The sequence below is a fragment of the Tetrao urogallus genome (assembly GCF_951394365.1).
Source record: "Tetrao urogallus genome assembly, chromosome: 12".
NCBI lineage: Eukaryota > Metazoa > Chordata > Aves > Galliformes > Phasianidae > Tetrao > Tetrao urogallus.
The window spans coordinates 11,464,964-11,537,052 of NC_136825.1; the positions used below are offsets into that span (position 1 = coordinate 11,464,964).

The following is a 72,089-nucleotide window of genomic DNA, read 5'->3' on the forward strand; positions in this document are numbered from 1 at the left end:
ATTTAACTCCACTGTTAATATCACACAAACCCGAGTGCGTTACAGATGTGGGGCACGAGCGATGCCTGTGGTCGTCCTGCAGGTCCCATCTGCTGTGGCTTTGTTCATACAGCTCCTGCAAGGACAAAATGCATCGAGTTAGGAAACGTCTAGTTCATCTTTTGTTTCTCCCAGCAAATCTGTGCCATTTTGCAGATATTTTGTAAATTCAGATTTATGATGATTATTTTTCATACTGTGGCTACCACAGTGACCATAGAGAATTTATTGAGGTAATAATGCCTTCAAATAGCCAATTTTCAAAAAAATGGAACCATTGTACTGGATTAACATTCAAACCATTAATATTCAAGCATATTAAGTTACTTAAAGGTTTTTCAGTGTGTGTGCCATTTTGGGGGTATATTTTCCTCATAATACACAAACAGAAGATATGCTTTACTGTTGACATTTAGCACATTTTCTTTATTGCTTTTCATTTCATTATGAGTAAAAACGTTATTTGTCCATCCAGCCTTTTCTAGGACAAATGCCATCGTTTCTGTTTGCAGAGGCAACCAAAAATTAAAGGAAATATTTTAGATGTCAACATTAAATGTCGAAAAATGATCTTAAGTAATTATTAATACCCTAGCACCGTATGCATTTTATTCAGAAAATCCCTGTTAAAAAATATTCATCTGGGGATATTCAAATTTATTATGTAGAACAACACTGCGTTAACGCACTGGCTTCTATTTAACACTTTGGTTCATAGCAACAAAGATACCAATGGGAAATCATTAGACAAATACATGATTTTTGCAGCATAATAGGTCTATGTTTGGTATCATTTGAAAAGAACAAAAAAAAAAAAACAAAAAACAACAGAACCTCACCGAGCTCACACTGACAGAAAAAATGCAATGATCACGCCAGGTATGGCAATATTATAAACGTTAACAGCTTCCAGAAAGGGATTTTATGTTAATTCAAACATTAATGTTGTCCAAGGCTGCTGATGGAAGGCTGGGCTGCGACACCAGATGAGATAGATGCGGCAGGCAGTAGGAAAGCACCAGCTTGTGGTGTGGGTGGATGAGTTTTATTAATTGTTTTTCCTCTAGAGCTGTAACAACAGCCTGTCAGTAATCGGCATGTTTGGTACTTGATTGTTGTTAATGGTTTTGCTGGCTGCCATCCTTACCACCATCTCCTCGTGCTGGCTCCAGCCGTGCGGTGACCAACCTCTACCAGAAGGCTTCTTGAGGAACCGCCCATTGGGAGCCCAGGGACGCCCAGGTGCTTCTCCCAGCCAACACAGACATGGGTGGACCAGGCTGCAGAACAGTCAACAAAGAGTTCTGCTGCCATTTCTCAAGGCAAAACATTTGCTTGAAAATACTCAAATGAATTTGAAGTGATCCATGGGGCACTTTGTCACATTAATGACTGTTACCAAGTGTCTCTTCCTCACACTGAAGTGTTTGCTCATCGTCAGCCAGGCCGAGACAAAACAGCCTGCTTCTGCCCCGCCATCCTTCCACACTCACCCAAACTGATCACATGAACACGGCCATTTCTAATCACCAGAATGAAGCCCAGAATACTAATAAAACCATGGAGGATGAGCTAAGCTTTGGCACATTCTTCCTTCTGCAAGATTTTGGTCAAAATTAAAACATTTTTCTTACTTGCCCTTGGCTGCCCAAACCAAGGCTTAGACAGCTTATCTTGACCTCTGCTAAGATAACATCACCATCCTGGCTAATGTAAGAAGGAATACCTCCTGCAAGCCCAGGGACACCAGCCTCACATATCAGAGACCAATATCATGCAGCACTGGCTGAGACAAGAGAACAACTTGTTTAAGGTTGGTCTGAGAATAAAATGAAACCTAACAACCAAGCCTCACTGTGAGCTGTAAGATTAGGTATCACCTTGATGGCTGTAGGTACTTGGAAAAGGAATGTTGGGGTGAATAAAAGTGGTCAGCTTTAAACTTATCACAGTCAACAAGCCACAGGCATACAGAAAAACGGGGCTGTGACCCCATGCTGCAGAAGCCCCAGGCTGCATCGTGGTAGGCTACCCACTTCACAAATGCAAAATACCTTGCATGGAGTTACAAAATGAAACACTGTATTGCACCTTTCTGTCTGATGGTGTTACTCTGGGATTCAATCCAAAAGCGCTCACACCATTTATTCAGGCTACACGCAGGGCGTGCAGTAGGTGAGCTCATGTAACTGGAGTCTGAACATGATAACCTGGCAAACCGCAGCTGTCCCTTGTGGCAAGAAAACCAAACGTTCCTACACAGCTTTATTACGTTCTTCCTGCCACTGTAGAGAGTGCCTGTCTTCCAACTGAGCCACTTTCAGTTCTACCTGAGATCTCTTCCATCCAGGTTTAAAACCAAAGCCACGAGCTGTGCCGCTGGCTGGTGCAATTGGTGCCGCTTCACTCTCCCACCACTACTGGATTCTTCATCCCAACATCATCAATCTGCACAGCCACTCTGAAAGCCCAGCTGTGTGCAAGTTACATTGGAAATCTTTGTTCCCAGTTCTCCTGCCATCACTGGAACAGTGGAGATGAATATGACATCCCAGGTTGTGCCTTCAGCACTGGGATAATCACAGCTGCAGTGGGTGCTCCAGCTGCAGGACTTCCCAAAAAATGACCAGCCCTGTTGTTTTCCTCCCTCTGGAAAACTGTTAAGTTTGTGATTAAAACCAGGATAATTTCAGTTTCACAGTATTTTTTAATATACTGTTTGTAAATAAACACATCGTTGTTTGATTTTGCTTTTATAGCTTGAGCCCATTAATATGTGGCTGAATAATTGTTTTTTAAACAAAGTGAAGACCAACTGAAGCTCTGCAAGGCATTAAATTTAAATAAATAAAGGCATTTAGATTTAACGCAGTGTTTCCTCACCACAGTTATGAACATCATCATAAATCCACTAGCTCCTCCTCTTTCCCATGCTCATGAAAATTTAAGAAACTAAACCCTTGTTTCCGTATCAAAGATAATTAAGAACTGAAAGATCTGGGAAGAGGAGGCACAGGTCTATCTGACACATGTCCCCAAAGGGACACTGAGGGGAACCCTACTGAAACTTCACAAAGCAGTCAGTACTTCATTAAAAATACACCTGCCTTCTTACCATACTTGTAACATAAGAGCATATCCTGCTCACTAAAGCGAAAGCAGTTTCCACATAAACACCCAATTCCAATACCCAGTCTGCTTCTCAGCATTGCCAGCAGTTTTAGAACCACAGCCCTCTGGGATCAGGAAGCTCTCCTTCCTTCCATGACAGCCATTTGATTCACATGCCCTCAAACGTGCCAGTCTGCAGACCTGAAAACCCCAGCTCCACTCAGCCTACAAGCAATATGTTATTGCTTTTTCCAATTTCAAACGCACCATAAACAGAAATGAAAAGCTTCATATAGCAAGTTATTCTTTTGTGCTTGGCTTGGACTGATTATTTCAAGAGACTGAAAGGAGGCAGATTACACAGTATCGCAATATTCTGCAGCCTTAATTAAATGTTTGATTAAATATTAGTTGTGTCAGTAGAATACAATTCAAAACTTGACACAGTTTTTGTACTTTAACAGTAAGACCTAATTCTATTTTATTTTTTGATGGGACAGGAAGGGGATGTCTGAGCAGCATTGTAGTCTACGAACTACTGTTAGATAACTGCAGCACTTTCACCATCTTAGCACCTGGCAAAACCACTTTGCCGACCCGCGCATTTTCAACCTTTCTGCTAACCCATTCCCTAAGCCCAGCTTCACAATTACAATCTCCCCTCACTAATTTAGGGCTGCTTCCTTCAACACAATCACAGCCACTGCAAACATTCAAGGGCAGCAGCAATAATCAGCTCTGGATTCCTTTCTCTCGCTCTAAGTTTCTCCAATGCCCCCAGCTTTCAGACCAAGGTGAGGCTCTGATGCATAGTTATGGCAAACCTTTCAGGAGGAAGAAGATAATCATATACCACCTGGGTTAGCACAGAATTCAATTTATTTTGCAGCATGCTTTATGCTGGCCTGTAGCTATTAAAGGGAGAGACAGTTTCAAGCTCAAGAGTGCACAGCAACGTGCAGCTGAATTGCTGTTTCCCATTCCAGGCCCTGTGCTGCCTTCAGGAGCAGCATGTTAGTGGGTCCCGCTCCCCACCTCTCAGGGCAACAGGTTCGAGACAGCTTGCAGAAATGTTACCTGATGTTAGCTCACCTCTTGCCCAAACTTCAGCCTCTTTGCAAATTTGCAAACATGCTGAAATCTTCTTCTCTTACCCCATCAGCAGGTCTGCCTGCTTCTTTCTTGCTAATGAAGATCCATCTCCAGATTGGTCCAGACAGAATTTGTGAGAATAGGATTCTTAGGCAAAAATAGAGGGGGAAATCCCTCCTTTTGTTTTCACTTACTTTTGAAGCACCCTACAAAGACAGAGCAGCTAGACACGCATGCACACCCAAGTATATTGCAATACAACCAGAAACAAGACATCCTTAAAGTGCAAGAAAGAGAAGAGAAAGTAGATCTACAGTCCTCTTGGAAAGTATAGCATCTCCAGCACATGATTGGTACCTGGGTCTCCCAGAGCAGAGCTCCACACTCTGAGCAGACCACTTAGAAATAACACTGACCTCTGAAGAGTGGAAGAGTTATCACATCGGCAGGACTACCATCAAAAGCAGAGAGGAGATTTAGAAAGAAGCCAGTTACACGAACAACTTCACAAGTAGGTATGTGTCACTATAGCAGACAGCTGTCCCACAGCCCAGAGAACTAGAGGGACACCTGCACTCACAGCTGAGTGATGTGAACCAGAAAGTAATACTTAGCTTAAACTGAAAGTTAGCATTTATCACATCTGTGATGTTTTTACAGAATATTCCTTGAAGTTAGAAGTAACAAAGTATAATCTGTCTATAGAGCCAGTCAGTTTAAATATACCTTGAAAAAACTTCAACTAAGCACTATCGAGTACCAGAAACTCCCATGCTAGTGTTTGGTGAGAGATTCAAAATTAAGCCCAGAGAGCACACCTTTCAGGAGGCATTTTTCTATGTTTTTTTTCTTTGTTTGTTTGTTCTGCTTTTTTCCCCCTCCTCAAGTTTTGGGCTCTAAATTTAAGAACAGGTATTAAAATGTGTCTTGATAATTCCTCCACTGTTACAAATGCTTGTTAATGGGCAAATGAAGTTTGCTTGGCCGGGATATGGGACATGCAGCACTCCAAGAAATGAAAGCCTCTCTGAGCTGGCACCAGCAAACTTGTTCAGCTTATATCTGCAGCTGTTAACACAGAATTTATAACCATTCGTTGCAAGAGGAAAAAAAAAAAAAAAAAAAAAAAAAAAAAAAAAAAAAGCCAGCAGCACCAAATAATTTGCTTACCATTAATTACAGTAGGCATATTTATTATATCAGAGCTTTAACATTTATCAGAATACTGGGTCGGGGAGGAAGGAAAGGGAGAATAACTTAAAAGCAGTGTTGGTGGAAACTTACATTTAGAAAGATTAACCATCAGCAGAGAAGCAGCTTCCAGAAATACAAATGTAGCATCTAAGTAATCTACAGGACGTGGTGAATCCTGGTATAGCCACAAAAGCTCTCAGTGTTGTGGAACAGTCCTTCAAAGTGAACACCACGAAAAAAGTCAGAAACTGTTTTTGCATCTATTTCCCTTTTCTTCAGAAATGGTCTGACTATGAATCTCAGATACTGCAGAGGTCAAGGACTACTCTTCCTATAAAACATTTACAGGCACACACCATCCCAGAATTCAATTTTGCACAGATTGGTTGTTGTCAAAGTACATGCCAAAATCCCAAAGTTTAAATCATTGCATTTAAAATAAAGGCAGCTTCTTTCCCCATTGCTTCTTGCTATTAAATACAATGATCCAGACACTGACTCAAGAAGTTCCCAACACACTGATCGTTAGCACACGTGTTGTGGAAGGATTCCCCAAACACTTGTCATGTTTATTATCCCCTCTCTCGTCATGTGCAACTCAAGAAAAATCTAAATCAACATAAAAATTCATCTTAATATCCAAAAATGGAACTTCCATTGGTAAGCTAGTAGTGCTAAATAAATAAGATGATAGTTACTATATTCGTTGCACCCAGTTCCCACGCTACACTACTGGTCACAGTCTGAAAAACCTTAGCTGACCATAATCAAAAGAAAAATAGGAATATACATAAAACCAGCTGTCTTAGACAGCATTTTTATTAAAAATGGATACACAGAGACATAGCAGCATTTACAATAAAGATTTTTTTGAAAAGGCATCAGGTTGTAAGCCAACCATTTGAAAAAGAGGCTTTGAAATGTGGCCTTGCACAGCATGTCTTGCCCAGTTGTCAACAGGGGACAGCATAACTGCTGGTTATTCAAAAGACAAACAGGCACGGTAAATAACCCAAACTTTAAGCCTTTTTTTCTGAACAGTTGGTCACATCAAGCATCACCCTCAATAGCAGCATTTGGAGCACTCTTCGGTGTTCTTTTAAGTGGCTGGCGTACTCGATCCATTTCTATAAAATATTTTAACGTTCAATAAAAATATTTCAAATAGAAAAAAAATCTTCTGTCATGAAAAAGATAAGGTTTCCTTTTCAAATTCCATAAAAGCTTATGAATGTCACCGGCAGCATTTCCATAATGGAGCAGGAGTTAGAACCAGCAGAACAGGCACTTCAGCAAAGTCATCTGTAAACGGTTTGTACAGTCATATCGGCTTCAGTCCAGCGGGCTGCTTCTTACTGCTTTGTGGTGGTGTAAGGACACCAGTGGGGAAAGGTGAAGTCCTATTTTGCTCAGCCAATATGGCTTGTTTTGCTTGAGCTTTGTCCTGAAGGCAGCACAGGAAAAGAGAAAAAATAAATCAATCTTCACTTGGGTGTATTCATGCAACAGATCAATAACGTAACTCAGGGTTTCAGAACTTAATACTCATTTCCTGATTGCTAATCTATCATATCTATGCAGTATGCAATAGCCACTGAATATAAACTCCAAGAAATTAACGTTAGCTTTTGGAATCTGACTGTCAGCATTATGGTAACTTCAAGATTGAAAATGAAGAAGCGACTGAATACTGAGAGATTTAACTTCTACTGTAATTAGGTAATGTCGAAGTTAATAATAATGAAAAAACATCGTTTAAGTTAAGTACAAATTGATGGACACAATTTTGATCCTCTGCAAGTCTGTCACGCTAAAAACCATTGTTGCTCAACTTCTCGTCAACCACCACTGTCACACAACAGCCCCACAAGATCACTCTCAAGTGATTAGTTAATTTCCTTTTTCATTCATTAGTTAATTTCCTTTTTCATCAGATGAGGTTATGTTACCCACATCTCCTATATATAAAGGCCTAATAAACAATACTGTAAGTACCTGGAAAGGCAGAAATATGCTCCCCATTTCTAAAGTAATTATCTATCCTTCGACATAATAGGCAAAAATCATGACCACCTTTTTATACTAACCACTGTACTAGTCAGGCCTTTTCCCTGGCAATTTTGCAACCAGCATACAATCTTAGGCCTTTTACAGTCATCATACACTCAGTCACAATCTGATAATGCTTCACGTGAACTCAATTTATGTTCTAGCCAAAGAAGAACGAATACTCGAGATTTTAGGCAGTTTTTGTCTTCAGTGTGCATATACATACCAGCAAATCCAAGCTGTTTATGTGCGTCTGTATATTGTGCAAGTCTTCAGGAGCGATACCTCTAAAGTGTTTGAGTTTGGAGCTTCCTACTTCCCTTATAGCCATAGCAAATGGAACCATCCATTTTACACATTCCTCTATCTCACACCATTCATAACCTAGAAGACAAGACATAGGCTTACCTGCCTGACTTAAGATTTCATGTTTGTAAATGCATTAGGCAATCCATAAATACCACTCTTATGTACCTGAAACTTTCTGCATCAACTCAGATGAGGAGAAGTGGTACAAAGCAGAAGCTGCAAGTACACCATATGTATACTCCAAGCAGCCAATATCCAGCACACAGAGATCCAAGAGCTACAAGATGACAGATGTCTAATAAGTCTATTGCAAAACATTTTTTCAGTTGAAATAGTATTTGAAGGATGGAATCAGTCTTACCTCTGCTATTTGTACAAATATTTGTTGTGGATATTGTGGCAACAATACCTCGTAAAGCTCATTTAAATAGGCAACTTGCATGTAAATGTTTAGCCATGATACAACTGTCAGTGGATTTAAGTTCCAATTAAGAGCCTGAAAGAGTAGACATACACAGCACTTGAGTATTAATAAAGAGTTCTTAACTGAGACCATGCAGCTTTATTTACTCTAGACAGTAAGCTGGGCAAGGCATTTTTGGAACATGCAAATAAATTTTTTCCCCACACCTCCTCCTGATAGGAGGAAACAATTCATTTTGTTAAATACTTGCTCACTGATGGATGCTTTAAATCACCTGTTACCTAGAGGACACTGTTTTCTAATTAGAAAATTGTCTCTTACCAGCACATTAACCAAGGCTCTTGCTTTTAGTTTGATTATCCTACAACTTAAAAAAGAAAAAAAAAAAAAAAACCCACACACAAAAAAACCAAACAAATTCCACTTTGACCACTTTGAAATATTACCTTCATAATGATCAATTCCATACTAAGGATTTCATCTTCTGTACAAGCTCCATCTGTAACATAGGCAAACTGGTGCAACTTTGGTGGATAAATTTCCTGAGAGACAGAAAGGTCAAGTGTTCAGTTTGACAAACGTGACTATGAGTTCAGTTTGACAAATAGGTCACGACTAGTCCTCCCAAGTATTAAGAAGCAGAACAACCCAGTGCCACTCCAGCATTTCAAAATAGATGGGGAGGAGGGGGGGGGGGGGGGGGGGAAGGGAAAATAACCATCCACCCCATCCTAACTCATTGTGTTCTACTCTGCCTTTAATATACATAGATTTCTTTTTCAGCCTTTCTGCTCTTAGTCTTCTCCTTTAACTTCTGATAGATCAGTACAACATGCACTGACTGACTACAACACCCCTGAGGTGCATACAGTAAATGGCATCAAGATTATTCCAATGCAGCCTATGGAAAACATCTTCCATCTCTTGTATTTGAATACAGCTCTACTGGTCACAGATGTTTGTACACCTACCAGGATATACAACCTTATAAAAACTGTTAGAGTAATAACCTCAGGTCTTGTAAGAAGCAAACAAATACCAATTAACCATAGATATTCCATGGATTGGAAACTGTTTACAGAGAGCCCCTCAAACACTACCATCAGAACTGAGCTGCTTTTCAACACGAGGACACAACCTGGCCTAATTGCTCAACAAGTGTAAGCTTTATGTTAAACAGAGCTCTATAATGAAGCCTAATGATTGCACAGCTATCTTAGTTTCAGCTGAGACAGAATTGTTTTCTTCACAGTGTCTGGTACGACGCTATGCTTTGGTTCCAGGAGAAAAACAATGTTGATAACACACGGATGTGTACATCTGCTGCTGAGCAGTGTTGTACAGAGCCAAGGCCGTTCTCAGCAAAGGGCCCAGGAGCTGGGAGGGAACAGAATTTGACAGCTGACTTCAACCAGACAAAGGGATATTCCATACCCTACGGCATCGTGCAGGAGGCATTCTGAGGGGGTGGAAGTTCATCTCACTTTCTTCCACTGGTTGGGAGGTTAGTTGGACACTCAGCAATTGCTTGCCCATCACTTGTTATGTAGGTATGTATACATATATCATAACTATTAGCCTTTTTATTTTCTCTACCTTAGTAAATAGTGTTATGTCAACTCACAAGTTGCACGTTTTTTCCCCGATTCTCTCCCCCAGTGAGATCACTGGGAAGGGGGGGAGTAAGGAAATGACTGTGGAGCTGAGCCACCTGCTGGGTTCAACTACAACAGCAGCAATACAATTTATGCTTAGGAACAAATCAAACATCAATATGCCTCTTAAAAGACAAAGAGTGAGAAGTTTTGAAGCCCTATTTTAATAGCTCAATTTATGCCAGTAAATAAAAATGGCTTGGGTTGTATTATGCAGTAGATACTGCACCAACAGTAGAATTGCAACAAGTAGTCTTTGCATAGAGCAGCCAGCCAAAAGCTCAATTGGCAACAACAATTAAAAACATTTTGAGTTATTCTAACATTGAAGAGACTATTATTTTAAAATAGAGATACTGGTATGTTAGCTAGCCTTAGTTTTAGCCAATTCTAAAATATAGGAAGGATTTTGAAAATAAAAATTATTGTCTCCTGCTCAAGTTATACTAATAAGCCCCATAAAAGCATCCCAAAAAGCATTTACTGTACAGTAAGTTCACTGTTTGTCCAATCATATATTTAAGTTTAGAAAAAAACAGAGATATTTACCTCAAGCTTTGCTGCTATGAATAAAGAAGAGATCCCAATAAGTTGCAATAGTGTTTTTACAACATTCTGTTGTGTTGCCATAAATCTATCAAAGAAATCTTGTGCTAAATAAAAAGTTTCTCTATGAAGCTTGTAGACTTCACAAACCTAGAGAAACAGAGATACAAAGATCAAGAACAATTTTAAATGGTCAAGAACAGATGCTACAGATTTATTAAAAATGTAAAACCTAGACATACCATTTCATATTTGACTTCTGCTTCACTGATACTGAATACCAACATGTTAACTAAGAGCAGGAGCTAAAATGTTCCCTTTGACTCACAGGATGACCACCACTGCAGTAAATCCCTCTCAAAAAAATAACAAATCCAAGTGGAAGCCCTCGTATGAAATGGGAGCACGTTCTAATAATATTGGAACAACAGCTCCTCACATTCACAAACATGCATCATTTCTACACCTCAGAAGAGAAAATTCTCAACTGCTTTAGAATCAAGAACAGAGATTATATCAACTCATTCAAACACCAAAAATACTCTCATAGAGACAGCAGAGTTGCTATATATTCCACAAGCCAATAACACAGAAGAAAGTTCCAGGAGAACTTGCAGCAGGCTACAAGTACCTAGATGGCCTACAGGAAAGATGGAGAGGTTTTTTTTTAAATCAGGAAATATAGTGATAGGATAAGGGTAATTAATGGCTTGAAACTAGAAGAGCATATGATTTAGATTAGATGTTGGGAAGAGATTCTTTACACAGAGGGTGGTGAAAGTAGTCGATGCTCCATCCTTGGGAGCACTCAAGTCCAGGCTGGATGGGGTCTTGGACAACCTGGCCTAATGGAAGGTGCCCCTGCCCATGGCAAGAAGTTGAAACTACACAGTCTTTATGGTCCCTTCCAGCCTGACCCATTCTATTACTCCATGTTAGAGACTAGGTGAATCTCACAACACACCACACACTCCTTACAGTAACTTGAATAATCATTTGTGCAGATTTAATCTGTTGTGTGACCTTAAGCTTACCCTGTGGAGCTTTAGGGACAAACTGATTGTTATACACTGTTCATTTAAATTAATATCTGAATATACTGTCAGTTCATGTACCATCAACTCAAGCCATTGTGTGTATATTTGAACATACATATATATATACACACACACATACACATATATATTTGATACCATTCACTGACAAACTTAATAAGAAGACAAGTAGCCAGTGCCAAATAGATTATGAAATATCAGGAGAAGTGCTCATGACACTTATTAGCACTTTAACAAAAGCACATTTAAAGTAGTCACAGACCCAGAACAGCTTACCTCCATTAGCCAGTCTAGAAGGATTGTTCGCATTTTAGGTTGCAGGAGAGGGTGCCTTTGCATGTACAGTTTGTCCCTCACATATGTCTCCTCTTTGTTTATCATGTTTTTCCATACATCATCTCTGTTTGCCCAGCTAAGACAGATAGATGAAAGATGAACACGCTCAGTTTCAAATCATAGGACAAAAGGAAGGCAGAGAAATGGTAGCAAAGCAGCAGCATACTTACCCCAGAATTGGTAGTGGTGAAGATCTAGTTGAAGCAACATTCAGATGTATGAAGTGAGAGTAATCAACACCAACTGGATCATCATCTTTATCTGGAGTAGGAATCAGCACATGGGGATCTTTGTTAATGTTATTCCAGGACAGCTATAAAATGAAAAAGAAGATTTTACACTATGGCTGTAAAAGTAATGATTTTAGCTGTAAATAATAGCACACTTGAAATAAACCACAACGAACTGTGATTACCTCTGTAAACACAGAGGCTGAAAGTAACCTGTGGAAATCATCTGGCCCACTGCTTTTGCTGAAGCAGGGCCACTTACAGCAGGTTGCCCAGGGCCGCGTCCAGACAGTTTTGAGCATCTCCAAGAAGATTCCTCACTCTCTGTTCACAATCTGTTCTAACTCTCTGGTCACCCACACAATAGAAATTTCCTGACATCCAGAAGGAATCTTCTGCATTTCATTTTGTGCCCACTGCCTCTTGTCTTACCAATGGGCACCATGAGAAGAGCTCCATCTTCTTGTAACCTCTCTTCAGGTATTTATATGCACTGATGAGATATCCCTGAGCCTGATCTCCTCCAAGCCACCCTCACAGGACAGATGCTCCCTTCCCTTCATTATCTCAGGGTCCTTCACTAGGTTCTCACCAGTAGCTCTCAGTTCCCCAGGAAAACACTATTTTATTTCACTGTAGAATACAAAGTCAGCCCCACAACATCATATCTAAGCAAGTTAAAATTCAGCATTTCTGCTTAAGAGCAAAGTCAGCCATCTTGCTGCAAATCAATCTATTCCGCAGTACTGAAGGGACATAGATCCTTAACAAGAATCATAATATGCTTCAAGAAATAACAGTAAAAAAAAACAAAACCAAAAACAGAAGACTCATTAGGTGTTAGTAAAATGCCCCACATGAACAACTTGCCTCAGAGGCAAAGAAGCTCCCACACCCGACTTTTGCCCTGTCACTACTACAAGTGACATCACTTTCCAGCAAAATGGCTACTCCCTAGCTCCAGCTTCAGAAATAGAAACCACTGACTTCAGAAATGAAAGCCACAGTTCTCTTGCAGCTATGACATTGTATTACTGTCAGATAGAGAGGTAGTTTCACCTCTCAGACTTCTACAGGCAAATCTAGCATAGCTACTTATGCACCCATGCCGTGATTTAATTTGGGTTGGAATGGAAGGGAAAAAGAATAGTATCTGTAGTATAAAATTGACAGATTTCTTATCAAGTGAAAGTTTGATCATCACAATAGCATTGCTTTAAGTTAATTTTTGCCCTCCCTCAAAGCTAGACTGTAGTCACACTTTGTCCTCCCAGCTGCATGGCAAGTCCAGTTGCCAACAGCACTAGGAGAAGCAATGCCTTATCAGTTAATCAACAAACCAACAGAAGGGCCATGCATTTGATCTAATTAAAGGTGCCTACTACACTAGCAGTAGCTAAAAGAAAAGAGATCTGTTCCACTCTTCTCAGCCAAAGTAGATACCACACAGCCATTGATTTAAGAGAGATTTCATCACACTCTATCTTCTCTAAGGAAACAAATCAAGATTTAAGACGTTCTTAGATGTCTTAAGAAGTGAAAACAAAGCTACTAAGTAACAGCTCACCAATACAACTGGGGTTGAACACAAGCAACAGTGAAGCACGTAGCTTAGCTAGCGGTAAGAATGGAAGTGAATATGCAGTGCCCTCAGAAGCAAGAAGGGAGATAGGAGTCTGAATTAGTTGAAGTGAGGGAACACCAAAGTTTTGATATGCATTTTGGTCGAGTGAATGAGGTTATTAAATAGATTCCTGATTCTTTAAAGCAGATTTAGCAAGATACTGAGCTGAAACCAAGAAGCAGTATCTAGAAATTGCTGAACATCACACTGTAACTGTAAGGAGATAAAAGGATTGCTGAACTGCTACTGAAAGTGAAACAGTTTAAGGTGAAGAGGGCCTGAGGCAATCAGGAAGTGCTTCCTTTAGGCTGGCACAGTGCAAGCCCTAAAGCACATAACTGGAAACTACATACAGGTAGGACATGAGAATGCTCATTAAAAGAAACACCTGCAAGGGCAGAACAGAGCAGATCAAAGACTTGCAGCAGAACAGTCAAGCACACATGCAGCTCCAACAAAGAAAACCCTACAATTCAGAGATAATATATTTTTAACCCAAACATTCTCATACCTCATTTTTCTGTAGCATGTCATCAGTCACTAACATACCAAACACTCACTGAAATGGCACTTTGCAACATCTTTGGGCACACAGGTCAGCCACCAAATTGAGCAGGCAGTGACTATTTGGGTCACTGCAGCAGTCAGGGCCTTCAGAAAATCAGCCACACAAAGACCTGAGATACCTGTGCCCCTCTGAGCTACCAGTAAAGTTTCTAGGGGTAAAAGGTGCCAACAGGAATGTTGGAGATGACAGTAACCCAGAATTGCACTAAAAACAGCAGTGTCACTGGATTTTCAGCATGGAAACCAAAGTCAAAGAAGCAGGAGAGGGAAAAGTCAGGTTGTCTCACCTCAAAAAGTAGCATTTCCAAGTGGACAGACTTCAACTATTAGACTGCAGCCTTACTTTGCCTATCAGAAAGCATTAAGCCCTACAATTCCAGCCAATTTTCACTCACAGGAAGCAGTAAAGGTTGAAGTAGAGGGCTTTTCCACTAGAAAGAGATTCTAGAATTATCAAATGAAGAGGAGAAATAAGAACAAAAATTCGGTCATTTCAATTCTGTTTGAAACAGCATAGGAGCTTCTGACACTTAATTTTCTAAAGAGTCTGCCAGTATTAGGGACAAGTCAGACTCTCAACTTGGATATAGCTAATGTCGTTCACTTGTTTAAGTGCATGAGGTTTTTGTTGTAGTCACTGTTGCATTTTTCTTTTGTTTCTTTAATTTTACCTTTCATAAACAACCTAGGCTTGTTAAAGAATCTCTTCAGAGGACATTTTAAGATTGTTAGATAGAACATTTTGACAACAGTAAGACTAGATTCTGGAAAAACGGCCAGTGAGAAATTGATCAAAACTGATTACTGAAAGCTTGCTCTGTCTCCTTCCCATCTGAAAAGATTAGCTAGCCCCATCCCAAGATTTCTTACCACTTCTAGTTTCCATTCTCCACCCTAGATTCAGGAGAACATGCATTTTCTACCATAATTGCATGGATTACTCTAATCAAATGAAATGAACTTTGCTTTATGCAGAGCCTTGGAAGTGCATCCGTCCATAGAAAGCAGGCAGAATTAATACGAGAATTGCTTGCAGAATTACAGCAGTGCCAGTACTCCAAAATCAAACACAGAATTGATGCGATATTCTGCTGTCACAAACCTCATGATATAGCCACCCTTCCACCACATAAAGGGTAACAGCATTCTAATTAAGAACTCAGGCCTTATGTTCAACAGAAGCAAACTAATGAATTGACTATGAAGATGCCATAAAGTGGGATGTGACTACGATATTTTGCCTCATGTATAACCTAGTGTCAGTAAACAATTTGTTTAATGTAGAAGTCACGTGGTGCAGGCTGCAGAGGATTTATAGCTGCTTGCATTTTAGAACTGTTGTGCCTCAACAGAATAACTATCTCACTGGCTATCATACAAGCCTGCGATACTGCTGCTGGAACCATAAACATATTCTCATTAGTGGCCCATGGCAATTTATATCAGAGAATAGCTTGTGTCACACCATAGACTGAAGAGCTGCTGCTGTGCAGCCAAATGTTAGCTTTTTTAAACAGATCTGTAACAATCTGGCTACTTTGTCATAACAAAAAACCTTCTCTGTGTAAAGACTGATACACAGGTATCCATTTTTATCTACGGTTTACAGAATCAAAGGGTCAAATTCCCACCGGTATCCTAAAGATAACTTGGAAAATTCCTAAATAATGCTTTGGATGCCTCCTGCCTGAGTTATCTGAATTTTGCTATACCTATTGTTCCTGAAGTAGCATTTAATAGCAACACAGGAGAGAAAAGAAAAAAAAAAAAGAAAAAAAAAAACAACCAGAAAATTGGAAGCCTGTATCTACTTCCAAAGTTGAAGATAAATGTGCACAAAATATATTTCAAACTGCTTTTCAGTCTTCTCGAAAGAAGACAAAACTAGGTCTGTCATAAGGATTTTCCCAACAATGCCTTATTATTGTGGAATAAACATTTAGGAGAAGCCCTGGCCTAACTCTTAGGGAACGTTTTGCTAAAGGAGGGGTCCGTAGTGAAGGACAGGCAGCTCTTCCTTGTCAGAAGTGAGAAATTAGTTTAATACACTGCACAAAAGAAAAACAGAAGGGAAGGAGAGATCCCCTCATTAAATGCTCACCATTTGAGCCCTGCTTAATATGTTGACTGATAACTAGTGTACGCAGTTGCAACAAGCGGAGGCCATTCCAAACAATGATGCCCATCTGTTATGGTAGCACTTTAGTCTTAGAACTTCCAGCTGCCACTTCTGGTTAGATGTGCGACATTATGCATAGTCTCGCGTACCAAATGAGTGCAGTCTGTACTCCCTGATCATGACTTTTGCAGCTTAAGTATCACCCTGCATGTGCATTAACTGGCTGAAGTCCTCGCAACAGAGTGAGTGAGCATGTGCGTGCATATGCACAGGAGGGAATCAAAAAGAATAAACCTACTTCCGAGAGGCTAATTTTGCTCTTTTATTTAGAGCAAGCATCGCAATGCACAAAGGCATCTTGCTTTCAATACCATAATACCAACAAAGCATCCAATACAAATACCACTAGCACGTCAAGTTTGAAGAACATAGAAACAGCACTAAGAAGTTTAGGGGATACTGCTGGACTTCATTCTGACTTTGTAACTTGGGTCATGCCAAGTGTCCTGTTTGGAAACTGGCACTGAGCACTGCTAACCCCAGCAAGTGGCCTCATTTTTTCTTTGGCCTACAGCATGAATGGCTTTAAAAAAAAAAATCATCCTTTTCATCTGCAGAAGCACGAAGCCTACTTCACCACCACAGTAGTATCTAATAGTATAAACTTCAAAGTTCTGATCTGGAAATTCAAGTTTCCATCCTCCATCTAATAAAAATGCTTGCCAATGAACAGAGCTAACCAAAAGGAACAAGTGATCCTTCCTCCCTCCTGGTTATACGTAAGCATAGACAGGGTTACAAAGAGATCCATCTCAAAACTCAGTTCTGTTTGCGTGCCAAAGGGCCGCATGCTTTGGCCTGCAGGATACAGCACATAAGTGAACCACTGAACTCCTACAAGACTCCCGGTACGCCTGTGTGGAAAACTAAGCGTGTATGAAGGCTTCTGTAGGGCACAGCCTGGCAACCCCAGGACATTCAGGTACACAGAAGCATTCACGTAATGGTTTAGGCCAATGTAGGCTTCGTCTCTTGCAAAGGCTCCAAAGCAGGCTGTGCCACCGAGGTGGTTTGTGGTCTTCACAAACAGCCCGGGCTGATGGCCCCTCAGCCACCACCACGCAGCATGCGGTTACTGCATATCTGTGGGATTGTGCTTGCAATACCAGCGTCCTGCAACAACAGGCTAGTAAGATGAAAGGAACGTGATCTAAGGCCACATTTGTTACCTGGTTTTCGTATTGCTTTTTCCTACTCATTTCAATTTTGGCCATTTCTTCGTCGGGATCCTGGAGGAACTAACAAAAAGAAACGCAGCAATTTAGGGGCAGGGGCTGCGGTTCAGCGCACCGCTCAGCCCCACGCCGTGCTTGAGCCCCGCCGGTCCCCGCGCCGTGACAGCCCCCCGTCCGCGTCCCGCGCCGCACATGGCCACCCCCCCACCCCCAACAAAAGGCCGCGGGAGCCGCGCCGGAGCGCCGGGCCCGCACCGCCCGCCAGGCCGTGCCGTGCCGCCTGCCGGGCCTGCACTCACCGTGGCCACATCGGCTTTCCTCTTGCGGGCCCGCACGGCCCCCTCGGCGCCCCCTTCCCCCTTGGCGGGAGCCTTCTCTTCCGCGCAGTCGCTGCCAAGAAAGGAGAAGCGTGAGGACCGGCCCTCGGGGAGCGTCCCCCGGCCTCACTAACGGAGAGCCGGCCCACCCGCGCGGCCGGACTCACCTCTCCCGCCGCATGCTGCCCGCGGGCACGAGCGGCAGCCGAGGGCCGCAGTCCCCACAAAGAGCCGCGAGGCGCGGAAAGGCCCCGCCGCCCCCCGCCCCACGCCGCGCCCCGGGACCGCGCGCTCTCGCACCCCGGAGCTCCCCGGCCAGAGCGCGGGCGCGGCGCTCGGTGCCCGCCCGACGGCGGCGGCGGGGCGCGGGGACGGGGCGGGGCGGGAGCGCGGCGCGGGCTGCGCGGGGCACCTCCTGCCTCACAGCGCGGCCGCTCCCGTCCCTGCGCACAGCGCGGCCCGCGCCGAGCGGGACATTTAAACGCGCGGCACGGGGCCGCCTCCCTCCCGCCCGCCCGCCCGCACACGTGGCCCCGCGCCCTGAGCCGGGGGCCGGCGCCCGGGCGGGGCGGGGTCTGCGGGGGCGCTCCGGCCGCCGGCGGCCCCGGGGAAGCGCGGGGCGCCGCGGGGCGCGGGATCCCACGGCGGGCCGCGGGGCGGGGCGGCGGGGCGGGGCCGGCGGCACCGGGCGGAAGCGGAGCGACGCGGGGGGGCGGGAGGGGAGCGGGCGGCCCCGGGCGCGACCCCGCGGCGGAGGGGTGAAGCGAGGTGAGCGGCGCGCCGACGGGAGAGGAAAGGAGAGCGGGACGGCCCCGGCGCGCCCCCGCGGGAGGTCAGGGGGCGGGCCCGCCGCCACAGTCCGCCATGGCGCGGCCGCGGCTCTTCGGGCGGCTCCGGGCGGCGGTGCTCGGCGTGGTGCACGTGGGCGCGCTGCCAGGTGAGCGCGGGCCGGGCGAGACGCGGCGCCGCGGGACCCGCTCGTACGGCAGGCGGCCCGGCCGCGGGGGCCAGAGGAGGGCCCCGCGAGCCGGGGAAGGGCCGAGCGGGCTGAGGGCTGCCGAGCTGGGCCGGGCCGCGCCGGCGGGGCGGAGCTGCACGGGCCCCGCGACTGCGGGAGCTCGGACACGTGGCTCCCTGCGGCACTGCGCCCGGCTGGCGCTCCGCTGAGCCGGGGCCGAGTTGTCCCCGGGGCTGTGTGCCGGCCGGAAAGCTGTCCCGGTACGGCATGGCATAGGTATCCCTCAAGTCTGTGAATGACTTCACGAGTGAGCAGTCACGGCTGACCTGTACAGTTCAGGAAAGGGAAGAGGTGCCGCTGGGGTGCATCTCAAGGAGGTGCAGCAGCCTTTTAGGTGTTTTGCCCCCTATTTTTTCCCTATTTTATTGTGCCAATGCATTATGGTAAGCTGCTCTACCAGAAAACCGTTACCATCTGTATGGTTTGCCTTTGCACTGCTGTAAATGGCACTGTTGTTGCAGGGACACCGAGAAGTTCTCTTCCCTTGGCACAAATCATCGATCAAGCTTGTCAAGAAGCAGAAGCATACAAAGACGCTGGAGTTGTAAGTCCTGGCTTCCCTCTTCCCATGGCAGTATTAACGCAAAGCTGCTTCTGCGTACCCAGTGGTTTGAATTGAGTCTGAGTGACCTAGAATTCATGAAAAGCACCTGAAACCACTGAGTTTGGGGAGACATTTAAACCTGCTTTTTTTATTTCAACACAAGTAGGCCTCAAAGTTTCAAAACCTGAATTAAACATCACACACACCCTGCAGAACTGGAAAAGCTTAGATTCAAACCGTGCAATTTGAGTTGTTTAAATAGGATTGCTATCAATTTACAAGAATCAAGTCAACAACAACAAAAACAGATGGAAAGCTGACAGCAATATGAGCTGTTGCTGGCATTCTTGGTATCCGGATGTAGGATGCTTCATCATCTAGTCTGACAAGCTGCTTTCCTTAGCTCTGCTTGGCACACTGCTTTCATAAAGTCACGGCACAGGCATAGGCACTGCTTGCTTACAGGCTGCAGGATTCCCCCACAGTTTGTGTTTGTACTACAGTAGCATTATTTCAGGACCAAAAAATTATCTTGGGTCCTTTTCTGCCCACTGTAATCCTTGCGTCCTAGGCTGTGGGAGCAGCCATACCTGCTTTGAATATTCTCAGCCAGAGGCAAGAGAAGGCTACTGATGAACTGCCACTGCAGCTCTGAGCTGCGATTTTCTGCTAAACTTTGAGTAGATTTCCACTGGGTTATAATTCAGCAGCATAAATTACAATGATACTTGACAGATAGAATGAAATGGAACCTAAGAGGTTAGTCTAAATTATAGAAGACCAAGTTCAAAATGCAAGACAAGTCACATGATGGAGGCTGTGGACAGAGCAGTGGTTAGGAAAACCACTAAGTTGGGAAAGCCTTGGGAACAGCTGTTGAAAGGGTAAACAGCAGTGCAGAAGAACAGAGCTCATTGATGGGCTCCAGTGCCAGTGAACAAGCTGACAATGTGCAAGACATCTACCAGCTAGAGTAGTCTAATTGCAAGCTGGACAGAATAAGTCAGTTTTCTCCCTTTTCATACCTGCTGGAAGGGAAGAGTGCAATTGCTCTGCCTTCTGTACTGGTACGTTCTGTCTTGCCTTCACAACATCAGTGTGAGGTTGAATGTGATTTGGTCTACATCAGAAGAACAGCAAGGACTAGTCTTCCTGTGTGGAAACAGTTACACAGGTGATGTGCAGCCCTAGAGCCATTGCCCACATTCCAGTACTTGTTTATTTGTTTCCCTTATATACTAACCATACACTGATACCTTAGCAGCAGAGAGGAAACACTAAATATACCTAAATGTGAGGGAGAAGATAGAAGTGATCACTTTCGCTGCTGACATGGACAAGGTCTCAAGACAAACTTTAAAATCAGTGCTTCCACAAAATTCTAATTTGGGTTAGTATAAACCTTGCTGTCTTCTCAACTGATGTATAAATTCACGCTTCCAGCTTTACCTCTTTTCTTGCTGTATTGCAGTTACTCAGCTCATATTTTTAAAGCCACCTCTCAGGTAGGTAGATGTGAGGTGAATGCAGTCACTTCTCTACTAATTTGAACAAATTCAGGGTATAACTACATTGCTTCTCTAAACTGTAATGACGTAAGCATACAGGCCAAGCCAGTCTCCATTCTAAAGATCCATACATGATAGTGTTACATCAGTAGGAAAAATAAATCCTTTGTTAATACATAAAGGTCAAGATAAACAGGAGAGCTTCCACAAATATCCCTGTGGTTGCCAAACATTTTCTGTAATTCATTTGTCTAGTTTTTTCCAGCACTTTAAGAGAAGCGTGAATTTTGACAGTAGGTACTGAAGAGCTTTGTGGTTTCTACACAGAGATCACCTCTCTTCCAGACTGGCTTTCCTGGTTCTGCAATGGGAGTATCTGATTTCCTTCCTACTACTCAGGCTGAACTGTGAAACTGTCCATTTTTTTCCCCACAGAAACTAGAAATCTGAGGTTTTTTTTTCTGTGGATGTTTCTGGCATTATTTCTAAGCACCTGTGGTAGCCTCTGGAAGATTCATAACTATGTTGCTGCTGCTAGATGTTCGTATGTTGCCTCAAGTTGCTTGAGCTGGCATTAACATTTGGAAATATGCTGTATAGGCTTGCTCACTCAGTATGCATTGCACTTGGAAGTAAATCCTAGTTTGTTCAGGAAAAAGGTGACTGGGCTGGCATATTAGCAGCTGAACATAATAAACATGAAAGATTTGTGGTATTAGAGCACAGTAATGAAAACAAGCGAGAGCTCAGCTAGGAAGCCATCTGTGCTAAAAATGTATATGCTTTGTACTTGTATTGCTAAACAATGACATTCCCTAGGCAAGATTTTTATAAGCACCGATCTAGGAGACATTGTGGTCCTTCCAATTTTTATCTGCTTTTGTTTAAGCAAAAAGCACTTGCAAAATATGCAGTGAAGTTAACTTTCACTCCTGCAAGTGAATCTAAGTAAATTTTGCTTTGTAGCTGGAAAACAGAGCACAAATTCCTTCCAGTTTCGCTGATGTAACTCATCTTACTACATGCTATTTAATTGTAACTACATGAGTAGATAACAGTGATGAGTTGTATTTTTTCTTTAAGAAATACATTATTTACATAATGTTGCACTGCATTTCAAATATTACAAGTTTTTTAGTAGGCTTGCTTCTTTTTTTCTAGTAGATACAGTCTACTAGAGAGATTCCTGGAGATACAGTCATTTTGATCTTCCCGATTCTTCTTTTGCCTATGTACCTGCAAAGTGATGCTCAGTATCTGGTCTGTAATAAGGTATTAAAAAGTGAGCAGTTCCAAGCCAAACTACCACTGTAATTATAAGAGTAATGAAATTAAGGCTATTTGGTATTTATGAGTAGTTGAAATAAGCTATCATTTCTGCTATAGACGTGCTATCATTTGGGTTACGTTGGTTCAAATGTTAGCAGTAGAGTAAAATAGCAGGCAATCCTCACCACAAATATCTCTTGTTATTTATACAGAAGAAAAGATGCCTACTTACCTAAGTTGAAGTAGCAATCTCTTGTTCTAGAAGTGAAGTTTTTATAGTGATCGTCTAAGTACAGCAAATAAATGGTTTGCAAAGCTGATTTCCTTCATATAGAGGTATATGACTCTGGTGGCAGGAGGAACTGTAGTTCTCAGTGCACGCCAAGTTTATCAGCAATGAGCATGATGCAAAAAGCCTTTCTTTCTGTAGGAAGCAACAGTTGTTTTGCACTTGCAAAAATTAAAGTAACACATAAGCAGCTGTGGGTAAAGCCTCTGTTATGCAGAGCATCAGGGTTAAAGTTACCATAGCAAGAAGTTATATCAGATAGGAGGTCAAGGTGTTTTAAGTGATCACTTCTGTAGATAGAATAAAGAAAATAGCTTTTCTATTTTATATAATATACATTTATTGTAACAACATAACACAGTGGGGAGATGTTACAAAAGAAAGACGAGTGCTCACCTGTCTCCTAGTATCTAGATTCACAGTAGGAACTCCACAGAGGAGGAATCTCCAACAAGAGATCCTTCCCCAGTGGCAGTCAGCCCTTCAGTGAGGTCTAAGAGAGGTGCAGCCAGGCTCCACTCCCTCCAGTCACACAACTGAATTGCCTTCACCTGTGCTCCCAAGGCTGACTGGGTCTTGTCTCCAGGTGCTCAATCAGTGGTTCAGACCATGACACAACAGTCTCTACATACGCCATCCCTTCACAGCATGAACCAATGATTGGATCAGCTGGAGGGTGAGCCTTCCCCAATACAAGGCTCTAACACACCACTGCACTCATAGAATTGCCTATCGTGATGCAGGTTGATACAGCATAAGATGATTGATGATCAGTTTGTGATTAAAGTTCATGTTCTTTCATGGGCCAGTGCTCAATGGGTTCACTGGAGGCATACAGTAGACCAGGAAAGGTTTGGCTCACATTCCATCAGCCCCACGTGGCCCACCACCAGGTGTCATGCTGATCTTACAGTGACACCAGAGCATCTTGATGTCACATTGCTTGCTTTTCTGGTAATCCTGCGGACTCAAAGAGACTCGTGGGGAGTAGTATAGATGTTTTGGAGTTACCAGAAGGGGAAGGTCCACCTTTCACGGCAAGATACAGGACATGTTCCTGTCCTGGTTCAACATTTCAGCTTGCACCAGGTCATGTCCCTGCAGTCTGTACCACACCCTTTGGCCCAATATCTGAGGCTGCATACCTATATCAGGTTCCAAAGGGGGAGTCTGGATTTGCCACAGGGACGTGATTAAGCTCCCTTTAGCAATGAAAACAAGAGTGTTGACTATAATGTCTGCAGGCCATGTACCTATTACAGGGGGGGAGAACTACCGATCCCCCAGTGTCCAATGATCTCCCCCAAGGTGAAAGTACACCACACCATTTTGATCCTACTTGCAGCTTCCAAGTCATTCTACTTTACAGGTGCCAGTTTCTAGGTTCTCAGGGCCAGGGAGCAGAAGATTATTTTCACTGCCAATTTTGAGTCTTACCCAATGATTGGTGCCTGTACCTGGGAGGCCCATGTTGTCTGTAGCATCTTTAGGGCACCAGGTCTGCCATCGTTAAGCCTTTCATTCAGGTCTGCAGGGTTTCATAGAGTCTCTTCAGCCATCCCTGCAAGAGTGGAGAGTCTGTCTTCAGGGTAGCCTTAAGAATACCATTATGGTGTTCAATAAAGCCTGCCCCCATCAGGTTATGTGGCAGATGGAGTTGCCAGTCACTGTTTTCTTCTGTCCAGCACTGTATTGTTGTACCAGAAAAATGAGTTCCTTGGTCACTCTTGATGATTTGAGATGGCCTGTAGGCAGCCATCAACTTGATGAGTGCCTTGATGGTATGTGCCTGCTTCACTGTTTTGTGACTAGGATGTCTTGACCTAAACCATAGAAATATTCTGCCATGCAGGATGGGGATTGAAAGATATTCCCACTATCCCACAGGGGACCCCATTTTTCAACTGAAGTTGAAAGTCCATAATACACATATCCTAAAAATCCTGAAATACGCCCTGGAAGAGTTCTGTCTAAAGGGCAGAATTCTCCCCTGTAACCCACTTAAAGATATTCAGTAGAACAGCTATTTCAAGTATTTTAATCTGACTGGCTTGCCAAATGTACCAGTAGAGGGACCAGCGTGATGGGAAGATGTTATAAAGATGCAGCAGCAAAGGATCGGTGCAATACTACAAAAGACAGAAGTGCTCACCTGCCTTTGAGGATCTAAGCTTGCAGTATGAACTCCACAGAGGAGGGATCTCCAACACAAAAATTATCCCCAGTGGCAGTCAGCCCTTAAATGAGCTCTAAGAGTGGTGCAGCGAGGCTCCACCTCTTCCAGTCACACAGCTGAATTGCCTTCACTTGTGCTCCCCGGGCTGACAGGGTCTCATCTCCAGGTGCTCATCAGTGATTCAGGCCGTGTCTCAACATTTCCCATACATACGTACATAAATAGTTTTTCTTTGTAGGCAAGGGGCTATTTAAATGACTTGTTTTCCAATAGCTAGCTGTGTTACAAGGATGCTTTGCAGATAGATAGCATTCTATTACCTTTTCACTTCTATAGTGTTTGAGGACTGTTAAAAGTAGGGCTACTTTATATAAAAGTATCACTTCAATTGTTCTGATTACCAATGGAAAAGAAACCCAGAAGATTTTGCTGGTGCCTTATCTCCCATGTTCCAAAGAGATTCCACGTTGGAGCATGTAGTTCGGTCGCTGTTCTCCTAGGCTTAAACACTATTAGCTTAAGTGCCAAGATCTTGAATCCAGCATCACTGTTTTCTTTCCACCATTTTAATTAACTGTCTGATAGTACTGAAGTCTGTTTTATATACATATAAATTCAGTAAACACCAGAATCTGTGGTGTTACATTTTTATACAAAAATATGAAAGAAAGCTTTGAGTTAACGCATCTGTAATTCAGCTTTCTGTATTACAGAACATATGTTGTTCTTTTTTTTTTTTTTTTAATTAAACAAAACATAATGTGCAAAGGAACAAGGTCTATTAGATGGTACTAAAAGAATAACACATTATTAAAGTAATACCAAAAATAGTCACAGGAACTGTGGACCTTGAGGCTATGAAAAGAGAGCTATTGAAAAGTGAATAAATATAAGGTTGAAGAGAAAAATGCTGGAATCCTCCTGCACGTTGAACAGGAATTCAATCAGATGCTTGTCTTATGTACAGTAATATGGCTAGAGTCCCTAATTACTTTTAAAATAATTGTATTTTTTAATATAATGGAATAATTTGCTTTATGCAAATGCTGAGCTGTTGAATCAGCAACAATTCATGGAAAGCTCAGTGTTGCTGTGATGCTGCCATGGGATTCTGCCACTGTGTTCCCTGCTTGGTCAGGAGCACCCCATGGCCTTTTCCAGGAGCTGTGTTCCTGTCACGACTGCTTCTGCTCTGCCAGGAGGCCTGGTGCTGTCCTGGCTGCTCCTCATGAGCCGACAGTGTGCCCAGGTGGCCAAGAAGGCCAATGGCATCCTGGCTTGCATCAGAAACAGTGTTGCAAGCAGGAGCAGAGAGGTGATTGTTCCCCTATATTCAGCACTAGTGAGGCCGCACCTCGAGTACTGTGTCCAGTTTTGGGCCCCTCACTGCAAGAAAGACATTGAGGCCCTGGAATGTGTTCAAAGGAGGGCAACAAAGCTGGTGAGGGGTCTGGAACACAGGGCTGATGAGGAGAGGCTGAAGGAGCTGGGAATGTTCAGCCTGGAGAAGAGGAGGCTCAGGGGAGACCTCACTGCTCTCTATAACTTCCTGAAGGGAGGCTGTATTGAGCTGGGGGTCGGCCTCTTCTCTCGTGTCATTAGTGATAGGACCAGAGGGAATGGCTTCAAGCTACGGCAGGGGAGATTCAGGAGGTAGGAAATACATTAGGAAGTATTACTTTTCAGAAAGGGTGGTCAGGCACTGGAATGGCCTGCCCGGGGAGGTGGTGGAGTCACCGAGCCTGGGGGTGTTCAAGGAAAGGCTGGATGTTGTGCTGAGGGACATGGTTTAGTGGGAGCTATTAGGAATAGGTGAACGGTTGGACTGGATGATCTTTTAGGTCTTTTCCAACCTTGGTGATTCTATGATTCTATGATTCTATGTAATATCCTCTGCCCACTTGAGGTTTCTTGGACTGAAATTTTATATTAAGATATGCTGATGAGTGGCAGAAATAAAATGTAGCTCTCATGTTAGGTGCTCATAATGTTAGATCACATTTCCCATTAATAAACTGTGTCCATTTGTTTTTAAGGTAGCACATATTTTGTGTATTTAAATGCTTATCTACTGGTTATTTGGTGAAGGCAGTTGTGCCCAGGTACACCCAGTGTGCATCCTTCATGTAACTGGATCGGCCGTACTCTTCTGACAGATTACTGACAGTCTGTTTCCTCTCCCCCATCTTCCATGTTGGGGGTTCATTTATGATGCCTGTGGCATGTAATTCAGCCGTTAAATGGTGACTGCTTTTTGTACACTTTAAAAAGGAAAGATGCCCAAAAGAGCATCTGTACTACAACAAAGCTCAAAGGAGCATTTCATCTACGATTTTTTTAAAGAAAACCTTTTTCTCCCCATCTTCCTGATTCTCTGTTATTGATTACTTAAAAAAAAAAAAATCATCTCCTTGTAATTGATTTCTTCTAATTTCTTTTAAAATGTTCTTTCTATTCTGAATGTTAGACTGCCTTTGAAATGCGCAGCTCTCATTTTAAGGATTTTGATGTGTGTTTGAAGTTGAGAGAGAATAGAATTTGTTTTCTTTACATACAATTAATTTGTCTTATAACCTTTTTGTATTTTTCAATTGAAGCAGGTGAGAAATGTCTAGCCTCATAGAAAGTTCCCACTGCAAATGCAAAATGTCAGGCTTGAAATATGTTTCAGGGCTGTACTTTTACTTTTGTGTTAGTCCTCAACGTAATTATATGATTTGCAATTGTTGAGAAGTTCTAGTATATACCAAATCACCATTGAAAATGTCCAAGGCACCAGATGATGTACAAAGATTTTCAATAAATTGCATCCACTCTATCAGTAGTCTATCAGTAGAGTATTTCATTGTCACTCCATTGTTTGCTAAATGTATGTTCTTGTGGAGGGAGAGGTATAGTTGACAATAAATAGCAATAGCTTTCTTCAAAGCAGTCTGAATTTGGAATGGGAAGAAATATGTCACCCTGGGAACAGGCATGTTAATAGGCAAACAAACAAACAAACCTCCTTTATTTTTCTAAAATAACACTTATTTTCTGACATTAATTCAAATTGAAAATTGCCTTGATTATCTCTACATCATCAGTTATCCAAACATACTCAATATCCCATATTCCATTTGGGTAATTGAAGTTTGACTCTGCAGTACTTTTAATGAGGTGTAAGATTTAACTCATTCGCCTATAGTTCACGTCCTGGGATGGATCAAAGGAAAACTAATTGATGAATGTATAATTAAAATCACATTTATTTCTCTTCCTGATTTCTCTGCAAATGCCGTGCTGTTGATGAAAGCACTTTTATAAGTGGCTATATGCATCGACACAATTTACTGGAGATAATCCGCCCTTTGAAGGAAAACCTTTAAACTTCTGTGTCTTTCAACACAAAACTTAGCACCGCAGTAAACTTCCTTATTCTGATCTCTGCAGGATGGCTTGATAGTGGAGAACATGCACGACCGGCCCTACACGCTGTGCCCTGGGCCTGAGGTGACGGCCGCCATGACGGCGGTGGGCGCAGCGGTGCGGCGGCTCTGCCCACACCTCGCCTTGGGCGTCCAGGTGCTGTGTGCCGCCAACCAGCAGGCCACGGCCGTGGCTCTCGCGGCAGGTAATAGAAATGACTCCTCCGTTATTACTGCTGTTTGCCGTGGCATTTACTCTCTGCAAATTGGGCATTGTACTAACATAGATACCATGAAAAATGAGACATGAAAAGCTCACTGTACCCTGAAAAAGCAGAAATTAGATTTTGAGGAAGATGCCTGCTTGATTATAATAGATGATACTCGCACGGTGCTTCAGTAGGAGGCAGCTTAAAAATCCCAAGGCCACTGGCGCTGCTTTCTAGGTGAAACCTGTCTAACTGTAATGATTAGTTTAAACCTACTCATGTCTAAGAGCCACCTTTGGTGTAACTCTATTTACTTCGGTTAAACGATATTTGAAGATTAATTTAACCCGCTGTGGTTAAGCATCCTTTTCAGCATCTAATTATATGTTGTAGCTACTACTGGTTTCTATTAAAACTAAGTTTTCATTGCCTTTTTTTTTATGAATGAATGGAATGAAGCTTTCTGTTAATTTTTTTAGGTGCATAGCTACCCAAACTACTGAACATTAAATTGCATTCAGGGAAATTAAGTACAAATTAATTTATCATTACTGCAAGAATACTAGATTTGCTAACCCTTCAGTTTCTAAGCTTTGCTGGAACAATTTTAGTTTTCACTCCCTGATCAAAAGATAGAGACTGATTTAATAGGGAATGCTCGTACTTCCCAAATCCTTCAGAAATTGAGAGTCTATGTTTACCCAAATTGCAAATGCAACTGTAGCGAGGTTGGACACTTTGTAAATTTTACAGGTTTTCTAAATAGGCAAAGTTCTGTAAGAATAAAAAATCAGACGATGCTTGTGCTATATGAAACAAATTCAGTTAAAATAACATTGAGTAACACTCATTTTTCTTGGGGGAATTTCTGTTTGTTGTTACGTTTTGCACATGGATTTGGTTTGAGTGCCTTAGAATCAGAAGCTGACACTTTCAAGGTATACTTGAAGGCTACTTGGCAAACCGACACAGCACGCTATTTCTGCTGTGGAGACTATGTGAAAAATTAAGCCAAAAAAGATGACAGAACCCAGTTTTGCTTTTGTTTTCAGGGATTGTATGCATGTAGGATACTTGAGATGCACTGTATTTACACACCTTACTTTTAAAAGTAATAGCTATGCTTCCTTTTAGGAGTGAAATTGATCACTGTATATGGGATGTAATGCAAGAGCAATGAGCTTCTCTTACTCCTCAGCAATTATTAATGAGTGAGAGAATTCCTGAAGGGCTTGGGTTTTGCTCTGCTCTTCTGCTGTTCTGCACTATTTGCTCTGTAACTGGAGGACAGCAGCTAGGAAAAGCCTGTGTTTAATGCATTTCATTGCACTTCTCTAAAAATGATTCTCAGGCTCACTGAGCAGGAAAGCAAAAAGAAAAGAAAATCACTTTAGGCAAAGCAATAGTAAAGGGACTGACTCTGTAGGTAGAAAATCTTTGAATAGTTTTTCTGTAGCAACCTAGTAGTGACTTTAATATGAATGCCATTTTAGTTGTCATTAAAGATAGCTATTAATTAAGGAATCCTCATATGCTTCAACTATAAAATATTTGCTGAATGTGTTACACTTAAAAAGCATATGGAGTATTTTCTGCTACTATGCAGTCGTTCCATTTTCCCTATGGAAACTCCTGTCTCTGGTAGAAATAACTTCAGAAGAGAACTGCACAGGGAAACCGTAAGTGGTCTTCAAGTGTAGGTAATGATTTTATATTGTAAAGAGAGGGGGAAGAAGTCAGCAATTTTATGGTGTGACTGGAAGGAACTCCTCAGCAATGTGTGTTTGTGCTGATAAGTATGTTTTATAGTAACAGATTAAAATACTAAATTTTCCCAATGTATTGATATGGTACTGTTATCAGACTTATACAATAATAAAATCAGGGGATGAGAAGACTGAGTTTTTGTGGGGGTTTTTTTTTAAACTTAATCTCAAGCACTTATTTTTGGGAAAGTGCACCACCTTAATAGCTGCTTCTAATGGCATCCTCCAAAGACTGTATTATCTTCTTTCTTTCCTGTTCCCTGAAACTGAACAGAAAGCAGAATTTGTGTGGTAGGGTTACTTCTTTCCATCAGTTCATTATTTACAGGTGTACTGTGTGGTTTATAGAAGCGCATTGTTTCCTGTTTGCAGTTTCTGATTTAATTACTACATCTGCTTCAGGTTGAAAAAGAATGATGTATCCAAAGAGATCCTGCAAGCAATTGTAGAAGAGATAGAAATGCTCCCTTACTCGTTTTTGTTTAGCAAACGTTACTGGTTATCATTATTCAGTGCTCAGGAATGTTCACTAAGCCCAGGTCAGATCTGGACATCTTATTAGGTTTCCCTTACTTATTTATCAGTGTGTCTTGTTTTCTGAAGTAAACCACTGTTTATGCTTGGGCTGTCTACTGAATTTCATGTCCTCATGCTCTGTTGTTGACCTACTTCCACACTACATGGCTTTTCTTTTATCAAAAGTTTGTTAATTATGAAGCAGTAGTCATCTTAGAGAGGACTGTTGTGTCTAAAGGAATCATCCAAAGGCCCTCAGCTGCTATCTGCCGTTTTCCTTGCATTAGTGAGACCATGCATGGCTCCAATCCATCAGTGTATGTCTTCGCAGAGGAGCTACAGAGCCTTTACAATACTGGGGGTATACACCAATAACAGTCTCTATATTCTTTTGCAACTCTGTGTGCTTCCATTACAAACATGTAGTAGTAGTGACTGAAAGAAGGAACTGGCCCATCATTAAGCTAATGGAGACAGACACGGCCTGCAGGGGCTACTATACAGTGCAGTAGTGTCCATGTACCTGCATCAGCCAGTATTACACTTCATGAATGAGAACTCAATTTCTAACAGTTTATCTCCTGCCATCTCCAGCTGACTGTGAAAATGCCCTTTTTCTTTAAGGATCCTTTTACTGAAATCCCACGCGGTCACTGTTTCTTAATTAGTCTTCAGTAATGATAATGACTCAGTTGGTAGCTGATTAAACAAGGCTTCATATCAGAAGATATTCCAGGTACCAGATATCTCCAGGTCTTTTATAAATACAGCTTTGCTGTCTGAGACAGCTCTTCTCTTGCAACCACCCACCAGCAGAGATGCTCCACAGGAAGGTGTGGCCAGTGATACTGTTTAAAATAGGATAGAATTGGCTGGAAAAATATGCTGATTTTTAGTTACATATTTTTTTCAACTAATGCCATTCTAATACGGCTAAACTGAAGTTCAGCAGGTGAGTGCTTATTTGGGGGACACCTGCGGGTGCTGCAGGGCAAGGCAGCAAGCACTGGAACTTTTGCAGAGATGAGATGAGAAATATGTGCTGAAAGCACTGTTGGGGACACTGCTTTTTCCAGGTCTGGAACTCTTGCCTGTGGAATGAGCTGCTTCTCAATTTAATCTTGAAGCTCTGTTTGGTAGGTCCTATTGGAAATTTCCTGTACCTGTTTTTTAGTGAAATTACATGATATTTTTTTTTTTTGTTCCCCTGTAAGTCAGAAATGAGACTGCCTTTTAACTATTTAGCAGGTATTCCTTTTTGACTTACTTAATGGGAAAGTAAGAAATAATACCATTTTCACAGTTTTAGTGAATTCATTAATGGAATCCAATTAGGTCTTCATAAAATAGGCAGGTAATGAGTTGGTGTCTACTAGAATTGGTTAAAAATAGTATCTCGTTATCCTCCAAAAACTCCAATAGTGTGCAACTCTGTTAAACTAAGAACAATCCTGATGTTGGTCGAGGAAGTCTTGAATTCTTAATTTAGGGAAGTACAAACCAAACATTGGTAAACATGCGAGTGGTGAGCTTCAGTAGGTGAATAGCCCTTGTCCTGAGGTAGCCAGTAGGATTGCTATGAACATTTATTTGATTTCTAGGGTGCTTGGTAGTCTTGTGATTAGAGGAGAATTATTTTTTTTCTTATTTAAGTCTGATTTATACTACAAATTTAGGTGATTTGATAAAGCCTATGGCTAATATTCCTAGATGCACAAGTCTCAGTCTTACCTACTAGCACCTTTAATTATACTTGTGACATATTTGTGTCTTTGAATCCTGAGAATACTCCATGCTTTCTCACCTGCTAATCTCAAGGCATAGGACAGCTTATATTTGAGTTGGCACCATCTGTGATGTATCATGTTAGCTGCAGTCTGTGTTGCTAAGCAATACAGGCTCTTTTCCATCAGGCATAACCTTTTGTTTCTGCAACTTCGGGGCTTTTGGAATGAAACTGAAATCTAGCTCTTAAAATAAACAGGAACCTTGTCATTTGGTAAATACATTTTTAAAAACCCTTTCTGTTTACGTCTGCAATGTGTTAAGGTGAGGCCTTCCTTGCCTAAATAGTTCTTTGTTAGATGGAATTGCATCCCTGAACGCTGCTCTCACATGCATTTAGTTCCTTGATGTTTCCACTCCACTTAAATGTGCAGCTGACTCAAAGCTGGAGAAGCAATAGAACTTCAGAGAGCCTGGAAGGGAGCTCTAAAGCAAACTGGAAGAATAGCAAAAGCTGCACAAGGTGTTTGCAGAGCGTTTTCACATTCTAAAGGGTGTGTGAAGTGAGCTTCAAGGCTGTGGAAGACTGGAGAGGAAAGGGATACAATAAAGGAGTCAGAATTGTCATCTTTTGCAAAACAGCTGTGGATTAATTATGCTATGGCTGAAGACATCAGTATGTCAACATAAAGGTATTTCAAGGCTGTATAGGGGTACCTTATAGTAGATAAATGGTCCATCGAAATCATTTCTGTTCTTAGTCTTCCTTTGAAGTACCCATCGCCCAAAAGCTTCCTGATACAAAAGATGAACGACTGCTGGACACTGAGTTGCTGAGACAAGGTAGAGTTGATGCTCACCGTAAATTTGGAGTGGAAACTTAATCTTTCTGTATCTTTGGCCCAGCTCCAAAAGTCAGTCGTTGATGTGGTACTGTTCAGAAGATGGAAGTTGCATTCAGGCGGAGAGTCAATGTATATAATGTATTGCAGGCTGTGTTTTCCTGCCTAATTTCCTGAAGAAGGAAGACATAGGCTATTCTCCTCTCTTTGTCCATGTCCTGGTTGCTTTTTGACCTGTTGTCTAATTTCAGGCATATTTAACAGTGGAACAGATGTTGGGAAGGCAGTAATACAGTGATGGGGTATCTAACAGAGGGGCAAAACCCAAGATAATGCCCTTTTTGGAGAGAAGTCGCGTCGTTAGAGGATAGGAGCTATGTTTTGGCCTACCTTTCCTTCCTTCATACTTGCCTACTGGCACATCACAGCAAGCAGGAGGGCAGGGTGTGCTGTTGCTGAGTCTGTGCCCATGGGTACAAAAGTTTAAAAATGTGAGAAATCAAGGTTGATTAGTCTCAGAGAACATGGAATGTCTTGTGTGGAGGTCAAATAAGGGTCAGATATTATAGTATTAGTTCTTCAGGCTTCAGGTCTAGTTAAGAGAATGCTAATTTTTTCTTTTCTTTTATCAGGTCTTGATTTTATTCGAGTTGAAGGTTTTGTGTTTTCTCATGTTGCTGATGAAGGGATTATAAATGCCTGTGCAGGTAACCTGCTACGATACAGAAAACTAATTGGAGCAGAGAATATTCAGATTTTTGCTGACATTAAAAAAAAACACAGGTAAACACAAGCAATATTTATGTAAATATTAATGTAATAATGATCTTATGCTTTTCCCCATTTTCTGATTATTTTATATCTGCTCAATGCCAGCAAAGTTAATGATGAAGGGAGAACTTTATTGTTTGAGCAAGGTCTTGCAGTGCTATTAGGGGATATGTTTAAAAATAAATTTGCACCTGTAAGCCGCAGGTTGCCGCATCTGTGAAGTTTGTAGTTTAACCTTCAGGATTTATAAATGCAGACTGTAAATGTCTCACATCTGGTGTCAGGTGAGGTTTTACATCCTTATATGCCTATTACGCTTAAAGAAATTATGTTTCGGGAGGCTAAGCATCCAAGGTTATTTTTAGTAATGCAGCAGTTTCCACATACAAAGGATCCAAATCATAATATTCTGGTGCTTTAGAAAGCTATTCTCTTTTTTCTCCTGGCTGCCAATAGTACTGCTTTCTTCCACTTAAATCAGTGCTGTCTATGTACGGATTATGTTCTATGATTATCAAACAGAAGGAACTTTTGACAGATGAACCCAGTTTCTTTTTTGCTGATATCTTAACTGTCACACAGTATTTTTAGCAATTTATATGTCACCTTTTTTTCCTGAAGAACTGCTCAAATGTTATGTATTATACATGCTAAATAACCTAATTAAAATGTTTGCATGTAGTATGTAGGTAATCATGAAAACAACCATGTTGGGAAGATCGTAAATATCTGTGTTTTTGTGGTGGTGTTTTTTTTAAATAACTTTCAAGATAGGTAAAGAAACAATGCATTATGATAACATTAAACTTTTAAGGTCCTTTCAGATTGGTTTATTTCTAAGGACTTAAATTCTTTTATATATATGTGTGTACATATGTAAAAGACACTACATTAGACTTCTTCATAAAAATTGATGATTGTATCATGTGGTCTTTCCTTTGTCTTCTCAGTTGATAGACTTACATTTCGATTATACTTTGTAGGTGAAAGGATTTGCTTTTTAAAGTGGAAGGTTTTTGCTACAAGGAGATTCCAAAGCTGAAACGATGTTAAGAGCCACATTTCCAACTCATTTTATGTATTAGGGACTTAGGCCTGCCTTCCTCCAGCTATATAAAGGGAATGCTTTGTCTTGCACCATCATCACTAGTGAAAAGCACTGCAGTCAGTGCATTCTGCCTCTTACTGTAGGGATCCAAGTCCATCCACACTGACCCAGGAAAGAGGAAGACTGTCACACCTCATCAGTGCAATGGGTTGACCATAGCTGTTGTTGCTTCTGCATTTTCAATTAAGCAGAAAACAAAGTCAGATGCTGAACCAGCAAAGAAGTTCTAAAGCCTTTCAAACTTTAGAATTGTTTAAATTAAATTACTATTGCTGTAGGTTTCAAAGCATATCACCCATATATCAAAAGCTGCTGTTGAAAAGCTAGGCTGCAGGTAATTTATGTTTGTAATTGCTATGTAAGGTGATTCCTGTGATTATGTTATAGGTAATAACTATACTTGTGTTAGTTGGACTTTGTGAAATGAAGTGAAGGATGTTAATTCCATTCTGGGTAACAGAACGTGATTTATGAATGACTGAGCCATCCGCTGCTCCCACTTGAAGTCAGAGAGCTGTGTATGAGATACAAGTGCTCAACATGCACACAGCTGTCTGAATTGACACTTGGTAGTTCACCCCCAGCAATCGCTCTTTAGAGACAGAAGACCAAGAGCAGTGGATTGAGCAGTTATAGCTCTGCGATGGATAAGGTTGGGTCTCTTTCCCCTTGTTGGTACTGTAAAGTTACTTCCCATTTTAAAACGGGACCCTTACCTTCTCTCTCACAGAGCCTGATTTTCAGTGTTCTGATAGTGAGGAAAATGAAGAAATGCCCAAATAAACATTGATCAATATGTGTGTGCTGAAAGTAACCACGAGGTACGTTGTGCTGTTGACAGTGCTCATGCCCTGACGGCAGATGTCAGCGTGGCTGAGACCGCCTCTGCTGCTGAGCTCTTCCTGGCTGATGGGGTGGTACTGACTGGTACGGCAACCGGGCTGCCTGCAGACCCTGGGGAGCTGAGAGGTGAGCGGACACACCAGGAGCATGCAGCAGGCCCTGAGTCAGCTTCTGGCTATACATCTCTGTATGTGCTGTTCCTTAAGGAGAAAAGAAAAGGAAGAAAAATGTTCTTTCATTGCAGAGTTTGATTGGATAAAGCAAAACTGATGTGACTTAGGTTCTATGTGGATTGTCTGTTTTACGTTTCTAACCAACTGTTTGATGGGACATAAATTATTTCAAGCCTTTATAATACTGAATGATACTTAGTATTACTTTAAAATAAACAAAGCAAATGAATGTGAAGACTTTGTTTTAGAAATTGATACTTTTTAATATCTTAGTATAAGAAAAAGCAATTTCATCGACCTAATAAAAATAGCTAGCTAAAAGTGCTCAACTCTTCAGTGGAAAGATTTATATTTTTCAGAAAGAAAATGAAAGTCCTGCAAGAAAAGGGTTATTATGATATGGCACCGTTCCAGACAGTAATAGCAGGGAAAACTTAGAAGGTTTTAAAAAAAAATTCTAAGTTTGTTGGTACAAAGGAAGATATGACATCAAAGTCATCAAACTTGATTGTTCACATGCTATCATGAAAATTCAAATTTTCATCACTAAATTTCAATTCAGTTTCATGGCTTGAATGTCAAGGCTTGTCTACATAAAATAGAATGTGTAGTTTCTAGGTTTTACTTCTGCTGGCACAAAACAATCTAGTGTATTTTGAAGTGCCAGTGTATTCAGCTCAGTCTATCAAGGTGAACTCTAAGCTCAGTGAATGTGCATCAAAGTATGTCTATTTGTCTAACCTCGAATTCTTAAAACATGCTTGCTGAAATGAAGCCAAAGGAAGTATCAGTTCTTGTATAGACAAATCAAAAGCTCTATTGGACTTCTATGAACAATTTTTGTTTCAATTTGCTGTCCTACTAGGGGATCAAAATGCAGAAATAATTATTGCATGTTTGGTCGAAGTTAAATGATAGTACCTTTTGGCAAAATATTTTTTTCATAAAGAAAAATAGCGGTATGATCTCTACTTTTTTTAAGTATGTTCTTCTCTAAACCATTCAATCACAATTCCTTCTTTATTTTACAAAAGAAGGAAGTGAATAACATGCTCTACTTGGTATAGAGACCAGCACCCCAAACATCTCTTGGAATAATTTAAAATCATTGCATGTTTTCAGGGCTTTATCCATATTGTACGTGCTTATCAGCATTCAGAATGAATTATTTCACATGTGTTTACAACACAACTTTTTTGCCAAAGAACAGGTGATAGATGACTATGCTTCAGTCACCAATGTTAAAATGAAAGTGGTGGTTTGTAGTGAATACAGAGCTCTTGAATTTGTTTGAGTGTTTGATAAGGTGAACTGGAAGTGATTCATAGAACAAAGCACCCTGAAAGGCTGCAAGAGAAAAAGACCGAAAGAGACTGCAAAATATTGTTAATCTAAAGATCCACCTCTGCCTGCAATGCATACCACTGGATATCCCTATTTCTCAGTGCAGATTACATTAAAATAAGTAAATAAAAGCTGACAAATCTCGGGGCAGAATAGTAGCTTAAGTTCTGCTTTCCAGCATGCATGTGCAGCCTCCTCTCATGCCCTGCACTGGAGGGCACCAGATGAGCTGCAGGCCTGCAGGCTGCTCTCAGGCAGGACTCCAAGCAGGCCTCACCACTGCCTTTCCTGCATGTGAACCAGTGTGCCAGTCACAGCCTTGTTCCTTTTCTGAGTCCAAGGAACAAAATGAATCAGAGTTGTCAGCAGTAATGATGTGCACACATCGATTTTTTACATGTGTAGTGAAGGCAAGAACCTGGATCATGGGTTTGGTTTACTTAGGCCACAGAATTCAGGCATTATCTGCACCACTCAGGAGAACAGTGGCTTAACACAGTTAAGAGAAGAGCTTAAAAATCAACACTCAGTAGTGTGAGGAAATGACAAATTAGGCATATCTATGTCAGTATATTCTTAAAAGGAATCACTTGTACAAAGTTGGTGTGATGTGAGTGAAATTCGGCAGTTCACGAATGTATGCAGCACCGGATGAGTCGTACTGTGATCATACAGCTGGGCACCTTTCATCATGCTGCAAAGCAACTCTTGAACGACAAACCAAGAGACAGATGAGGTTTTGTCACGTTTTTTTTTTCTCCGCTTTGTTGTGCAGTAATACAGAAGTGTTTTTGCCTTTGTGTCTGTGTGTTGAATTGACTGACTTGTGATGGGATGTGGGAAATGAGTGTTTCTCTGTCAAGCCAGAGAAATGTGTTCGGCAGGGTTTTGTTTGTAGTTTCTTTTGCTGCCTTCCTGAAGGCACCTGTGGTGCTACTCCCAGCCACAGGCTGTCAGGTTTTCCCGCTGGGAAAATGCTGAAGTACCTGGTTGAAATCCAGCTTGTGATTTGAGTGACCACAGCCTTTGCATAAGGACTGCCTAGGTATCTTTATGAACAAAGTAAATGGCCTCAGCTGAGCAACTGGTGGAAAATATCACAAAGCCCAGCAGCTGGCTCCGTTACCTCATCTGTTAGTGTGCATAGAAGGGGTGTCAAAACTGATTCATCCTCCCGCCTTTTAATGGACTGTTTAGGTCAAAATAGAGGCTGCTGCCTTTGCAGTACCCTCCTATAGATAATCAGGAGATGCAAGTCTCTGGTCTGTACTTTTCATAATCCCGAAATTTAATGACAGAGAAAAAGTCCTTTGAATTAAAAAACTAAAATGGGTTACAGTGGAACATTACCATAAACATAGTGTTGTGTATGGTACAGTGATTACTGCATATGAAAAAGCTGTTAAAGAAGAGTAGTGGAGCAAGTTATTAGCACAGTGGTACTTATTTTTACGCCGCTCTTTGCCATTGTTTTCAAGCTAGGAGCATTTGGCCTTTATTTCATGTAACTTGTGCACACCGTACTTCAAATGCTTTCATTGTGCTCTGCAACCAAGTGCTATTTCATTTGATTTTATTGAAGACATATCTGCAGATGCACTGTCAGAAGAAAGAGCACAGTGCCCTCTAGTTACAGTTTATTGATATAGAAAAATGTGTGAGTTCTGTAAACTTCAGGATCTTGTTACTTTAACATCAGAAAATCGTTTCCCTTCCTGTTTGCATCAAACAATATAATCAGGAGAAGAAAGCTGAAGGAGCCTTTAAACAAGGCTCTGTGTTTAGAGACATTTTGACAGTGACTGTCAATGCAGAATGCACCATGCAGAAGCATATCTCACCACTGTTGCTTTATTTTCTTTTACAAGTTAGAATTTGTATTAACACAGCCAGTAGACAAGTCATATTCTATTCATCAACTGTAGGCCTTGATATGCTTGGAAACGACTTAAAAGTAGTATCTGTAGCATGTTTAATTAGATAACCCAGTCTCATTGTAGAGTGGGCACTCCCATTCCTGTTCTTCACATTGACAGTCTGAATAAATCTCCAGCACAAGAGTTGTGTGTGGGCTGCATGTGTCATGCATGGATCACAGCAGGAGCTGCATACCTTGCTACTTATGAAAGCTTCATCATTTAGTTATCTTCTTATAGTTTCGCAGCAATCTTAGGTTCTGCTGTTCAAGTCCTTGTTAGGGCAGAGCTATTGTCATACACCCATGGGATCATGCTCTGTTTAATTATTTGGCTCTTCATTTTTCCTGCTGATGTGAAATAATTGTAGAGCAACTGCCTACTAATGTACCTTATGCATTTGTCTTAAAAACAAATATTGACTTGGAATGTTGTTCCTCTGGGAATGCAGTAAAGATGTTTTACGAATCTGTGGTCAGTTGTAGCACCTTAATTATGCATTGGTATCTACATAGATCAGATTGCATATTTCGAAAAGCACAGAGATACTATACACATAGAATTCTATTTTTTTCTAGAACAGGATTTCATTAATAATGTTATAAATAACAAAAAATGAATTATTTCATTGCTGTAAGGAGGATGAATTTAGAAATATAAAATATGTGAAGAAATAGGCATCGTTTTAATCATATATGCGCTATCTTGCTTTGCTTAAAATTTTCAATAGGGGTTGTGTGGATTTTCTTCTTTTATGTTAAAAATTTTTTTGTAAGATGCAGATACTGTTCCTAAGTGGGAAAATGGTATGGTATGAGACCTAGAAAGATATTCAAGAGCATTTTAATTGATCCCCTTTCTCTGGTGAAGTAGGAAGGTGACACATAATTATTTTTCCCTGAAGCATCATTAATAATCTAGGCTTCTGATGAAACTTTATTTAAATAAACAGTGTTTTGAAGCAGACTTTTTTTTGTTACATATATACTGTCCCTAGTTCCCTTGAGCTTTAACCATCTTACGTCAGCTTATTAGCAACAATTAAAGCAATTTATATCTTTTTAAAGATCAGAAATAATGCTCTGCAGCATTCTCAGGATGCAAGGGAAGAAGCGTCCAGTCTTGACTGACTCTTAGGATGGTCAGTTCAAAATGAAAGGATGAGCAGGATGCCCAGTAATTCTAGCCCAGTAATTCAATTCTTTTGCTTTTATTTATTTATTTTTCCCAGAGCTAGTACTGGGTTGAGTTCTGAAGAAAATACTCTAATGAACTTTTATGTGTCCACGGAGAGCCTTTCCATGGCCAAAACAGTAGCACCTGCTGAATGCAGAAAAATGTCTTTTTCATTTCATCGCCATTTATAGAAAGAAGAGGCGTATCTGTGCCATCTTTTGTGTTCTGGTGAGCTAGCTGGAGGTATCAATGTAGCCTATTGCTGCTTGGTCTCCTACTTTCATGACCCTGAAACTTAGCAAGAAGCAGAGAGCATGTTCATTTTTCTTTCCCTGTGAATAAGGCCTTTTTTGTTTCTTCAGTGAAGAACTTCTGCTAGTTGTCAACATAGCATAAATTCAGCAGAAACCTGGCAGAAATATACACCAGTCTAACTACCATTATTGTGATTTAAACTAATGACTGAAGAATTGTAATGAGCACAGCTCTACTGAATAGTTCTGCCACTTTTAATGATCTCACCAGACTCGCAAAAGTCTGAGCTGGTATAATAAATGGAAACAAGAATTTCATCTTATTCTTGTAGCTGTGTTCTGATTACTTCATAGAAAGACTAGGGGAAAATGGTATCTATCCTACATGCTACTGCAGTGCAATATTAAATGATTGCTGTTTTCAGTCTATGTGTAGTACCTCAAGTGCATTGAGCTTCCAAGCACAATGGCAAACAGACATGTTAAGTAGTTGGGATAGTTTCTGCTTTGCAAAAGCTTCCTCAATCCAACATCTCTTCTTACCGGGGACAAGAAATAAAAAGGAATGCGATGGAATACAGTAAAATGCACTGCACTCTCAGCCAACCAACTTTTCTTAATCTTACTTGAATCTTTTTTCTTGGAGGGTGGGAGGGGGGAGAGAAAGGAATGTACGTGTTCAGTGTTGAGATGCAGCTTTCATGTGCTCTGTAGTGCTGAAACAGTCCTCTGATATGTGATCAGGAATGTTATGTTGGACTTGACGATGCTCATGGGTCCCTTCCAACTCAGGATATTCTTTGAAAGTGGGATTTTCTCAACAGTTATTGAGAGCTAAAAGTGTTGGGTTTTTTCATCTAGAACATCTGTATCACTATTGTAAAAGTAAGAGATGCATGCTTACAAATTTCTTAAGACTTACCTTCCTTTGCTGTTGAAACTCTGCATAAGTTAGAGCACATCGTTTTTACAGAATTTTAAAGATGGATTTAAATCTCAGAGGATTTAATCCTAATTTTTTTTTTTTTCCCCACTTCAGAGGTTCAACATGCTGTGAAGATTCCTGTTTTGATTGGATCTGGAGTTACTCTGGAGAATGTGAAGAATTACTTGGATGCAAATGCTCTAATAATTGGTTCGTATTTCAAGAGAGAAGGTTATTGGGTGAATGGTGTTGATCCTGACCGAGTGAAGAAATTTATGGAGCACATAAGTAAACTGAGAGAATGAGTTAGTCAGCAAGCACTATTTCCCTGTTTGTGTACATAAATGCAGTGTGATATATCATACAGAATTAAAGCACAAATGTGCACTTGAATGGCTGATAACTTTAAATGAAAACGCACATCATCTCTGCAACTGGCTGTGGAACATGGTGGCACTTTACAATGAGCTGGTGCTATAGTCTTTGTTTCTAGACTGTGTGTTTCTGTGGCACTCACAGCCATTGCCAAGACAAAACCAGCTCTCCAAATGTGTGTAGCATATTCTCTCCTATAAGTAAAGTGCTTACGGATTGCAGGATGAGCTGAGTTTTGTTTTGCATGTTAATACAATAGGACACCCTAAGTTTACAGCTAACAGTATTGTAAATTGGACAAGTTAATTAGCCTTTCAGTTTCCCCATCTGTAAAATGATGATAATAGTACCTACATCACAGGGGGGTTGTAAGACATAATGAATGGATGAACGTACAGCACTTTCATCTCCTCAAATGAAGGGCTCTATTAAAGTTCAAGATCATTATTTTTTCATTAGAATTGTGCATTTATTACAAAAATGTAGTAATTGTATACCATACAAAAATTTAAGATAATTGGGAAATTGATTTACCTACAATACTTATTAGGGAATAAATGTAAATATTTAATTACATTTTAAGCAGTGTTGGAATTTAGTCAAAATGCTTTCCAAAAAATTGGAAATTTTAATAAAGTCTTGTTTTTCAGCAAGCTCCTTCAACTTTGTACTGCTTCAGACTAGCATTAGTGACATTACAAACTGCCAGGTTCCTTCCAGCACACAAGGTGTAATTATGATGGAATCATTTCTACCAGAACTGACAGGTAAACACAGATTTTCATTTTTTGCTGTAAAACGTAGAGGGAAAATGTGACAGACTAACTGTATACTGTAAGACTCCCCTTGAATTTGATCTTTTAGCTCTAAGAAGTTTTTTAGAAACGACAACAACAACAAAGGATACCTGTTGTGTCACAGCTGTATAAACTGTGGACATATGTTTTCATTCCTTGGGACTGTGAGCTACGTTTGCCCTCTGGGATCTCTCTCTTTCCTTGACATCTATGCATCAGGATTCTGCCAGTGCTTATGCAAGTTATATTGTACATATCAAAGCAAGCATACAAATGTATGTTTTTTTTTCTGTTAGCTGGCAGAGCTCCCATGCTTCTCTGAACAAAACATACATCCTCCTTCAAAAGGCAAAAGAGATTTTCAGGAATCTTAGCTTCATTAATAGAACAGTGATTCCAAAACATCACAGCATGAGATTATCTTTTCCTCAGGTTCCTTTTTTCTGGACTAGCCTGTCTCCCACATGCCTCCCATCAAAAGCAGACAAATAACTGTGGTGAGCTGACCTCTAGAGAAGCGATTGTTTAGCCCCTATGGCAGCCTTGGCATTCTTCTGCTTATCTCCATTTTCCTCGTAAGTACGCTGACAAAGTTTCAGTGCATAGAAATTCTTCTAGGGGCGTCTTTATTGTGAGTGGCACTACTTCTTGAGTCCACATTTGCACAGGCGATTTAATCTGCGGAGTGTTTGGACTTCCATCAAAACTACTTGTCATAAAAAAAGGAGCATGCGTGGATGAGCCACTTGCAAGAAGTAAAATTAAGGGAAAAAACAATCAAGGGAAAAAAAAAAGGTGAGGTCACCCTCAGTCACCTCCAGCTCTCTCTCCCAGCTGCTGGTGTAGGCAGAGCACAAACAGTTGAGGATCACGGAAATGCTTTCTAAGTTCTTTTCTCCACACACTCATTCACTCTCAGCATATTCTGAGGTATTTATCAGGTCAGTCAATGATCTCATTTAACATCTAAGTTGTTTGAGTTCCATCTATGCCCTCTTTATTGAGGAGAATTATCATGCTAAATAAAATAACTTAGGTCTTAGTAACATCAGTATGCTTAGATTAGCACACTTTCACCTTTCTGTGATAAGCACTGTTAGGGTTTTCATAGTTTTCATTGTTTCACAGAAGATGTAGTGGTGTTTGGGCCAAAAAATATTTTCTGTTGTTAATAACCTCAGAAGTTATTTTCAGTAAATTCGTAAGCGAGGAAGGCTGACATGAGCAAACACTTGCACGTAGTCAGGTGAAAACTACGAGCGGTATTACTATTTAGTGATAATTATATGTGAGGAATGGAATGCTGTTGCCACAAGTCACATTAATTACTGTATGAAAATATAACGTGCTACCACCACGTTGAGTTGGCTTGTACTCATTCTCGTCTTAAAAACCAGAAGCGATTGTGACTTTGAGGGGCTTTTCATTCCTAAAAGGTAAGGGAGAACTACTTTGTTTAGACCTCGCATGCAGCATGGAAGTACTGCTGTACATGGTCTTTGTATGAGGAAAGCCTAGTGTATTTGTGTCATACTCATAACACGTCTCAGTACTACAGGCAGTCCTTGCACCGTCAGTACTTCATTTCACACTGTGTAACACTTAGAGGACAGGCTGTGAGTTGGACTTGTGTTATTACAGATAAACTCTAAGTGCAAAACGTAGGGACTGCAGGCAAAGGAAAGCCGATTTGAAAGCCTGGAAATGTGATTGATCACCAGCTCTCTATCATTCTTTGTGCTGAAAGTATTTGTCTGGCAGCATTAAGCATCTGCTTGCTTGTTTCACACAGATGCTGTAAGTAGAATTTGACCTTTTGTTCGGAAAGTGTTTGAATGTTTAATGTAAAAAATATGAAGTTATCAGAAAGGCTGCCTCTTTTGGGAAGAGTGTTCCATTTTTATACAGCCCGAGTTCTTAAAGTACTTTGGAGCATGAATAACTTCAGAGCAGAACAAAGAAGGCAGCGCTAATGTGTAGAAACTCCAGAAGTAAATAACAGCTGTTCAAGAAGACTTCTATTAAATATGTATTAATTAATTTGAAGTGCATCACTTAAATGTGTGAAGAGATTATCTTGTGTTAATTTACATTAAAACACACAGCACTTCTTAGCCTCATTACTGTATCCTAAGTATATCCTAAGCTATCACCTCATTCCACACTGAACATTTTGTTGGGTTTTGATTGCTTTCGATTTGCCCTTTTAAAATGTCAGATAGTGGCCTCTTTCTTGATGGTTCTCTTCTTTCTCATGCATTTTATTCTTTCATGGTTACTGTGTGTACTTGTGTCCGTTATGTGATTAACAGAAAGATCATGAAAGTGTATCAGTGACCACTCACAGCTCAGTTCTTTGATGTGTCCACCTGAACTTTGTGTGTGGTTTTCACTGTTGACTTGTGAACCAGAAGGAAGAATACAAAGGTATTAATGTGATACCTTTAGTATTACCTCTAGTAGAGGAAAGACACCTAGAAAAAATGGGATTTCTTTAGGGAAGTTACAGAGATACAAAACTTGCTGATAATAATAGTAGACTTTGTGATCTAAATCAATCTATAAATCTCATTCCATTCGTAACACCAAAGCGTTTTATCCTACAGGGTAACCTGAAGAGCTGCGATTCTGGACAGTCACACTAGCTTAAAAAGCCTATCTCCTAATTCTGGGTTTAAACTTCTGAGCTTTACCTTTGTCATCCTACTTCTGACTCCCATGAGAAAGTACTAGTTGCCCACAGCATTTCATAGCAGTTCTTGTTCCTGCACCTATTGTAGCAGACTCATTGCTGAGAGAAAACTGAAGAATATAAAGGACTTGCAGGCTGGTTGTGGCAGAGCAGGAAAGGGGAAGGAAACTAGAATACCTGGCTGTAGCAAGATCTTGAAGTCCATGACAAATTATTACATGATTCTCTTGAGAGAAGTGAATGGGGATGTTTATCCCTCTTGACTGTAGTTCCAGGTTGTTTGAAGTCTTAACTGAAGAGGCTGCATGAGTTTGCACCTGGGTTATGTTTCCAGGATCATGTCTGTTTGTATGTGTGCTTAGGGAGACATCTTTTGCTAAATGAAAGCTGCAGTTTAGCAGGATAATTATGGCAATAGGGATGATATCTGTAGCAAAATCCAGGCTTGGAATTTGCAGTTCCTTGCTTTAGGAGCAGATTTAGAGACAGTGTGTGTGTCCTAAAAACAAAACAAAACAAAAAAAACAACCAAAAGCAAAGATTTACATTAGAGAAACTTCATTTTCTGCACTCTTGCCCTAACAACCAGGCAGTGTATGAGGGATTGAAGCCATTTCTACTCTATAAACTAGAGAGAGAATTGTTTTTAACTTGTGTGGTTCTATAAGCATGACATCCTGGAGCTGGCTTTGAATGCATGATAGAGACAAAGAACTGGTACTTAGATGTTGAGCTTACAAACAGAACTGCCTGGTTTTGTTTTGTTTTTGTTTTGTTCTTTTGCATTTGCAATGACAATCTTTGAAGCTTAAATGCTCAGAAAGGGTGGAAAAATTGGACTGAGATATTCTTTTTGTGGCCTAATGAGCCATGGTGCATAGTGGAATTGAACTGCCTTGCTCCTCTCTATAGTCCCTGCTGCAGAAGTACTATCAGAACTTAAAATCCTTCCAGTAAGTACTGAGCTGGATTTCCTCCATAGAGATATCAGGGGAAATTATCCAATTAATTCCTTGCTTTTATAAGAAGCACTGCTTTTACTGGAGCCTGCAAGAAATTGTGATATGGAACTTCTCTCCATTTTTTTCCACTCTTGAATGCTTGTTTGAATTTAGAAAACCATTGCTCCTTCCTATCAGCCTATGTAGATCTGCAGTAAAAAGACAACACAGAGGCAGCTGTGACACGTGAGTCAGGCCAGAAGATTTGTAGTTAAATGTTGAAGCTAATAAATGCTTTTTACCCAAAGTCTTCATTGCACAGATAATTTTAGAGGAGGGGAAATTTCTGCAAATAGGAAAACCCCTCACAAGAGGCAAAAGAGCTACAATTCTCAACCTGATTTGCTTCTTTTCCATATTATTTGAAGCTTTAGAAGGTAAAGGTAAAGAAACAAGAATGTTTCTTGTTAAATAGTTCAGAGTGGTAAAGAGCGTGAGGGTAGTTTCCTTGATTAAAAATCTATTGATTCTTTTAACAGGCAGGTTTCTTTCAATATGTCAGCAGATGATTTTGCTGAATTGGGCTAAAACTACCTACTTCTTTCCTGTCACTGTCAGGTTCTCATTGTTTCGCAATGTAAATGCAGTGTTGGACAGCAAGCCTCATGCTTTGATTTCTTTTTCCAGAGGACTTTACTATCTCTGAAATGAATGGCAGAGAGATGGTGCTTGTTTGAAGGGAATGTTTGGTTCCTGTGTGCTCCTCTTCTAATAAACACACACAGCTACAGCAGAATAATACTTTTTTTTTTTTTTTTTTTAAAAAGCATGGATTAGAATTAGTACCAGGAGGAGCAGAAGCAACTTCCACTTCACCTGTTAACCAGAGATCTTGAATCCTTCCCCATCTTTGATTTCCTTTTGGTGTCTTAAAATGCATATGAAACTTCTGTTTTTGTCTTGCTATCAGTAAAGGGAGATGGAATCTAATGTAGGTGGTAGGAGCTGATGAACTTGCTGGCATTTCAGACCTTCTTATTGTTTGAGAACAACATCAGGTGTAAAAGCGTAAGTTTGTTCTAAAAGAAACTTTATATTTCCAAGTGGCATTCCTAAATCCAGATCTTAAACAATACTTTCTCCTTCCCTTGGCCCTCTCAGCTGTGGCTGTGCAGGGACCAAACAAGAGTTATGCACACCACTGCCTTGGTGTGCCTGTCCAAGTCAAGGTGGAGAAGCTGCACATCCCAGCACCTCCTCAATGCTGGTGACCCCAGACTGGACCTACTGGACATACAGCAGATGCAGTGGGTACTGTTCCCACATATTTAACCCACTGCCGGACCACATTCTGAGGAACCTGACTTTGTGCAACTAAAGATGATGTTGTGCAAAAGCTTGCAACAGAGAGTTGTTAACATGCAGGCAGTGACCACTCAGAATCTTGGAGACACTTCATTACCTCTGGGAGCTCCAGCCTGTGCACGGTTGTCAATACATTGACTGTGTGAACAAATGCTCTGTCCGTGAGCTTCTGTATGGAATTTTGCAGGGGAATGTGGGTAAAAGGTGCTGCATGCACCACTGCCATGGAGCATTTGCTTGGAAGAGCCTCTGTAGGCTGTGTAGGGGCCTATAAGAAGGGAGGCAGACTCTTTAGAGGGGTCTGTTCTGACAGGACAAGGGAAAATGGTTTCAAAGTTGCAAAAGAGGAGATTGAATATTGAAGACTGAATATTAGAAACACAGGCTTTTTTTTTTTTTCAGTAGGTCAAAGGCAGTGAAGCACTGGAACAGGCTGCCCTGAGATGTGGTGGATGTCTCTCCCTGGAGATGTTCAAGGTCAGGCTGGACAGGGCTCTGAGCACCTGATGGAGCTGTAGGCATCCCTGTTCATTGCAGGGGAATTGTACGAGACAGCCTTTAAGGGTCCCTTCCAATTGAAATGACTCTATGAAATTAAGCGTGCAAGATAGTAATTAAACTCAGAATCGATCGACTTAGTGCTGCAGCTACTGTATTAGCTAAGCCATGATTTACCCCTATCCAAATGAGGTCACAAAACATAGGAAACTGAAGTCATGCTTCATCTAAATATAGGAGGAATCCCAGATTCAACAGTAAACAAGGATGAAGAGGGAGGCAGTGCATTAGGGACAAGAAAAGCTGCTGAAGTTTCCTGCCCTTCCTGGCTCATTGTTTATGGCAGCTTCCTGCTTTTTCATTCTGCCTTTCAAGCTTTTCTCTTGCATATACATAGATTATAGTATGCAGAAGACTAAGAATAAGCTGAAGGAAGAAACTGAATTAATGAAGACATTCTTGTAACAGAGAAAAGATTCTGTTGTCCACAGATGCGCAAAGAAAAATAGAAAAGCAGCTGCCCTTAGAAATGGAGTAAACTAGAGATAAGTGCCACGTCATGATGCTTTAGTCAAAATCTGAACCGTTGAATGCATTTTTATGAGAAGATTTGTACATATAACCAAGAGGAGAAACAATACTATCTCATTCCTCAGATACTGTCCTGAATAGGGTTAACATTTTGTTCAACTTACAGGTGGAGAACAAGGATAAAAGTGATTAACTTTCAACTGTTCTGCTATGGATGAAAATATTAATAATTTGTTTACTGCCAAAAAAAAAAAAAAACCTGTGGTTCCCTCAAGATCAAACTACCAGATGTATAATTGTGCTCTCTCATCTTCCACAGAAAAATTCTGAAGAGCACAAAACCCCTATCTCACCAGTTTCCTCCTATCTTCTGCAGAATTTGTGTTTTCCAAAAGCCTTTGGGCGGATATACTACAAAGGTGATGGAAGAAATTTATGTGGCAGTTGGGTGTTAGGTTAGATGGAGCTGAGATGCAGCAGTCAAGGGTAAGCTTCCTGGGTCAGCTGGCCTACAGAATTAAAAAACAGAGGGTATATTTGGCTGGTAATGAATCCTTACATTAACAGAGTACTTGTGCCACCACGAGCAATGGAGTTGGTGTGAGCTGCCTTATTTTACTCCTTGCACAAGCTCCCCTGTGCAAGTTTCTCTTTTCTGTAAAGTATCAACTGAAGCATTCACGACAGCAGATGCAGCTAGTGGCACTTGGGCTGTGATAAGTTTATAACACCTTATTAACAGCAATTTGAAATCTTAATTATACGACTGATATTTCAGTTGGGCAGTGAAAACAAAGTTTTGGGAAATAGAAAAAACAACCAACCAACTTTTTTTTTTTGGTAACAGCCTTGAACAAATAGCCACAAATATTATAGGAGTCCTCTGAAGCTCTAGCCATAGCTGCAGCAACAGACACAGTGAAATAGATCAGTGGTCCAATCTGTGTTGACAACTCCTATGTAACTAAAAATAGGAAAAATAGAAGAGAAAATTTGTAGGGCTGGTAGTGGCTTGTATTTTTCAATAATTTATCAAGATTCGAGAGCACAGATTTCCTTTGGGAAATATTAGTTCTTAGGTTTACAAAGTGCCTCAGTTGTAAATACCCATAAAAATGACAATTTGGTAGGTCGTATTTATTCGTAAGCGGGTCAAAGGACATTAGCGTATTCCTCCTATATAAATCTGTCAAGTACAGAATTTCTTTATGCTCCCAAATCACAAAAGCGCCTCTTACAGTCAAGGAGAAAACGTCGCATTATTGCCAATGAAGGACAACAAGCAAGCATATCGATCTCCACCCAATAACTTTTGCCCTGCTTGCTAAGTTTTTATCACTGTAACTGGACACATCAAGGGATTGGATTTAATGTATACATACAGCATTGATTTATTACAGGAGGAGAAATACAAACTGGCCTTACTCCTAGCTCAATATTTCAACACTTATTTTGTCCCTTGCATAGAAGTTTGCTGTGACTTTTCCTACCGACAAGGCACATAACTTTCAGATACCCCTGGATGTGCACAAATCTTCAGTTTCCGCAGGTCTGCCAACCATTACCTGCGTTCATGCATCCTACATTTGATAGTCTTACTGCCCTGAGTCTTGATTTTAAGGATTTATATATGTGGAAGTCTGTAGCAGAACCGCTGTTTGTTTTGGAGATGCATAAATAAGGGTGTTCCTGGAGAGAGGAGAGGTGCAATTGGAGAGCATACAGGCATAGAGGTCTGAACGCTGCTTGCGGAGCTTTGTTTCAAGCTGTGCTGGCTTTTATCCCATATGTGAAGCTTTATATAAAGTGCTGTTTACTAGTCATGGATACTGCCTTGTAGCAGCATTCTTGTGTGCTCTCTCTAGTTAGTAAAACTTAGGGTTTTTTAGTTCATTTTTTGTTAGTAATCGCAGGCTGCTGTAGAGCATTTGGCCCATTTGCCCCACAAAGCATCTTTGGACTCATATCTAGGCAGAAGACATGACTTTCAGTTGCTCTTTAGAACCTTAATAGGTAGGCAACCCTCAGTGGAATAAATGGGTGTAGAAATAGCTGGTAAGTTCCTGCTAATGCTTATGATGATGTGGAGAGGAAGGAACTTGAGTTTCTCCAGATATGTCCTTCCCCAGCCAGAAATTTTGCTGTGAGGTTATATTCAAAGATTCTCTATGTTTGTCAATATTTCCAGATGTTTAGTAATCCCAGCCTTTCCTCAGCACGTGAGAAGATCCTTTCTACGGGGAGAGCACCACAAATCTGACTCTAGAAATGCCCCCTGCACTGCAGGTGGTGCACACACTCACAGTAAAGGTGATGTGGTTGGGCTCTCACGCATGTGCTCTCCTGCTGAGTTGCACAAGCACAACAAATTAGATGTGTCCCAAACAGTTTGGAAAGACGTTGCATGCTCAGACCATCTGTGCAACACATGTACTACAGGTCTGATGATTCTTTTAGAGTTGGACACAGTGCATGAACTACACAGCTTCTGGTGACATTACAGCATAGCAAATTCAGAACAGGATAATGACACATAAATACAGCCTTTCACTGGAGTCTCTAGGAAGAATAATTCTTGATTCTTCCATCTCCTGTCTTGTGACAGAGAGCCATACTGTAAGACTTAGCCTGCTTTCCCTATGCTTTCCTATTGCATAGATTGACAGGATCTGGGAAGGCAGTGATTTTTGATTTGGGAGGGAAAGGGGGTGCCTTGACTGGAACATATTTTCTTCATCCATGTGAATTTAAGCCAGAAAAGCAGAGAAAAATAAAGAGAGCAAGTTGGGAGTAAGGAGAGGAAAATATGACCCAGGGTGCTCGTTATTCAATCCAGCTTTGCTATCCTTCTTCAAATCATCTAAGAGAATCAGGCCCAGAATGAGAGTTACAAGTGCTCCCATGGAATTCTCCCCTTTCCAGGTAAGTACAGAAAGCTGTAGTTGCTAGATCAGTGATGAATCATCATTTTGTTCATCCAAAGAGCCTTAGGCCTTCTCCCCCTTCCAAGCATTTAACTTACTTGCAAGGCTGACAGAAAAGCAGTCTATTTCTTTTTTTTTTTTTCCTAAATATCCATTTGCCTTTCCATTTATCTACTTTGATCTAAAAATATAGAACCTGATGGATGCCCTAGGTAAATCAAACATTTTCTGTCTGCCAAAACGGTTTTGCAAATGCTTATTTCATGCCATTACCATTTTTCTGTTTCTAGCAGTAAATCAAAAAGTATCACCCATTCATCCACTTTAAAAGTAATGCCTTTCCTTTGCATAATTACACATACCCAGTGGAGATCTGTATGCACAGTAAATCTATTCCTTTAAAAGGTTTCGCCTTAAGTACCGCAGTGACATAAATTGGTGTAGAGCAAATTTATTTATTGAATGGGTTTATTCTTTTAAATGATCTGGTAACTGTTACGCTTCCATTGTTTGATTTCGGTGGGGAGGGCGTTTATTAATGTATCAGACTTAATTCTGCAGCAGTTGTTTATGTGAAAAGGTCTCACTCCTTACAGGACTTTGTAGCAATTTATACATGTGTAATTTATTCTCATTACAGGTTTGTTCTTAACTGGTGCTTGGGGGGTCTTCACTGTGTCTCCAGTAGATCCTTGAGAATTGAATAGTTTAACGAATTTAATGAGCAAATCTGGAAGAAGTACAAATAGTGTTGTATGTATTCATGTATTGCCTCCTCAGATGTGCAAATAACATAAATATGGTTTTAAAAGTTTAAAAGAAGAGATAAATGGCCAGAAGCAAATGTCTTCCAGCAATAAGCGGCCCAGACAAGATTTTGGCAAAGTGAAGACTCAAAAAAACAAATTTCATCATTCTCATGTAAACTCATTCATTTTTATCAGTCATGCCTGTAGCTCTCAGGGGTGCCAAACCTAAAGCAGACAAGCCCAGCTTGTGGAAGCCTGAGAGTGAAATATTGAGTTTCTTAGCAGATCCAAGTTTATTTTTAGGTTTAATAGAATTATCTTTCATTTCCCTGTAAGTGAAATTGTAGGAAGGATATTTAAAGAGAAAATTAAGAAATTCTTGCCAGAACAGCAAAAGTAGCAGTAGCACTAGAACTTAAGCACAGCTGAGCACACTCAGATCCTGATATTGTGTTTGTGGCCACAGCACACTCACAAATCTTTACATGTGTGTTCAGTTTCATGCACACGGAAGTCTTGAGTCTGAAAATATACATGTTTGTAGGCTAAGTTGTAGCAGGAGTGATCTCCTGGAGAGCTGAGCAGATCTTAAGATCATTGTTGTGTTTTCTGTGGAGGTATTTCATGTGGCACTGGATAGGGAAGTGAAATTCAAGTATAGAAATACTTGAATACTATAGTCTAAAGAGTTAGGCTATGTAATAAAAGCATGCAGTGTGTTTTGGGGAGAGGATGATTCACAGGCAAGTTTCAGGTATCAAGCCTTATTTGGTTAATGAAGGCAATTTTCTGAACACAATCAAAATATTCAACCCGATAATTTCACACTACCCATTTCAAAATGCTGTCTTTTTTGTCTCCCTAGCTTTACAAGGCTGTTATATAATCAATGAATATAAAAACATTATAACTGTGAAATAAACAAGAGAGTTTGGCAAAGCAGATTATAAGAACAAAAAGAGAATAGACAGAAAGCTTACCTGCATCCTGGGCTCACTGCAGAACTCCAGAGGAGGGATCTCCAGAAAGGATCCTTTCCTACTGGCAGTCAGCCCTTAAATGGGATCTAGGAGAGGTGCAGCCAGGCTCCCGCCCTTCCGGCAGCACAGGTGGATTGCCTTCACCTGTGTGCCGTGGCTGACTCAGTGCTCGCCTCAGGAGATCAATCAGAGGTTCAGGCCGTGATTCAGCAGTTCCCATACAGCTGTCAACACTGTCTTACCTTCAGTTAGAAGCAAAATATTGCTTTATTGTCCAAAGCACATCTGAGAAAATGCCATGGGCATGGGATGAGAAGATATATATGATAATCACAGACTTAGCAAGAGCCATATATTGAAGGGGGGAAATTTTTGTGTTCAGTTCCACATCCCCAGCCCAGAAAGGTCACTGGTTTTGAGATTTCATTTAAAGCGGATCTGGATTTTGGGGTCCTTTTCTAATACATAAAGTAGATCAGAGGTTACCAACTGCCCCTTTATAATCAGAATTGAGCGAGGTTTTTGCAACCATATAGTTTCACAATGAGAAGAGTAACAAACTCTGGACAGGGTAAGCTTGGGGAAAGCACTCCATACAAACATTAAGGATCAGATTCAGTACTGGTGTCTTGACTTTCGTTGATCTGTGTATTCTTAAAGTTTGATTCTTGTTTCGTATCAATTCTAGCTACTGCATTTAGCACTTAGCACTGAGCACTTAGCACGTGTTACAATAAATCACAGTTTTTCTTTCGTATTAGGTGTACACATAAAGATGCATACAGCCTAGTTCAACTCAGCTACCCTGAGTAGAGTAACATATTTGCAGAGAGATGTATGCTGTGAGCAGGAAGAGAAAGCATTTTAACTGTTTTTTAGTGACTCTTGATAACTTGTCAAGGCAGGAGAGTGTGGTATGGTTGCCTGCAATAGCAAGAGACTGGATTAGGAAGTGACAAAGATGCTCCTTTAAATGCACTCATGGGAGCTGCTGACTGGGAGCACTGGGGGTGCAGCCTTCTCTGCTGGAAACAGCTTCCTCTCTGTTCTGTAGTTGGGAACCAGAGGAGTCACCTTACAAGGCAAGAGTACGTCATCTCCCAGTCTGGCTCAATCTTTGTCTTCCCATGTTGTTTGCATCGATGCTAATCAATGTTAATTATGGTAGTGGGGCTTGTGATGTACTCATTATAAGAGCCATCCTATTTTTCTGTGCTTGTACAGTCTGTAACACAAAAGAGTCCTGATTGGGGTTCCCTAGATGCTACAAATAGTAATACAAGTTGTTGTTATAATGAATATGTGGTTCACGGCGCAAGACTACCCAAACCAGTTCATACAGCCTACTGAAGCATCACATGGTGACTGTTTGTGGCTACCACTCACTGTGGCATACTGGATGTGTCTTGACAGCTGGGGCCTCTGCGCAGTAGCCCATTTCAGCTTTTGTTCATGTTTAAATAGGTGCTTGATTTTAACTTGCATTAATGTCCGCGGGTTGGTGTAAATATGTAATTGAAGTTAAGCATCTACTTAAAACTTCTGATTCAGGTTCCTTATTATGCTGCTTTCCCTATCCCACTACTGTTCGGACTACACCAAAAGTTGATGGCCACTGCAGGTGTTTGTTTGTTTCCCAGCTCAGCAGTTAGGTGCAAACACTGGGAGATGCTTCTCGGAGCAGAGCAGCCAGCGGAGTGTAGCTGTGGGTGGGGGCACCCACCTGCCAAGGCAGCTGGCGCTGTGGTCACCTTCCCAGCCATACGCTCCATGCTGGCACCCCTGTGCTGAGCTGGTATCTGACAGATGCGGTCTCCTGTGTTGGACTGGGTTCAGTTGGGCTGTTAGCCTTGCTGAGAATTCCAAATCCACTGTTTATACACATTGCTTAGTTTAAATAATCACTATTCAGCCCTTCACTCTGCAGCCCAGGCTCTACGCTCTCAAATTCCAGAGAATTAGAATGGCTTCATACATTTTTATCAAAGAAACTTTTTCACTAAGACTTCCACTTCCATTTTTTTCAGCTTCCACAGGACTGTGTGCCTGGATGTTAGTTACCTGTCTGCTCACTGGCCTCTACTTGTCTAACTCCCATCAGTTCTCTGTTGTGTACAGCAGTATGTTTATCAAGCTTGCATGACCAAAGTATTTTAGATTGTTAATGTCTTATGTTGCCTCTCTTGAGTGCATGTTTTTAAAGAATTTTGAGTCACTGTTGAGTTGCTTCTTTGTTTGGAATTAATTTAAAATGTTTAGTATAGCAGCTAGATTTTTCCCTTTCAACTATGCTGTACTGAAATTTCATGATCTACAGCACACCCTAGTGATATCTGGAAATCATGAAGATAGGCTGAGTCAATTTTACTTGCTCTGTATTGATATAAAACTTAGAATTCCACGAAAGCAAAGACATGACAGTAAAAATGCCTTAACACCCAAGACAGGAAGAGGTTTAAATTCCTTGCTTTATAAAACAAAAATAGCTCTAGAAATTGAGACCACAGTATATTCTCATGTGAAGAGGAAATCTATATAATGAGTTCCTTTGGATTTCAGTCTGAAGCGCAGCACACACTATTAAAACAGACTATAGGGGATAGCAGATCCAGTTGTACAAGAAGAGAGTAGAATAATTGCTGAGGTTTTCTTTTAGAGAGAGCATGGAGGGAGCAAACAGGTGTAAATACAGTCTGAGGGACACAGACTGTGGGCAGTCTGTATAGGTTGGAAGTCTGAATGACCTTTTAGTGTCTTATGATGAAAACATTAAAAATTATGGTGGATATTCAGTTGCTCCATTTGCAGATGGTTGGATCATTTGGGCTTTCAGGTGATGGGACCTATAGTTAGCTTTCAGTGGCTAACAGGTTCTATATTATCCTGCAAAGGAATGTACACCTACTCAACTTTTCAGGTGACCTTCCTCTCACTTTCTTCTGATTAATGTTTCAATAATTTGATTTTTTTATAGTTGTCTTAATGCACAGAATGTTAAGGGTTCTGAATTGGCTACTTGTTGACTCTCTGACAGCATGTGAGGAGAAAGAAGGGTTGAGACGGACTGTGAGGAAAGAAATTGAGAAGTATATATCAGAAGTTAAATCAAACTGGTGGTGTATGGATAACACTGAATGAAAGTGAAAACAATATGAATATCATTGAAGGAGAGTGTAGGCCTTTTAAGTTGACGTCTATTGAAGTTAAACCTCATATGAATTGTCCAAGACATACAGAATTCATCAGACGCAAGTAACAGTGCCCTAACCTCCATAAGTGTGAAAGCTGGAGGGCACACACTGCAGATGCTCCAAGCAGCTTGTGCAAGTCCACTGTGCCTGTAACTGCTGTTAGCTGTGTGCCCTTAAGCTCCAAGTAACTAAGCTGCTCCAGGAAAAAGTAGGTTTGCCCAGAGAGCACTGAATGTCTGTAGGCGAGCATTCAGTTCTTATTTTCTTGAAGGGTCACTGAAACCTTGACCACTGCAAAGTACCACATTCCACTGTCCTTGATCAGCTTGCAGCTCCAGCTTGGCTCCATGGAATCAGCTAATAATCTATCTCTGTTACATCAACAGAGCATTAATTGCCTATGTAAGGCAAGGCTAAAGGTGGGGTCATTTCTGGCTCGTGCGTGCATGAGAAATCTGTAGTATTTTGGGGAGAAGAGACAAATTTCATCTCAAAGGCCTCTGCATTTCACTCTTGTCAGGTAATCCAAACAATAATGGAAATGAGTATTTTGTTTTATGTAAATAAAAACAAAAAGTTTGCAATAATTTATGGTATTTATTTAAATGACATGCAAATTACTTTGTGAAACTTAGGGGGAAAAGCAGCACAACTGAAACAGCACAATTGTTTCCAAGAATGCCTCGCATTCATTTCAAATCCACATACAATATTTCATTCATGCTTAATTATTTCCCCAATGCTAGTCTAAGCACTACTAGTTCCCTTTGTCTTTTTGCTTTTGCATGCAGTGTGATTAGCAGAACTGCTTGTGCTCTACCAACTCCTGCACATATGGGGTTTAGCCTCATTGTTCAAGGGGTGGAGCAACAAGCAATATGAGCACTCATGCTGCCAAATTTGGCACACGTGAGCCCTCCGAAGTATACAGATATCACCCGTTTCATTTAAATCCCTGTCCATATTTTGCATTGCCACCATAACGGCAACTCCATTGTCTGGATGTATTATTTGAAGCAGCTTTTCTCCCATTGTTTGTGTACTGTAATCCTTGAGGTTTCTGTAGTCATCGTGAGCAGCTTACTTGAAAGAAATCACTTAGCTCTCACAGATCACTCTCTGAACCTGCTGGCAAAGGAACAGGCCATGACTAAAGCATGGGACCTGTGATCTTTCTGAAGAAAATCTCTTCAGCAGAGTTTCTAATTTGTTGCTTTCATGGGGCTCTGTTCTCAGGGTTTGGACTCGGTGTTATCTTTCATCCCCCGTGGATTTTTTCTACAAGGCATGATGGGAATGTAAGCTGGAAAAAAAAAAAAAAGGGAATAATGCTAGCTGTGGATGTGTACCCTAACAACATTTTACACACGTTTCAACTACTGGCAAAGAGAGACATCTACTGTTTGACAGAAATTAAGGATAGTGGCTTATTGTAATTGCAGTGAAATCTTAGCCTTTTATTCCTCCATGGTACAGAGATTGGCACATCCTGCTGTGAGTCTTTTCAGCAGACTTTGGAGAACTTAATGCTTGTCTGCTTAGGGCAGAATAAAAGATCCCCTGGAACTTATCACAGAACAGGGGCTGCTCAGTTCTTTCCCTTTCTAGCATTCGGTCATCTGCGTGGTCAGTGTTTCCTCCTCCAATGGCTCTTGCATCTCATGGTTGTATATGCGCACACTGTTGTAGGTAGAGCAGCCTGGCAGAAGCCCTTCTTTATAGATTAGACTCATTACAGGTTTTGAATGCTTATCATTTACTGCAGAAATAGCTGTTTTTTGGAATGTTAAGACAGTGGCTCCCAAAATGAAGCCTATGGAAAGCATGCAAAGGCTCCTTTGAAGTTTGTAAAGAGTGGTCCTATGCCAGGGTTTTGTTTTTTTTTTCCCAAAGTCTAGATCATGTCATAGAACAACTGTAAATATGGCGTATACATTGCTGTGCTTCATTTAGCTTAGCATTAACTCTTTAGACAACATAGTCACAGAGGCAACACTTTATGATTGCAAGTAAAGGAGAGAGGTAGCTCAGGATATGGTATTGAAACGTGGCATGCTAAATTGTGTAAGTCTGAAAATCCCATTATAACCTGTTTGAGTATTTTCAGTGGCTTCTGGAAGCTTTGAATCTGGTCTGTCATTATACAGAGTGATTCAAATTCACCTTTCCATCGTGCTGCCTCCAGCACATGACATGAGAAAATGGGGCAGTGCAATCTGTGCCTGTTGCTCTCCTCCCTTCCCTCTGTACCACCTTGGTGAATCTGAGCATCCCTCTGCCTGCAAATCATCAGAATTCAAACCAGAAGACGAAAGAGAATTGTTCTCCATTCCCAGAAGAACAGGAAGCTATGTAAAAGTCACTCTCTTTCATCACCAGTGATGGTGTAAATTTGGAAGTGTAGTTGGCCATGGACCCTGGACTTTGATGGGACTTATAATTAGCCCAGTCTTCGTGTCCCCAGAGTGCTGTATATTTGTGGCCAGAATTTTATGTAGCTGAACTTAATGCTCTCAGGCTCTGCAAGCACTGGGCTACAGTATGGATTTCTAAACCACTGAATAGTACTGAGTGTGAAAATTTCACTGAAGTCATTTCAGACATCTTTGAATATCATCCTTTCATCCTTGTTACTAGAGTACTTAATTGAATTTACTGCGCACGTTTTAGATTGGATTTTGAACTTTGTCTGTTTTGTGTGTTCTTTAATGAGAGATTTGGGGAAAAGTCAGATGCATACATTCTGTGAAGGAGTGATCTGTCAGTGGAGAGAAGAAGTGGTAGGGAATTCTGTTTTTAGCTCCTCTCTGGAAGCCTCGCAAGATATTTTACGTAGCTTTTTTCACTAGGACTTTCCTTCCATTTTCAGATGTGCTACAACATAAATATACAGACTAATTTTGGGATACTAACTTTTTTGTTTCAATTTATTGTAATTATTTTTTTCTGAAAAGGTCACAGAATGGCTGTTCTGTGCCAGTAAGTATAATTATTGAATTAGACTCCTGGGGAAACAAAAAACACAGCATGAATGATTATTATAGTGATTCTAAAGGATCAGAAGATATGTATGCTGTTTGTAATTAAGGATATGCTTTAAATATATTTAACAGCTTGCTTGGATAATGCTAACTGTGAATATACACTATATTCCAAACAAGTAGTCTATATTTTTAGATCATCCTTCAGGAATGAGATGATACAAGGTAACTAATAATGTTTTGTGACCTTCTTTACCAGTATTCCATCATTTTGGCACTGAAACTGATTATGGCAAACTTGTCACTTCACCACTTGGGAGTGTGTGCAGAGAGACCAAAGAAGCACCTCTTAAACGAGCAGCAGAATGATTTGGTTCACTCACACTGTTCTTCAAATTCGTCCCCTTTCCTACAAGCTGATGAGGCAAACCTCTCCTCTGCTTAATGTCACACAAGGTACATTGAAAGGCTGTGAAGAGACAGATGTTATAGAACTTCACTTCATATGCAAAAACCTGTTATATCGTTTATTTGCATTCAATTAGAAGTCAGACCCTGATGAATATCTAATGTAGGAAATGGGAAAAAGATTTGCCATCAAGCATATGCTTTGCTCGTAGTGGATCTCTAGCCTGCTATCGTGCCTTCCCATAGTGAGTTGGGTAAGAACTGTCATTTTCACTATGTTATTTACACCCGTGTTTCTGAGGTAAAGAGTACCTGATGAGATTACCTAATAAGGTAAAAGTTGCTAGGTTACTGGTTTTAGGATTTCTTTTACTTATGTCATTACACAGAGTTCTACAGAAAGCACAGTTCCTTTTAAACAGCCATTCTGTAGTTGCAGATTTTCCCTTACTGGGAAAGCCTGGCTCTGTTCAAGAGCTTATGTGCTATAGAATTACTTTCATATTCATTTTCTTTTTCAGTGTAGGTTGTGCCTTGATTTGTGAATTTCACAATTTGCTAGGTAATCTGGAAAGCGATGTAAGGAACTTGAGCATTTTACATGTGTTGTTTTCAGGAAGGAAAAAAATCGAATTATAATATGAAGCAGGAGTGGCAGACTCTTTCAGAACAGACGCTTCTTCCTGTGACCCTTCAGAGCACTCATATGGTGATTTTATAGCATCTAGGGAGAGATAGAGGTATAGAACCCTGGACATTAAACAGCTGAGCTGGGGAGAACTGATACAAGCCTCTTACCCTCTTAGACCTGGATATGATTAGAAACCTCTTTTGTTACATCTTCTGATCCCTTTCTTCTCTGTGACCATTCCCATCACATATTCTGGGAAACACATGGGATTTCTTCCTTTTTCATTTTACTATTTGCTTTGAATGATATTTTGAATTAAACCATCCTCTCCAGTATCCAAGCTAACATACTGACATGAAAGGGAAATCTTCATTGGTACTTTCAGTTGCTTCACAACTTAAAGTAAGTTCCACAACAGGTGGATCTGTATTACTTGCACATGCCTCAAGGTCTTTGTCCTGATACTATAATAGTGATAAATACAAAGATTGCAGAGAAAAGAAAAAAAACAAAACTCAACTAGCTGAAAATAAAAGTCTGCCTAATGCTGGTGTTTTCCAAGGGAATCTCAGGCATTTAAGAAAATTTAGAGAAGTGGCTTCAGTTTTTTTTTTGGTCCAACAAGATTAAGTGCCTCATCTTAAATCTGCCATGGCTTCCTGTGGAGGTAGCAGGGATTTCAGATAATTGCATCAGGTATTTGGGACTGCTGCTCCAGCACTGAGCTTGCTTCTGCTGGACACTTTCTCTAGACCCTGTACAGAGCAGGCTGGAAGCCAGAATGAATCAGTCTGTTGGCAGCAGCAGCCAACTTCCAGATGAAATCATTCCTGGCCCCCCTTGGCCTATCTCCTAGTATGTCAAAAGCTGTGAAAATACACAGTGAACACTTTGAGGACATGTTGGACTTGTCTCTAGTTATTTTGGGTTCTGCCATATGCTAGGGAAGGACTTCTGGCAGGAAACTGCTAAGTGGCTCACTAAAACAGAATTGCCTGTGCGCTGCTACTCAGTTGGTTTTTGAGGTATGCTTTTGACAGACAATTTGTATGGGTGTTTGAAGACTTTGAGGGAGTGAAAGGGAATATTTTTTTCCTGATTGCTTTCAAAACTCCTAGTAACTTAAAGGGGAAAAGGGCACAAAACATCCCACTGAAGGAAGTTAGACAGTGAATGCGGATAAAGAGACAAAGAGAACTGCTACTTATGAACAGCAATGCCATCACTACTTTTAAGAGCCTAGCATAGTGTGGTGAATACAGCGACATCCATGGTGGGATCTGAGTCACAGCAGGACTACCTTGAACTGCTCTCACTCCACCAATTCCTAGAATACAAAACACATACGAATGTTTATCCCATATTCTAATTATTTATTAGGTCTGGATGTTGAAATTGGGATAAATACATGCAAAAATTAGTGATTCCACAATACACGATCCTGCAAGAGAGAATTCAGCCAATAGAGCCATCCCTTCTGTCACTCGAGATCACTTTTTCCCCTTTGGCGCGCTGTGATCGTATACCCATGGCTGGTGGTCGGACAGCCACCAGATGGAGCCAGCCGGGCAGTAAACGTGGGCAGGAGGAACTGCTGTGGGTCTTCCTGCATCGCTAAGACTGAAAATAGGGCTTCTGTAAACATAGTTATTACACCAAAACTCACAGGATGTTTGGTAGACTGTGTGATGTGCTGATTCATGTGTGGAGGCTGATGCTCGGTAAGGAAAACAGGTACTGACTAGTAACTACATGCAGGAAGAAATCTGGATCCAAGTGATTACAATGGCCAACTCCAATTTCAACAGGCAGAAATTCTTGGAGAGTGTAGTGTGTCTTAGAGCAGCACTTGTAGCCTTAGAGGATACATTTGTCATAGTTCTCCCACATTTTAAGTATAGTAACTTTTAGGAAAAATGTAGGCTCATAGGCTAGATGATGCAGCCCTAATAAATTACTAGTATTTATCCTTAACTGGAGTTCTGAGTTAATTATTCAGTTCAGGACGGATTGATAAAAATGCCCTTTTTCATATTCTGCATGCTTCATTGCTCTTCATTTTGTTCTTTGGAAAGCTGCTTACAGCTGCTATTTTGGGGTGTTACTTTTTAAAATGTATGTGGCAGCTTGGTTCTTTTCATTTTAGGAATTACATTTGCTTTTACATCCAAATCATAAAAATCAAGAGTACCGATAGACCTGTAACATTTTGAGTTGTTAAACAGAGAGTTATTTTATGTGATCATATAAAGTACAGGGAGGTTAAAAAGTCCCCAGTGCAACAACAGGAAAGAGGCAAAAATTGCAAGTTATGTTTTCTTTTCCTCATTCTGAATTTTCATCTTCTCAACGAGGAACTGGTGGAGTGGTTGGGGAGGAATGGTTTACTTTAAATCAGAGATGAAATCATAATAAAGACTTAGTTGACAGGGAAACAAAAGCCTCACAATAATCCATCTTTGGAAAACAACAGCTTTTTTAACATTAGGCAGCAACTTTTTAAAGACTGTGCTGGCGTTAAGAAACTGTGATATTTCTAGAGCCATATGTGACACAGCTGTTTAGCACTGCTTCGGCTCATCACTTGTTTCATTACATATGGTGCTGTATCAGACTAGCATGCTGTACTTTACTGAACCAATGACTGAAATAAACATAGATTAAAGGAATGCAGAGTTGCTCTTAAATGCAGCTGGCTGGACCAGTCCTAACAGGTGGACTATTTGATGGATGACCTGGCTGTGAGATCTTATCCAGAGAGTGGTGGTCAATGGTTCAGTGCCCCAATGCAGATCAGTGACAAGTGGTGTCCCTCAGGGGTCAGAACTCACAGCCCAGAAAGACAATTGTATCCTGGGCTGCATCCAAAACAAGGGCAAGGAGGTGATTCTGCATCTATGCTCTCTGCTGTTGAGACCTCATCTGGAGTGCTGCATCCAGATGTGGAGTCCTCAGTAGGGATGTGGACCTGGTTGAAGTATGTCCAGAGGAAGGCCACAAAAATGACCCAAGGGATGGAACACCTCCTTATGAGGACAGGCTGGGAGCTGGGGCTGTTCAGCCTGGAGAAGAGAAAGCTCTGGGGAGACCTGAGAGTGGCCTTTCATTGTCAAAAGGGGGCTGTAAGAAAAAATGGGACAGACTCTTTAGCAGAGTCTGCTGGGACAGGACAAGAGGAAACTGTCTGAAAGAGGAGAGATTTAGATTGGACATGAGGAAGTTATTTACAATAAGAGTGGTGAGGCACTGGCACAGGTTGCCCAGAGAGATGGATGCCCCATCCTTGAAGACACCCAAGGTCAGGCTGGACCAGGCTCTGAGTACCCGATGTAGCAATAGGTGTCCCTGTTCGGTGCACGCAGATTGGATTAGCCGGCCTTTAATGGTCCCTTCCATCTGAAACAATTCCGTGATTCTATGATTTAATCATATTCTGTGGCATATAGCCTTCCTCTTTTTTTCTAGTAGTCCGGCCGGGGCCGGGAGCTGAGAACACCGCAGGAAACGCTGCCATCCTTATAATATCCAGAGGGCCGTTGCTAAGCTCCTGCGCGGTTCCCCCCGGCCGCCGGCTGGGTTCGTCGCTAGGACGCGGCGGAGGAACGATCCCTAATGCCTACCCCGGGCTAAGCATTTCGCCACGGGGAAAGCAGCGCCGAGCCCATTCCCGGCCGCAGCTCCCTTCCTCCCTCGCCGCCTTCCCCTTCCGCGGCCGCGCCGCGCGGGGTCACCCCGAGTTCCGCGCTCCTCCCCCGGCGCCGGCCGCGCCGCAGCCGCTTCCTGCCGGCCCCGCGGCAGCCTGGCCTCGGGCTGCTGGACGGAGGCGGGCGCCGAGCGTGCCGCGGGCTCAGGTAGCAGGCCGCGGCGGGGATAAGCGGGACTGAGGGAGGAGCCGCGGCCGGGAGGGGTGAGGGACGGAAGGGCCGCGCGGGGCCCGCATCGCTCAGCCGGGTGTCGCTGCGTGCCGGCCGCCTCGGGGGGGGGGCGGTCAGGAACGCCAGGAAGGTGATGGGGGCGGTGCGGGTCCGGGCCCGGCGGGGGGGGGCGCTGACGGCGCCGGGAGCCGCGGTGCGGCGGGAGCGGAGCGTGGGCCTGGAGGGGTGGCCGCTGTGCCTGGCTGCAGCCGTGCGGATGTGTCCGACGGGCCGCTCCTTGCCGGGGATCGAAAGAAGGATCCGCGCAGTTTGTAAATTGAAAGAGAAATTGGGCGGATCCGACTTGTTTTTAAGGCATGAAGTGCTCGTGGCCGGGCTTTCACCGGCTCTTATAAGCTTGGCCAGCTTCTGCACGCTACAGAAACCTGGTGCTTCCTTCAGCTCTGGGTTTGTTTGCTCATTAAGCATCATTTCACGTTGAAGCCAAGAAATCCGACAGAGTAACTTGGCCATGAGTTGTGTCAGGCAGGTATTCCTTTAACACAGTGCCTGGTGCATGGGGATGCACAGCGAGCGGGCGGGCACACAGCTGTACGTGTAAAGGCAAAGCGTGTGCATTTTCATCATCACACGTCCCCAAAATGGGTTACATAGGCATTGAGTTCCCGGGAGCTTGAACTGCTCCACCCTCTTGCACATTGCTGCAAAATGATGGGAGGGCTCTCTGGGCTCTGTCTGGTGGTTGTTGGGTGAAGGCTGGCAGTCATCCTCAGGAAGGCTCGAAGCCTTGCTCGCTGTGATCTTGTAACTTCTAGGGGGATTGCATTATGCTGCAACAGCAGCTCTGCCCTCCTTATCTTCGCAAGAGTTCCCTAGATTTAGCCTAAAGAGAAGAAGTAAATGTGTTTCAGCACTCAAGCTGTTTAGCCTGAGATCCTGCTAAGGTGGAGCAGGGCATTCACACATTCATTTTCTTCTCATAGAGAGCAAGAACTGTGTTCTGCAGCAGTTGTCCTCCCATTTCTCATGTCAGTGTCATTCTAAATGGAAAGCAGCTCACCTATTGTTAAGCAAACCAAATACAAACACTTATTCTTCTCATTTTTCAACATCACCATTGCCAAGATTAGGATGAGTTGTACCACCGGTACATTTTGGTCTTTGTTTTCTTAGTGCTCAAGGAAGAACAGAGCAGCTGTTTTTTAGTGCTTTGAGCTTGAACTTCACTGAATGAGGCAACGGATGCAACATGTCACCAACCAGCACGCACTGTTACTGTCATGCGCTGCTGTGTCCAAAGCCTGACAGCAACCCAAGCACCTGTGGTACAGTGAAGAACTGCAGTGTTTGCTTTGGGCTGGCATGAAGATGAATGAAGTGAGAGGAGGTGGCTGTCTGAAGGATTTCTGATTGTGTATTTCTGGAGCTGTGGATCTTTCTTGCTGCCTTTCCCAAAGGGCAGGTTTTGTTCAGAGTTGACCGTGCTTGTATACCACAAAGACAGAGATGCCTTGGAGTCAGCCATTTTATTTTTATTTCATTTTCACAGTAGATAATTTTTATTGTGAAATGCTTCACTTTCACTCTGCAGAGAGGAGATGCGTTGCAGGAAGGCTTGAAAATGCCTTGGTTTGAGCTGTGAAGGTATGACATGCGCTGTGCTGTTCTGAGACTGAAAAATCAGACTCAGCTACTGGATAGTATCAAAGTTAACAAGTACAACGATAACTCTGTGCCTCCTGTGTATTTGTGAGTATATTTTTAGTCATGTTGTGTGCATTGTTTTATTTTTTCCAGCAACACCTTTCCTTGTTTGTTGTGCAGAATGAAAGGCATTGAAGGTATTTGTGTCACAAACAAGCGTGCTCTTGTTCTGCGCTGAGTCCTTTCACCTCTCACACTGAACGCTTCATGAGCTCTGCTGTTTGGGCTGAAAGTCTTGATTTCTGTTCATGGCAGTTGCTCTGATCTCAGTGCTCCGAATCAGTGTTTCGTTGGTATTGGGATGACTTTAGCAATGTGAGGGGAGGGTATTATTTTTGTAATCTCTGTGTGCCTGCCATTTAGAATAGTTGCTAAAGTGCAAAGTATCCTTTGGCTGTTGTGCACTCAAAGCCAAAGCTGCATTTTTCATTGCCTGGTAATGTGAAACGCTGTGTTTAATCAGAGCTGCATTTGTCAGAGGTCAGGATTTTTGCAAATAACCTCTCCTAGATGGCAATATATGGTTGTCTGAAAAAGTTGAAGTAGTTACCAAAAGGTGTGCTTTTTGTTCCTGGCTCAATAGTATGCATCCATTGGGTGCAAAAATAGGGGTACTATCTTTTTCAGGGCAGCCTTCAGTAATTTGCTTTTGTTTTTTGGGGATTTTTTTCATACTCAAAGCTATTCTGCCATTTCCTGTAGCCTCTTGCTTCTCTCGCTACACTTGCTGTCACCAACTGTACAGAGACAAGTATATTCTTTAATATTTAGTATGCAGTTATTTCAGCTGGGAAAAGAAAATGCCCTGTAAAGTTGTCAGCTCATGCCCTGCTGGATGAGATTTTCCAAGGAAGCAATTCTCCTGCCCTGTCTGTTCTTTCCTACTGTTCCTTTCCCACCTCTGCCTCCTTCTACAAATGAGAGTTGTGTTTCTTGTCTGGTTGAAGTCCCATCCTGCCATTCACAGGAACCCTGTGTTTCTGATTCCGTATCTCTAGAGCCTCCCATAGGTTCCCAATGTCAGCTGCCACCTCCAAGCTTTTTTGAAGTCTGTTTCCTTCCTCCTGGCTCCTCCTGCTCACTGGCTCTCACTGCTCACTGTGGACAACCTTTGCTTTAAGCACCCCAGTCTTCACCATCTGCAGTTGGCGTTGAAGTTTTTTAACATGGAAGAAAATTAGGAAAAGAAGTGAATGTAACAACAAGTAACTAATTTACTGCAAAAACTAGGACAAAGAGAAGATATATAGCAGATATGCAAACTACACTCTACAGGTTATGTTTGGATGAAGTTCTGCTTGATCTTTGTCCTGGAGCCACAACCAAGGCAGGATAAGGCCAGTAATTGCTTGAGGCAAAGGGAGTGTACTCCAGAACTGGATGGAAACTTTCTTACATTTTTCATTGCTGTAATTTGCCCTTGCTTATTCTTCTGAGTTCATCCAAACAACGGAGTCCTCTGCTCTATTCTGTGGCTTCATTTAGATTTGTTGACCATAAACTTTTCGGTTTTCTAGAGAAAAACTAGAAGGTAATTTTTTGTTTTTCCATTATTACTGTGCCTGTGTCTTGTTTGTCTTACCAGCTCCAGAGCTATAAGCAACAAGATTCTGTCCCCATAGCAGAACCCAACTTAAACATCTTTTTCAGGTCCTTAAGCAGCCAAGATGCCCATCCGTGTGGATCAAATGATGCAACTGCTTTGCCATGTTTCTCAGGAGAAGGGAATGACAGCAGCTGTCAAACACTCTGGTAGAGGAGCACTCCTGGCAGGTGCAACTGCATTTGTTGGGGGTTTGGTTGGAGGTCCACCTGGCATTGCTGTAGGTAAGTGTGTTTGCTTTAGGATAAGACGTGTGGTTAGCTCACTGAGTGAAGAAAGCAGCAGGTCTGCTTAGTGGGGGTGAGTGTATTGGCAAGATTTCATTCAAGTGAGCTTTAATAACATGCCATTTTGCATTACATTCTTTCAGATGAGTGTTTTTAAGAAATGGTGCATTGTAATGGTTCTCACCCCTCTGAGTTCAGAGGGTGATGATCAGCAGCTCAGAGTCCAGTTGGAGACCTGTGACTAGTGGTGCTCTCCAGGGGTTGGTGGTGTGTCCAGTCTTGTTTCATATCTTCATCGACGACCTTGATGAAGGGATAGTGTCCACCCTCAGCAAGTACTGAAGGCTGAGCAACCTGGGTCTGTTCAGCTCTAAGAAGACTGAGGGGGGACCTGATTAATGTTTATAAATATCTTAAGTGTGGGAGTCAAAGAGACACGGCCACCCTCTTTTCAGCAGTCTGTGGGGACAAGACAAGGGGAAATGCCTATAAACTGGAGCATAGGAAGTTGCATGCCAATATGTGTAAGAACTTCTTTACAATGAGGGTGACGGAGCACTGGAACAGGCTGCACAGAGAGGCTGTAAAGTCACCTTCTCTGGAGATATTCAAGACCTGCCTGGACACCTGCCTGTGCAACCTGCTGTAGGGAGCCTGCTTTGGCAGGGGGTTGGACTTGATGATCTCTAGAGGTCCGTTGGAGCCCCTAGAATTCTGTGATTCTGTGATAATTACTGTGTTGGTGTTCCCTTTTAGGATGATGGTGACCTCGGTGACTTAAAACTCCTTTTTCTGTGAACAGGAAACCATGCACAAATTAGAGGCTTAGGTATATACTCTTCGGAGCCTTTTGAACTAGCTTGAACTAGTTGATGAACTTAGTCTCTGTGAATACCTTCTGAAGTTTGGTCTTCACGGGTGTAGGAAGCTGCAACGTGCATCTCTACAGCAGCTGTATGCTGGAGTCATACTGGGGATCTGGAGTAAAAGACTCTGTGTTAATGATCGCTGGCAAGGCAGTTAACAGTGTGTTTTCCATAGGGTAAAATTCATTAACTGCAGAGCTTGTCCTAAAGAGAGCAGTGCCATAAGGAATCTTGTTTGATTTCTGATTTCGAGTTTGAAACTGTTAGCTTTCATTGTGTTGAGTTCCTTTGTTGATGTAAAAAGCTGCAAAAACTCTTCTTGGTACTTGATCGTCATTCACCCAAGTGAAAGAGGATTTGCCTTGTTCATTCAACTCTGCACGGATTTCTAATGAGGAGGTTGGCACTACTGATGAACATCTCTCTAGAATTTTGGGTCTAACAATAGGGAGCAACATCTCTCTTCATTTTCTAGGAGGAGCACTTGGTGGACTGCTTGGTGCCTGGATGACCAGTGGACAGTTCAAGCCAGTCCCTCAGATTTTAATGGAGTTGCCTCCTGCGGAGCAGCAGAAGCTCTTTGATGAAGCCATCGCAATAGTCAGGAACCTAGACTGGACTGATATCGCTCAGCTGACTGCACTTGTCATGGGAAGTGGCCATCTCCAGCAGCAGTTGGCAGGAGTGGTGATAAATTACCTCACCAGAGAGCTAAGTGCAGAGATAAAGTATGGGGAATAAATCTTCCCAGAGTGTGTTTTTAGATTGTAGTGAATTTTACTCTGACAGTTGTGATTCTTCAATGTATCAATTGTTAGTTAGCTTTACTAGTTATAAATGTAGGCAGATCTAAGTATTACCTTGCTTTTCTTTTTTTTTTTTTTTTTAACAGAAGTTATTACTGGTTTATTGTATTATCCTGTCACTGCCTTGCTGTGTTATTTGAAGTACTGTGTGGTGGGATTGAATTCAAGATCACTGAAGGGAATTCTGGTTCTCTTGCCATATAATGTAGCACTGGGTAAAATTTTCAAAGTCCTTGTATTTTATTTAGGAGATGTAATCCTGTTTGTTGAAGTGCTTTAAACTTCTTCTGTGTATGGCATGAATGCTGAGGTGTCAAGGGCACTTGGAAGAATTTTACCTGGCATCTGAGTATTACAAGGGATAGTTGCAAGAAATTATTTCTACTGTGAACTCACAAACCTCAAGCCTTGCTTGATTTTTTGTCACATTTTATTTTGTAATTCTTGGGAATTCATTTCTGTAAGAAGAGAAGCCAATACCTGTTTGGAGGAACTTAGAAGAGCAGGTAAAATAGAGTCTAAGGAATATCCTAGAACTGGAGTGTGTGGCAAGGAGACTGGTTAAAAAAGGGGAGTGAGGAAGAATGGCAAGTCTGACATTTTTATATGTTTAGGATAATCGTTTTAGCATTCGTTTCTCAACTAATTCTGAACATCTGGTCCTCTGTTTTCATTAAAATATTCCTAAGAAGCATCACAATGGTCTGTGTTTGGCTTTAGAGTGCATGAACTGTTTTAAGCATGGAAGAAGATGTGGAAAAGAAACAAGTTGTGAGAAGTACCTAATTTATGGCAGAAGGTAGGACATAGAGAAGATATATAGCAGGTATGTAAACTACAACCCGATGGATATGTCTGAATTAGGTTCTGTGTGGTCTCTGTCCTGGAGACATACCCAAGGCTGAATAAGGCCAGCAATTTCTTAAGTCAAAGGGGATATACTGTAGAACTGGATGGAGACTTTCCTACAGTTTTCATTGCTGTAGTTTACCCTTGTGCATTTTCCTGAGTTCATCCAAACTGCAGAGTCCTCTGCTCTATTCTGTGGCTTCACTTACAATTGCCATAAGCATCATTTGCCAGCAAAAAAAATCTGGGAAACTGTTAGCTCATGATTTCCCAGAAATGAAAGAGAAAGTAATTTTTTGTTTATCCACAGGGACTGTGGCAGTGTATTTTAGTCTCACTGACTCCAGAGCTCTAAGTAACAGGGTTTTATTCCTTTTGCAGTAGTCAACTTAAACATCTTTTTCAGGACCTTAACCACCTAAGATGCCCATCCGTGTGGATCAAATGATGCAACTGCTTTGCCGTGTTGCTCAGGAGAAGGAAATGAAAGCTGCTGTGAAGCACTCTGGTAGAGGAGGGATAGTGACTGTTACAACTGCCCTTGTTGGGGGTTTGCTTGGAGGTCCACCTGGGCTTGTTGTAGGTAAGTGTGTTTGCTTTAGGCGTATGAAGTGTGGTTGACTCACTGACTGTAAAAAAAAAAGCAGCAGAAGTCTATTTGCTTGGGATGATTTGAAGTGAAGGGGCAAGTATTGGCAAGATTTCATTCAAGTGAGCTTTAACAAGATGCTGTTTTGCATTTCATCCTTTCAGATGAGTGTTTTTAACAAGTGGTGCATCATAATGCCTGTGTAATGCCTTACGATTACTAATGTTTCAGTGTTCCCTTTCAGAATGACAGTGTCCTTGGTGACTTAAAACTGCTTTTTAAGAGGAAGCGCATGCAGATCAGTGGCTTAGGTATTGACTCCTTGGAGCCCTTCAGACTAGCTGTTAGATGTTCATTTGCTTTAGGTGGGCAGAGTGCTGGTTCCCATCTGCTAAGGCATGCCAGTGCCAGATGTGTGGTACATAACTGAGAGAAAGTCTCAGGCTGAGAGCTTTGCTCCATCACAGTGGTAAGGAGTGGAGATGGGAGGCCTTGAGGCAGTGGCAGGAGTGTAGGACAGTGTTTGCAGACGCACGGGATGGAGAAGAGCAGCAAAATTATGTCTGTTTCTGTATTTTAAGGCTACTCCCTGTCCCTGCCTTGGTGAACTCCTTAAATGTCTTTCCTCCCCACACTGAATTCTTTCTAAACATGAGAGAGTAGCCAGAGTCCCATAGCAAAGACTTGTATGCTCTGTACCTGTTGAACTAAGCAGTGTTGTATATATAGTTTAACAGGTGCCCTGTCACTGAAATCACATGTTGCATCAGTCCTTGAGTACACGTTACTCTTAGGAGCAGTTCCATAAATCTGAAGGGCTTACTGG

At 41.6% G+C, this 72,089-nt stretch overlaps 3 protein-coding genes and 1 pseudogene across 4 annotated transcripts in view; 3 read left to right on the forward strand and 1 right to left on the reverse strand.

The window, feature by feature from the left end:
* Window positions 1–6,757: 6,757 nt before the first annotated feature.
* Window positions 6,758–18,768, reverse strand: CCNE1 (cyclin E1; the record flags this gene model as incomplete). The annotated part of the gene is made up of 11 exons (XM_079541310.1): window positions 6,758–6,880; window positions 7,712–7,869; window positions 7,960–8,071; window positions 8,156–8,290; window positions 8,665–8,760; window positions 10,423–10,569; window positions 11,751–11,886; window positions 11,981–12,123; window positions 17,580–17,648; window positions 17,885–18,027; window positions 18,759–18,768. 11 exons carry the CDS (start codon window positions 18,766–18,768, stop codon window positions 6,758–6,760), a joined length of 1,272 nt encoding a protein of 423 aa, XP_079397436.1.
* LOC306951178 (uncharacterized protein F13E9.13, mitochondrial-like) lies at window positions 18,767–41,986 on the forward strand (the record flags this gene model as incomplete). Its single annotated transcript, XM_079541617.1, has 6 exons — window positions 18,767–18,839; window positions 19,382–19,464; window positions 28,139–28,319; window positions 33,804–33,954; window positions 35,892–36,019; window positions 41,796–41,986. 6 exons carry the CDS (start codon window positions 18,767–18,769, stop codon window positions 41,984–41,986), a joined length of 807 nt encoding a protein of 268 aa, XP_079397743.1.
* A 26,004-nt stretch (window positions 41,987–67,990) lies between these two features.
* On the forward strand, window positions 67,991–69,760 carry LOC306951033 (protein C19orf12 homolog; the record flags this gene model as incomplete). Its single annotated transcript, XM_079541435.1, has 2 exons — window positions 67,991–68,150; window positions 69,495–69,760. 2 exons carry the CDS (start codon window positions 67,991–67,993, stop codon window positions 69,758–69,760), a joined length of 426 nt encoding a protein of 141 aa, XP_079397561.1.
* Window positions 69,761–71,097: 1,337 nt separating this feature from the next.
* LOC306950915 (protein C19orf12 homolog pseudogene) overlaps window positions 71,098–72,089 on the forward strand; it is a 1,946-nt pseudogene continuing 954 nt past the window's right edge. The window contains exon 1 of the transcript in view: window positions 71,098–71,257. The product of the transcript in view is annotated as a protein C19orf12 homolog pseudogene (transcript). The remainder of the gene's footprint in view (window positions 71,258–72,089) is intronic.